This window comes from Vulpes vulpes, chromosome 1, assembly GCF_048418805.1.
Source record: "Vulpes vulpes isolate BD-2025 chromosome 1, VulVul3, whole genome shotgun sequence".
Taxonomy (NCBI): Eukaryota; Metazoa; Chordata; class Mammalia; order Carnivora; family Canidae; genus Vulpes; species Vulpes vulpes.
The window spans coordinates 78,690,453-78,751,400 of NC_132780.1; the positions used below are offsets into that span (position 1 = coordinate 78,690,453).

General features: G+C 37.0%; 1 protein-coding gene and 1 pseudogene across 2 annotated transcripts; one reads left to right on the forward strand and one right to left on the reverse strand.

Annotated features, from left to right (window-relative positions):
• The first annotated feature begins 33,073 nt into the window (after positions 1-33,073).
• Positions 33,074-33,587, forward strand: LOC112919441 (dihydrofolate reductase pseudogene; annotated as a pseudogene).
• Positions 33,588-51,357: 17,770 nt separating this feature from the next.
• On the reverse strand, positions 51,358-60,626 carry VIP (vasoactive intestinal peptide). Of its 2 annotated transcripts, none has more exons than XM_025998018.2 (7): positions 60,349-60,626; positions 58,859-58,970; positions 56,857-56,979; positions 55,973-56,077; positions 55,152-55,283; positions 54,090-54,177; positions 51,358-52,204 (listed from the first exon to the last, which is right to left on the reverse strand). In XM_025998018.2, exons 2-6 carry the CDS (start codon positions 58,963-58,965, stop codon positions 54,132-54,134), a joined length of 513 nt encoding a protein of 170 aa, XP_025853803.1. In that variant the 5' UTR covers positions 58,966-58,970; positions 60,349-60,626; the 3' UTR covers positions 51,358-52,204; positions 54,090-54,131. The 2 variants fall into 2 exon arrangements, with proteins under 2 accessions (XP_025853803.1, XP_025853804.1); XM_025998019.2 differs by having other exon boundaries at positions 54,090-54,174; positions 60,349-60,532.
• Positions 60,627-60,948: the final 322 nt, after the last annotated feature.

Sequence of the window (60,948 nt, forward strand, 5' to 3'; positions counted from 1 at the left end):
TATGGATATTTGTTTTTAAAGGGAATCTAATATAAAAGTAAAATTTTAATTTGGAAGACTTTTATGGAATTATGTGAAACTTGTTTTTATGAAGTGTTATTAACAAGTAATCTACTCTTGCAATCAAATAGCAACAGGTAGAGATAATGAATCTCTGATTCATGATTTGAGTGAACCATTGGTAATAATGTCACGAAAAGGCTGATATCACCCATCTTTTGGCTGGGAGATCTGCTTAGTGTCTACGCCTGGCTAGCATACAGCTCTTATCAATTAATGGCAATGTTTCTTATCTGAGTTCATTTAAAAGGACTTTTAAGAGTGCAGACAATGAGGAGTAGATTGCCTTCAAGGCTCTCTGTGGTACATAGGCATGAGTCACATTGGATGATTTCACCTTAAAAAGGCAAGGACTTCAGGATATAACTTGACTTAGAACCCCAAATATTCACCATTTTGATTCCTTCATAGTAATGCATCTATTCTTCATCTTTTTTTCTGGATACTTAGGCTTTGCTGTTGGATTTGAAGTGAATACAGGATATATAAGTGGAAATTCCAGGTAGAACATTAAATATATGGATCTGAAACTATACAGAAAGGTGTAGACCAAAGAATTAAATTTAGGAATTATAGAGTTGATGACATCAACCAGAGAGAGTATATAAAACTAAAATAGAAGACTACAAGATTAAACTCTAAAGAAAACCAAAATTTAAGGAGTAGTTAGAAACCAATAAAGTATGGAGGTTTTAAGAGAGAGAAAGGTATGAAATCAAGAGAAAGGGATTGCCAATCTTCAAATACAAAGAGGTTTGATCGAAAAGTATCCATTGGGTGCTAGGGTGTGCTGTTGTTCAGGCTCAGTTGGTTAAATGTCTGCCTTCAGCTCAGTTCATGATGTGGGTGTGCTGCTGTTCAGGCTTCAGTTGGTTAAATGTCTGCTGCTGTTCAGGCTCAGTTGGTTAAATGTCTGCCTTCAGCTCAGTTCATGATCCCAGAGTGCTGGGATCAAGTCCTGGGATCAAGTTCCGCATTGGGCTCCCTGCTCAGCGAGGAGTCTTCTTCTCCCTCTGCCCCTTCCCCTTCTCGTGCTCTCTCTCACTTGTTCTCTCTTCTTCTCTCAAATAAATAAAATCTTAGAAAATGGAAGAAAGAAGGAAAGAAAGAAGGAAAGGAAGAAAGAAGAAAGAAAAAAGAAAGAAAGGAAGGAAGGAAGGAAGAGAGGACTCCATTGGGTTTAAAATAAGTTGATTGTCAACTCATACCCCAAGACATTTCAGTATGGGGTTGTGAAGATAGCCAGCTTGAAGAGGATAGAATAGTAAATAGAAAAATGAGGAAATGAAGATATTGCTTTACTTTGGGGTGCAAGGAGGAGAGGAATACAAAATATAGCTAGATATGAGGGGAATGTAGAGACAAGAAGCATTTCTTAAGGGCACGTGGCCTTGAAGAAACTTATATAAACATAGAGCAAGTACAGAGAAAGTGCATGTTAACCATTCATGGGATAACATAGGAATGCTTTCGAGGAAATGAGAGGCAAGGGGACTGTCAGCACAGATAGAGAGATTTAACTATGAACAAGAAGAACATCTCTCCTGCTGAGAATGAGGATTGTGGCATTAAATATGTTCAGTGGGAAAAGGTGGAAGTTGAGAACATTTTCCTGTAAAATATGAGGTGAAACTGCTGAGAAAAACAAGAGTAGAGGTAGGATGCATGGCTTGAGAATGGCTATATAGATACAATTAGTCATTGAGGAGCATGTGAAAGGAGTTAGAAAGTTATTCCCTTTGAGGCTATGGTTGGAAACCATGATATTCCATGTGCACAAGCTCATTATGTTTCCCCATCATTTTCATTAGTCTGAGCATGGAAGCAGAGCTAATGAAGAACACGACTGGTTCAGAGAGTGAGGTTCATACCATAGACAAGGTGAGAAAGAATTCAGGGACATGAGTTTGCTGATCAGACAGTATCTGAGTGATTCAATAGAGATCTAGTTGAAGAACAAGGTATGAAATAGGAAAAGATTTGAAAATTACGAGAAATTGATAGGCAGTGATTGTCTATGATAATGAAGTCAAGGAGAAATGAAAGAATAGGAAGTGTGCGCTAAAAGAATGCAATTTGGAATTCAAATTTTCAGAAGGTATACAGATTTCAGTAATAACATGGTATAGTCATGTAAGAGATTGAGTTTATTAGATATATCAATGTTTGTAGTTAAAGAGGTTATGAAAATTAAGTCATTTTTAACAGCATAGTTATATTACATACTTCATTAACTCTCACACTGTAAGAAATAAAAAGAAAACTAAAATTACTGAATACAATTTTTAAAGATCTCTTGAATACATTGATAAGCTAAGAAAATAAAGAGAAATCTTTAAAGGCCAAATAGTAAATGAATAAGGAAAGTCAGAGAGATGAATGGAACAACTATTAAATGGAAGAAAGCTTTTCTCTTGAGGACATTTGCTATCCTGGGTTAGGATGAACTTTGGATTTCATGGGCCTGGGGACAGAAAGATCAGGAGATAAAGCCCAAAGACAACTAAAACTTGTGAAATTATAAGGATAATCAGAAGAAAAATAAAAATAAATTCTTAAACTCTGAGTACTACATATATTATATAAGGATGGGCAAAAAAATAGACCCACTATAGGAAAGGGAACCACCGAGAAGCCGACACCGATGCAAACACACGAGGGTTTATTTACAAGCTCGAGCTTGTGTCCAAGTATACCCGACAGAGCGGAGCAGGGACTTGGACTCTGAGCTCAGTCACTCATCAGGAAATGCATCTTTATGGATTTGGAAAGAACTGAGAGACATTATTACCAATGGTCCTATTATTATGTGAAGGATTCTTCCCTGAGATTCTTCCCCTGTTTCAACTGACACTGAAACACTGTGAACTCTTTGGAAGACAAATGTCAAGGAAATAAATGTTATGCATTGCTAATTTTAAATGCACTTGCAATATGGTGTCTATTATAATAGAAGTATTTTTAACTGATTTTTGCTATTTATTATCCTTTCCTGCTTTTCAGGTTGAGGAGGCATTCTACGTGTTCATAAGTGTTTTTCTTTCCTTCTGATATAAAATTCTTCCTTTGTTCCCATCCATCGAAGGAACTCTTTAAGAATAAGGCAAAAGTTAAACTATTCTTAAAATGTCAAAAAAAAAAAAAAAAAAAAAGAAAGAAAGAAAGAAAGAAAGAAAGAAAGAAAGAAAGAAAGAGAAACAGGTGCTTTCTCACCCCTGGGTATGATGGGAAGTCAACTCTCATGGAGGCTTGCAACCTGAATCCCCACACAGGGGAGATCCAAACATTTAAAGTGGTTCCCACATACTGTTCCAATATGTCAGCTAAATGCAAATGCAAATCCTCTCAGAAGGAATCCTACAACATTTGAAGCCTGTTTTCATATATAAAATTCCAATAAGTTAAAATCTCATAGGAAAAAAAGACAAAACCACACGGCAATAATCCACAGAAATAAAAGATTGAAGAATAAGCCTTCAAATATTGGTTCTTCTGATCAAGAATGTAATACAGAAACATTTAATATATTTTTTAAAAATCAAAAAAGAGGTAGGAGAGGAAAGCAAAAGGACTCTACAAAGGGAAAGAATATCTTCAAAGGAATAACAACAAATCAATGGATGATTTCTTAAGAGAACAAGGCAAGCCAGATGACAGAGAAAGAAATGTCAAACTCTAAAATTTTAATTATTTGATTGATACTTCCAGATTTCACATGAAACAACCTTTAAGCTTCTAAATGCTTGGAAAAAATCTACTGAAATGTATAACGTGTTGATTCAGTGTTCATGGTCACAATGTAAGCTTTTTATTAATATAAAGCTAAAACTAAAGCAAAGATTTTTATCTTCAATTTCATAGATCTAATTCACTTGGCAGCAGCTCTAAAAGCAATCAGAAATTCAATTTTCTCTTGGTTGTAATGAAATTTTGAATTTGTATGACAAATCAGTGTATAATGTTTTCCTCTCATGATTAAAATTCTGGTTTTTCAGTGGTGCTCTGTACAAGGGTAAAGTTAGCTTCAATTAAGACTATTCTCCTTGTTTTCTTATAGTCACAACTGATGAAATAATTCAGGGATTCCTTTATTTTCCTTTTATTTTTTTGAAACAGATCATACAGCGACTTTCTTCTTTGATATGTTTTCACTAAGTATTACTTTGTCCTTAGGTTTTAAAAGAAGCTGAATTATTCAAAGAAATAAACAGCAATGTTTTCAGCACTTCATTGTTCAAAACTTTTAGCTTTATATCCTGCCTGTTCAGATTCATGGCACACATTTCTGCTATAATAATGTGTCTGCTTCCAGGCTGTTAGTGTGGACCCATAATCCTTCCCCCAATTCCCACACCTGTCTAGTAGGTACCAGGAGCTCAACAGGTAGAAAGGATCTAGAATTATTTTTGTTCGCTATGACTCAACCAGAAATTACAGAAGGATAAGAGAAGGTTAATTAATGATTACATAACGTGTGCAATTGTCAGGGGAGAAATTATGCAACATAAGCGTTAAAAAGTATTAAGACAGGGACGCCTGGGTGGCTCAGCAGTTGAGCACCTGCCTTTGGCCCAGGGCGTGATCCTGGTGTTCTGGGATCGAGTTCCGAATTGGGCTCCCTGCATGGAGCCTGCTTCTCTCTCTGCCTGTGTCTCTGCTCTTCTCTCTCTGTGTCTCTCATGAATAAATAAATAAAATCTTTTTAAAAAAAGTATTAAGACAATGGTAAATACATGTATTCAGAAAAGAATCTCAAGATTCTGCTAGCAAATTAAGATGTAATATTTTATAAGCTTTAAAAATTAAGAGTAATTTCTGTTGTAAATATGTTCAATTTAACCTAAAGAGCTGAGGAATAGTAGAAACTAAATTGTTAAAATTCCATTACAGCTTAAAAAATAATTTCAAGTTATTGGTGAATGGAAAATATTAAGAGTGGTGATCCTGAAGTGAATGCCAATACTTATAAGTAAATTAGAGAAAAAAATTATTTGTCCTACCTCATGAGAATCAAATTCTATGTGATATTAAACTTCATAATTATCTTGGATACAATTTTTTATTTTATACTTCTTTTAATATTTTATCACAAACAGTTTTCCAAGCCACTGCAAAGTCTTTAATCTTTTGATTCTACATATTATTTGACCTAGTAGATATATAGTATTTTTGTTGTTAGAGTTTATCATTGTAAATACTATGGATTTCTTTGTGATTCTGACTTCTTTAGAGTAAATTCTCAGGAGTAGTATTGCTGAGCCGCAGGGCATGGGTAAAGTTTCATTTATTTCCAAATTTTGCTCAAGAATGTAACCACAGAAGAGTAGGATATGTGGAGTAGGGAAGGGTTAGTCCCAGGGAGGAGGAGGAAGAGTCTTTCTCAGGTTAGGACACACTGGAAAGGTGATAAGAAAGAAAGAAAGGAAAGGCATGCACAGGAAGTATAAAGAGAGACAGAACTCTTTACAATTTTTCTTTGGGTTATCCATTAGCTTTCTTTCTCCAGTATACTAATTAGTTCATAGCTAGAATTCATACCAGGAATAAGGCGAGGATCACCTAACTTTTGGTAGAAAGAAACGAACCTTTAGTTGAAAGAAATAGACAATGATCAAAGTTCACAAAGCTGTGGAACATTCAGGAAAGAAAGTGGATGTATAATGCCGAAACACTGACTGATGAATTTCTAAACGAACATGGCAAAATAAAAACATCTCAGGTAATAGGTTGTAATTAGAAGGAAAAAATAAAATAGATGGACTATGATAAGGAGAGTTTATTGAATGTGAGGCCATTCAATTGAAATCCCAAGCCCTGAAGAAACACTCTTAAAAAGCAACATTCCTGTACAGGGTGATGGGGGTGGTAGGCATGTGTTCTCATGTTTTCCTGAGGAGGCTAAGTTCTATAGCTGACTATCAACAGGAAATATCAAGGTAAGGAGAGCCATCTAGTAGATTTAAAATAAAAACTTAGAGGCTCTTTCACATAACCAGAACCATCATGGAAATTTCCATATGGAATTTTCAAAGGGGATCATGAGGGGATTAGTTTGATGTCAGACCCAAGAAGTTTGGAGTATGAGTACCAAGGAAGCCTTCCTGTGCCCTCCTTGCAAGATGCTATGTCTTTGTGTCTAAGATGAGATATAAACTCTACGTGGAAGATGGTGAAACTCAGAGTAGAGAACATAAAAGGGCTTACTAAACTCCTCTGTGTTCATTCTTATTGGAAAGAGGGAAAAATCTCTAGGGAGAAGAAATGAACCAAAAGGAAGTCAGGGACTCAAAGTCTGAATCAAGAAATTGTCAGCAATAGGACATGACAGGGGAGAGAGGACTTTATATAATTTACTATCTAATGATGATTTTAAGAACTACTACTTACCAAAAACTTGTCACTGTGTGGCATGAATATAATCTCTCCTTTTAGTTCTGTGATTAAGCACCTCTGTTATTTATTTATTTATTTATTTATTTATTTATTTATTTATTTATTTATATTTAGGGATGCCTGGGTGGCTCAGCGGTTGGGCATCTGCCATTGGCTCAGGGAGTGATTCTGGAGTCTTGGGATCAAGTTTCACATCAGGTTCCTGCATGAAGCCTGCTTCTCCCTCTGCCTGTGTCTCTGCCTCTCTCTCATGAATAAATAAATAAAATCTTTAAAAATTTATTTATTTATTTATTCATGAGAGACACAGAGAGAGAGAGGCAGAGACACAGGGAGAAGGAGAAGCAGGCTCCCCTTGGGGAGCCCAATGCAGGACTTGATCCCAGGACCCCAGGATCACGCCTTGAGCCAAAGGCAGACACTCAACCGAGTCACTCAGCCATCCCAAAGCATCTCTCTTTTAGAAATGAGGAAACCAAGATTCAGGAGCATTAGTTAATATAAGATCACATAGCTATTAAGTGACAATGAAAAGATTTGAACTCAGATTGTTTTTCTCTAAAGAGCCCACTCATCACTCCCATGAAATATCGAAACTACTTAGAAAGAAAATACATTCCATGCAAAGTGTAAAGAATTTACAATATAAAGGTGGGAAAGTTGATCAAAGTTCCTTGAGCAATGGAAAGAGCAGATATCATCATTGCTTACCTACTTCTGCTGAAAGAGATGACAATAAACATAGCAGGGCTTCAGAACAATGTTTTATTACATATCAACTAGGAACAAATTATTGCTTTAGGACATTTCAGAATGGATGACCTCTCTGGTCCCTTCCAATAAGAGGATTCAAGAATTCCAACATTCCTTAAGACATAATCCTCCAGGTGATTCAGCTGCTTAAGAACAAACATCATTTTCTGATTCATTGTAACCCTTTCACTGTTTGGCAAATATAGATTCGTTTTAAAGAATATTCAAGGAAAACAAGGAAAAAGTATTTGGAGGAATAATTTGAAAAACTTAGTTTATAATGACATTATGAACTAGAAATTCTAGTGGTACATTTTTATTATGTATATTTGTTTGAATAAGGAGTGATTTAGAAGGTATGACCCCTTTGGGTTCTTTCTGTTCCCAAGCCTCTATGGGATTTTAGACAAAATAGCTGTGACTTTAACTCTATGGATCATTAGTAGGGAAGAAGCGTTTGGCATGTAGTATTAAAAACAGAACACAGGCTTTACATGAAGGAGAACTACATTCCTGTTCTATTTCTGTTGCTGACTGACTCTATGTCCATGGACAGGTCTGAATTTTTATTGATCTCAGTTTCCATATATCAAGAATGGACTAAGTAATATTATTTTTCTTTCAGTTCCAATGCTAATCCATTTTTAAGAAATGAATTCATTTTGTTAGATAATGTACTAGATATAGTAGGATATGTTGTGATTAATAAGATATTGTTTCTGTCTCAGTTAGCTTAAGTTCAAGAACAAGGATTCCAAAAAGAGTAAGAACTAATAATTTTAGGAGCATGAAGAGGACATGGATAATTGTGTACTAGATTCCAAGGAAGGAGGAGGTAATATTATTATATAATATTAATAATAATATTATTATTATTCAGTATCATTTGCTGGAGAGTGGTCATGTGGGGTGAGGATGGATTTTCAGTTACGGGTTTAGATTGGATTGCAATTTCAGGCTGTCACTGGTAAATTAGAATAGTTTTAGTTGGTACAAAGGGGCAAAAGCAACACTGAAAAAAGTTAAAGAAATGTGCTCAAAGGAAAGAGGAGAGATGACTTCACAGAAAGTTAATCATGGAAAGGAAAGGGGAGGACAAAGTTGCATAAGGAGTTAGGTTTCTTCAGTGATTTCATCATTTTACATAATATGTCCATGATCATCTTCCTCTGAGATTTTATGATTTTTATTAATGGTTTAGTGAAAATCATTTTTGAATTTACCTAGAATGTTACAGCTGACTCTTGAACAACACAGGTTTGAACTGCTTGGGTTCACTTATACATGGATTTTTACATACAATACAGTACTGTAAATATATATTTATTTTCATCATCTCCTTAGTAACTCTTTTCTCTAGCTTACTTTATTGTGTTTTCTTTATAACATGCAAAATAGGTGTTGATCAACTGTTACCGTTATCAGTAAGGCTGCTAGTCAATAGAAGTCTATTAATGTGCAGGGATCAGAGCCCCTAACCCCTGCATTGTACAAGGGTCAACTGTGTAAATGTAGAGAATTGTAACAATTTCCAAAATGGCTTTTTAATGGAAGCACTCTAATGAGTGGGATAATATTTTAGGAGCAAAGCTCTACTACAACTGCTCATAAGCCTGGCACTACCCACAATTATCCATCACCTTAATTTCCTTATTTGCATTCCTACACTTTAAACCATTTCTCAAATTGCATATCCACACATTAATAACTTTATATTGAGAATTTCCTCTGTGCTCGAGAGGGGAGGAAGCAAGTCGGTAGAATTATGGGAGTTCAAGATGCTATTGTCTATCTTAGAAAAGACACCAAAAACAACTACAGAATTTAGGAATTTAAAACATGTAGAATTACAGTGCTCAATAGAAAATATTATATTATTTACCTATAAACAGATTTAATTGGCTACATGTGTTCAGAAAAAAAAAAGACTAAGAATGAAGGCTGCCACAATTACATAGCTAAGACAGTATACATAGCAGTTTCCAGAAAGAGAAGAAGCTCCTTGCAGAAACTGTCAGAGAAATAGATGAGCAAGACAGAACACAGAATAATGAATATTCCTTAGATCCCAGGTATAACATCCTTAAGGATCTTTAAGTGACAAGAGACACATCTTGTATGGGAATGCTTCTGTTTTAATATGCAATATCAAATAAAAGACGTTGTTAATTTTTCAACATCATTGTATGTCAGTTTGGTCCTTGATTGGAAGGAGAGCAGGATGATAAATTGGTTTTCTTTGAGGACTGAACACATGTAGATCCAAAATAAAGATATCCACAGAAGAGCATGTTTCCTGCACAAGTGACAATGGTATCTTTTGGCATAGGGTATGTGGTGCAGACTACCAACTTGCTGGATCTTTCTCTTTAAATTCAAACTTCACAGGTAGCATCTTCTGGGAAAAATGCCCCTCTTAGCTGGGATGGGGGACTTATTTCTGCTCCCCACTGAGCAGAGCACATCCAGTGCATTTCTTCTATACACTGGGTAGCATGTTCCCAGCTGAGTGGGCAAACATAAACTCCTTGAATATCATCACTCCAGTTATTTCATATTTCCTACCCTTGGTTCTTAAGAAAGAAAAATATATGCCACGTGCTCCTTAAAACAAGTTTCTTGGGGATCCCTGGGTGGCTCAGCGGTTTAGCGCCGCCTTCAGCCCAGGGCGTGATCCTGGAGTCCCCGGATCGAGTCCCCGGATCGAGTCCCCACATCGGGCTTTCTGCATGGAGCCTGCTTTTCCCTCTGCCTGTGTCTCCGCCTCTCTCTCTCTCTCTCTCTCTCTCTCTCTCTCTCGTCTCTCACGAATAAATAAAATCTTAAAAAAACAAACAAGTTTCTTAATGTAATATATCAAGTTACACCAGCAAATAAGAGACACATATCACAATTTGTCTTTGTTCTGTTCTAGGTTTTGACATTTAGATGTATAGATCCAAGATGCTAATCTTAGGCGGTGGCATAGATGAGGTGATAGGTTAGTTTTGTGTCAGGCTTGAGGAATGTCATGTAGGAAGGCTAGCTTCCTAAGACCCTATAAATCCAGAATGAATGATAAATATAAATGCTTATCCTTTTTGAATCATCTAGAGAATTGAGGAAATACAAACATAAGATTTGCTGTCATTTTGAATCATCTAAGTTCAAAAACCGAACAATGCCTCTTTATCTTGAAAATTCTCTGGAATATAGACCCATGTGGCAAACAAAGACACCATCTTTGACTCATGCATCACATCTCTTAAACAAAGGAAAGAAGTCTTAGTTTAGGAAAACCTTTTTTTTTTTTTCCCAGCTGAAACAAATCTTTGTTAGAGGGTACTAAATGTTGTGTTAGAAATCACATCTCGATTCCCTCTGCATTAAACAGACACAAACTTCAAAAAGGACTCAGGTTCAAACTTGAGAAAACCTCAGAGGCCTGGGAATGGTAAATGGAATAGGAATTTAGCATTCTTCACAAGGGAAGTTGTTTCCCACAATAACACAAAGTCACAAGACCACTGATAATATCAAAATGCAATAGATAATCCCAGAAAGTTATCAGGAAATACTGTGTGGCTCTCTGCATATGTCTAATTTGGAATGGAAATCCAAGAGAATTGGGGTCCTTTCAAGGCTGGCTGCTTATGAAACAGATCTGAGAATATTTACCTGGACTTCCCTTTTTTACTAGCTCAACATCCTTTTTTTTTTTTTTAAATCAAAGGAAAAACAAAAGCCCAGAAACTCTCCCTAAACCCACACTCACTAGCTACCACCCTGTGTCTCTGACTATGTGGTTCAAACTCATGCATTTTGAAAGAATAATTTGCCCTCACAGTGCTTGATGTGTGCTCACAGGATAAGCAACTCTGAGCAAAGCAGTGGATTATTCCTCTATCACTAGTATTTAAAACCTCCTATGAATCCTTAAAAATATTTTTTCTTTAGCAGGAAATAGCCAAATTTTATTAATAGAGAATAAATATTTAAGGTCAAAGACTAAATGATGCTATAAATGAAAACTTTGTTTCTTTAGAACAATAAAAATTTCTCTATATTGAGACTATTTTTTTTCTGCCTTTATTTTTTGCTATGAGTCAGAAGAGCCACACAAATGGTTATGCTTATGGCTCTATATTTCTGACTTAGATGGAGCCAGGAAATAGCAATCATCTGTGAAAGAAGTCAGTTACTACCAAATTAGTTCATTGACATTTGGGACATTCCCAGGCCTCTGAGGTTTTCGTTGACATTGGGAAAGAGAATTTATTTATTTATTTATTTATTTATTTATTTAATGATAGTCACAGAGAGAGAGAGAGAGAGAGAGAGGCAGAGACACAGGCAGAGGGAGAAGCAGGCTCCATGCACCGGGAGCCCGACGTGGGATTCGATCCCGGGTCTCCAGGATCGCGCCCTGGGCCAAAGGCAGGCGCCAAACCGCTGCGCCACCCAGGGATCCCGGGAAAGAGAATTTAAAATGGTTAACATAGCACATTACAAACAGAATACTTGGAATAAGGCTTAAATAGCAGAAACTATTGTGTTGGCTCAGAAAATCTGAGTTTGGAGATTAAAATTCTGAGGTCACAGGATATGGTATCATTTTCTTTTTTATCCAACTTTCCAAATGTGATTGTGTCTAAGACCTCCTCACTTTCAACCCAAAACATTTTCCCACATTCCTATAACAGATCATAAGAATCACAACTTGGACTTTTCTTTCTAACTTATTCATTCTGGAATACGTCTGTAAGAAAAATATAACTTCTATGGGGTATTTTTTTGGGGGGGGAAGAAAGTTTCAATGTATACAATCTGTATATATACAGTATCAAGGTATATAATCTTTATATACATCAAGATTTACAATATTTTTGAGCATTTAACTTATACAAATTGAAAGCTATTAAAGGCATTTGCCTCTACAAGGAGTGTTACTGACCTCAAAAAAACACCCATGGCACTGGGTGTTCTATGTAAGCGATGAATCACTAAATTCCACTCCTGAAACCAATATTACAATATATGTTAAATAGTCAGATTTAAACAAAAACTTAAAATATGATAAAAACAAAAATAATACTTAGGTCAAATATTAAGGTTGTAAAAAGTTTTACCAGCAAATGCTCCTTTCTCCTACTCCATTGTATATAGATCAACTCTCTGGATAGCATTAGAGTTTTCCAAGTTAGGATGGTTAGCGTAGAATTTTCTCATATCTTTTAGTTTGTAAGTAAATGGATTGCTAAAAAGAGTCAGTTCCAACTATTTCCTTGAGATGTATGACTGTTCTTTTCATTTAAATTTAACAATATAGAGGAAATGGTAATTATGTATGAAGAATTGGCTATAAGTAAAATACCTCTCTACACATGCCTCACAAACAGGATATACACAGAATGTATTCTTTACTCAATATGGATGGTCAACATTTAGCAAGCCTATTTTCAATTATGACTACCTCATGGACAGAAACAATTCCTTGGACTCACATTATTTCCTCATGGTCCATGATTATTCTTTAAGCTGGACTTGATAGCACTGCTGTTTCACAGTTTGAAAGACAGTATTCACAAATTCAAACCTACAGGAAAATTTCTTATCCAGGGACACAGGAAATGATATTTTAATGTGGCTGCTCTATTATCATTGAAAAGCACTCAAGAAGTACTTGCTCAGATTTTCCTGTTCTGGTAGAGCAGAAAAAACTTTGCTAATGGCTGAAGAAGTATGAAAGAGAAACCAAAGGGGGTGAGACCACACAATTGTAATGGATCCAGGCTACTGAGAGGAACAATGAAAAGAGGACGTGGCTATGAAAGATAAGACATAATAACTGACTGAAAACACAGCACCATTAAAAGAGTGTATAAGATTCAGAACATAAAAACACGCCAAAGGTGGCTGCATGAGTAGTGTTTAGAAGCACAATTTGACGGCATCTGGGTGGCTCAGCCCGTTAAGCCTCCAATTCTTGGTTTTGCTCAGGTTGTGATCTCAGGGTCCTGGGATGGAGCCCAACATTGGGCTCTGTGCTCAGTGGGGAGTTTGCTTCTCCCTCTGCCCCTCCCCCAAATAGTGCATGCCTGCATGGACTTTCTCTCTCTCAAAAAATAAATAAGTAAATCTTTAAAAATAAGTAAGTAAAAGCACAATTTGGGAGAAGGTGGCTTAGGTTTGCCTTCTGGCCCCACTAGTTATAAGCAGGATGATTGAGGGCAGCTTAGCTTACCTCTCAGGGGCTTAGTTCTTTCCTTTGTAAAATGGAGATAATAATAATAATACTTCTTTTACAGATGAAATAAGTAATGTACATAAAGTGTTAAGCAAGAATTTGGAATCAGGAAGAGTTCAAAAGTACTATTATTATTTTGGTACCAATAATAAAAATGTAGCTAGATTATATAATTATGCAAGTTATAAAGCATAGTTTTATTTTGTTCCATTTTTATCAAGAAGAATGCAATAGCCACCCCGGTCAGTAACCAGTGATGTCACATGGCTGTCTCAGAGACTATAAAATAGGCACTATTATTGTGCAAATGAAGAAGCTCTTAATAGAACAATTTAAAAAAAAAAAAAAAGTCAGAAAAGCACCATAATCCACAGAACATTTCACCAGAATAGAACTTGTGTACAACATAGCAAAGACATTAATTGCCTTGCTGTGCCTAAGTTTCCATGTGGGTCAATTTACCTCATTTACATCCTAGAAGAGAATTTCTCTCTGAAAGTCTGCCTTCTGGTTCCTGCCAACATATGAAGGTGTGGCTCTGTGGCTCTGTTAGAGTATGAGTCCTTTCCTCCTTTTGCAGAGCCCCCACTTCTCAGTGGGGTCACGTGGCTTTCTCTCTGGTGGCCATGAGGAAAAGTAAGAGTAGATCCAGAGTAGAGCAACCATTGATTGTCTTGTGAAACATCTCATTGGAGATTTCTGCACAGCTTTTCAATCAGGAGAGTCAAGGTCCTCAAGAACAGTGTCATGCTCAGATCCCACTTCTTCCCTCAGGGCAGGGTTTTGGCTTGGGAGAATAGTCTAGATTCCCAAGTAAGTTTTCTTAGAAAAATCTGTAATTCTTCCAATTAGATCAAGTGTCTGATTTTAGCTCTGTTCGTCTCCTGTCTGGAAGACATACTTGTTTCTGTTCATGCAGCTAGGGAGGTTCTCAATGCACTGTGTTTTAAATGGTGGGTCAGTATACCTGAACCTGTCCTCTTCAGTGCATCAATGGCACTTATCAAAGCATTCAGTTCTGTAGCCTTGGGTACTAGTCCCTTGAAACCACTAAAGACTTTTTGCCAGCGAGTGTACCTTCTCTCAACTATTACCTGCTAAAGTTCACCACAAGTGAAAATGTTAGCAATCCCTCTGCTGTAGCATGCCAGCACCATCAAAAGCCTCCTTTCCACCAGCGGTAGTACCCTGATTGCCATCTGGCCAGTGATTGGCCCATTTCTAGAATTCCACTCTTAGAGTCTGCCTCTCAGGTCCACTTCTGATACCAACTGTTTTAGGTACAATTTCCTCAGATAAAATCCTGAGAGAAGGATTTTTGCATCTAGAGTGCTCTAGATGAGGGGGAATGAGGGAAGTGGAACAGTAAGAAAGCAAACAAGGAGGTCTTCTTGGCTGAAAATGGACCTCAGGCTATCTGTTCCCATGAGGAGCTCTAAATCAGGAATGATATCCTAGAGTTGGTTCCCTCTTAATACAAAGAGCTGGCCTTTTCTCTTCTTGGATAAGTCAGTCATTAACCTTTGGCTCTTCTCTGAGAGTATGGAGTAATGACCTCGTAGAAGAGGCAACACCCATCTAGCAATGGAGGGATAGGTAATTGGACTGGTAAAGGTGATCTGGGCCCCAAAACCTCAGATCAAACAGATTCCATGAGACCAACTCCACACTATTCCATTCTTTATTGATTTACTCTAGCTCATAACTCCTCTACTCTTAGAGTTTATTCCTCATACGGAGTTTAAATATGTGCATATTGTAAGTACATCAATAATTTTATATATGATCAGTTGTCTCTACAACTCTATTTCTTGGCATTTAAAGGATAAGAGTTGGGTAACAGGTTGGGCTTTTCTCACAGCTTAAGTTATAGTGTTGAACTCTTGGTTGAAACATAATAAACACTAGGTGATTAGTGGAGTGGACAAATAATCTATGGTATATAATTAATTATTAATGCTATATTTCATCTAAGCTTATATAAATACTGATTAGAGTCCAATTTGATGAAACACAAAGAGATTATAGCAAGCTCTCTATTTCTCACTAATCAAACCTCCTTTGGCTTCTTAGGACAACAGATACAAAAGAGCAAGTTTCATATTTGTTTACCTTACTACCAAGAATAAGGCAGCCGGGGGATCCCTGGGTGGCCCAGCGGTTTAGCACCTGCCTTTGGCCCAGGGTGCGATCCTGGAGGCCCGGGGTCGAATTCCACGTCGGGCTCCCGGTGCATGGAGCCTGCTTCTCCCTCTGCCTGTGTCTCTGCCTCTCTCTCTCTCTCTCTCTCTCTCTGTGTGTGACTATCATAAATAAATTTAAAAAAACTAAAATAACTAAATAACTAAATAACTAAATAACTAACTAAATAAATAAGGCAGCCGGGGTGGCTCAGCGGTTTAGCGCCACCTTCAGTCCAGGGCGTGATCCTGGAGACCCAGGATCGAGTCCCACGTGGGGCTCCCTGCATGGAGCCTGCTTCTCCCTCTGCCTCTCTCTCTCTGTCTCTGTGCCTCTCATGAATAAATAAATAAAATCTTAAAAAAATAAAAATAAAGAAACTTACTACCAAGAATAAACTTTTAAATAAAACTTATATTTTAATTATAAATTTTTATACATTTTATAAATAAAGTACATCCCCATCAAAAATAAAACAAAACAAAAAAAGAAATTGAAAACTAATAAAAATCAATGGAAAATCAATAGGAAAATGTGAATGAATAATGGAAATTCTGTATAAGTAAGATCAATATTTATGCAGAAGTTAAAACATTTGAACAAGTGATACAGGAAACTAATATGCTTCATTAGGCAAACTGTGAGAGACAAAGAATAAGATATATTACACTTTTAAAAATTGAAAAACATTGTATGTTTATAATTGCTTGTATTTGATTAATACAATAACCATAGAATTTTTTCTTGTGGTGAACAAAAGATAAGAAGGTAATTATATTTTTAACCAAAGTGAATAGAAATGAACGATACCCAGAATATATGAGGCAATTTAGATAAAAAATACTAATGTTCCAGAAGACTCAGAAATTGGCACACCTATAAACCAGAAGGAACAGGCATTATTCAATATCATAAAAGGGAAAAATTCCTAATACAACCATATCATTCATAAGTGCTTCCCACCTGACCTTTTAAACAGTTAAATATTTTAGACATTGAGGCAAACCTTCAATGAGACTCAAATGCATTATTCAGGTGAACAGATGTCTATTTCTGTAGAGTTGATTCAAAACCTCTCAGTGTAGAATCAAAGAAAACGTGTTTAGCTCACAAAGAACAATTTTAATCACCCTACCATGGTGTAATCAACAAAGTTTTGTTCAATTACTGTCTTTCCAAGGCCCAGCTCCCGTGGACTTCTGTCTCAGTTATCTGAACAAGAAACTGAAGTGAAAATAGGAAGCCTTATTCAATTTAAGTACCTGTAAGACCCTGAAGAAGCAGCACAGCTCAGAACCATATAGCACAACAGCACTACCATTGAAGAGCTTCATGCCATACTGGCAAAGATCACAGAGCAGCTTCAGCATGTGAACGTCCCAGGAGATCAGAACCAGCTTTGACACATGAAGAGTATAGCTAAGAGGTCAGCTCCAGTGGGCAGGGACTACATTTCAGTAGGCTCGCCATGCCCAGAGAGATGATTATAAACTCTAGAGGACTGAATAGTGAGCACATGAGTTATTTTTTCAGGATTTCCATGAAAATGTTAGTGACAAGACACTACACATAGTCTTGGAATACGATTTCACAAACAGAGATTCTGCAAGTTAGGGATTTCTGTTTGGGAACCACAGAAAGCAACTCAGGTGATCCCATAGTAAAGAAGCTCATTAGAGCAGTGGCAATGGGGAATAGTGTACAGGATACAGGGAGGTTCATCACAGATTCAAAGGCAAGTCAGGAGAAACCAGTGCAGCTGTGAGCATCTACAGACATATTTGCCTGCATGAATTTCAGCTCTACCTTTTTCCTTTTCATTCTGTTTAGTGGCTTAAATTCCAGGAAGAACAAATGATTAGTCTAGTTCAGTCACACACTCACTCTTTGGCTAGGGGAGCACCAAGTTCCCTTTTTGGCAGACTGTATTTAATAGGACATTAAACAGACTATTCAGTGGGGCAAAAATAATTGTCCCCAAAGGAAATTGGGGTGTGGCTCTAGTATTAGACATTTCAGGGTGGGGGGCAGGTAGAGGACCACTGAAGTTTAGTTAATTGTTAGTATGCTCAAATTGGCATGAGACGCTAATGAAAAAGTTAACGAAGATTAGACCCCAAAGTGACTAAAGTGTGGGAGATTAGGTCAATTGTGCAGGAAAGGTAGAGGAGGCAGGGGAAATAAACAGAATTAGAAACCAGTTTTGTTCAAGCTTATAAATAAATACAAAGATAACATCTTTGAGGTCTGGGACCATGTTTTTTTCACATTTATTGTCACAGTTTGCCCTCACCCAATTATATGATAGATATTCTACAAAGGTGTGCTGAATTAACAGTGAATAAATGATTAAGTGGATAAATATATGAGCAAATGGATGGATGGATGAATAAGTTGAAGATACATGGATAAATGCTAATTTGGTGAAATCCAACAATCTGACAATAGAAATAAATGATGCCAATAGAAATACATGGGTACTAAACTAGTTTGCCCCTGTTATGGAAGAGATCTAACAGGGCCATTAGATTAGCTACAAGGAATCTCATGACTCATACCTAAATTCCTAAGGTATCTTCTAAAAACTAAAGTGTTCAGTTTTCTTTGATTTTTATATACTCAGAGAGCATAGCTGGTCAAACTGAAAGAGCTTGTGTTATTGAGGGATCATGATTGCAATGACATGGCTTTGAAAAATGACCCAAAACACACCCAAATTCTTTCATCTCCTAAAATCATCTACAATAGATGTCTACCCATTCTGCTTGCTATCCCCCCCATAAGGTTTTCTAAAATGATAGCTAGAATAATGCCTTAAGAACATTCAAAGTACACATGATCTCTGACAGGAAATGGTAAACAATAAATTGATCCAACTCATCATAGAAATCTTGGTGAAATTGCCACAACTCAGCAAAGATCATTCTCATGGTTTAAAAGTTCTATTTCTTAGAAGATGTTCTACCTCAGGAAAGGAAAAAAGAAAGACTCCAATGATCTAATCAAAATCTTTGGGGTGAGATTATATGATTTTGAGTCATATAGCAAAGTTTTGCTTGTTTTGACTTTCTAAAAACTGTGGGCACTTCCCCCTTCACCTTAGCTTGTGGTTTTTAACGTGGTATTTTCAGACAGACCAATTAGAAGTTTGGTATGTTTTCCAGTATAACATACATCATAGTTTTTAGTATCCAGCTATAAGTACATTTTTCACTGCTCTTCAGGAAATTGTCATATCTGGCCACCAATAAAGCTAACAAGAATATTGTAAGTATTAATGAAGTATTAAGAGTAGTGATAATGATTTTTTAAAAACCTTGATATTATGGCATACTCATTAAATGCTAGGAGCTGCTCCCTGAGACTCAGCCAAACTACTCACCTTTCTGTGAGAACCCTATGTGTTTCAAGGCATCAGTCTGTCATCCAGAAAAGATGTCATTAAATAATTCCTTGCAATATTTTTATTTCCTTGAACTACTGCATGCTTAGTTTCAGTACACACTAGAGGTCACATGCATACCTTGATAAGAACATCACAGTGCTGTTGATGAATATAACTTGAAACTATTTTTATCACATATAGTAACTGAGTAGCCTAACATTTTAGTGAGTATCAGTAAGCTGATTTCTGGACTTTTCAGAAAGCCCAAGATTATGCAGATACAAAAGGACTGAGGAGGTGCCTCAGAGGCAAAGTGGAACGTGGGGAATACAAGAGAATATCTTGTTGCTGTTCTTACACAGAAGTGTGCATCTCTGCATGTTAATGTAATAAGAGTTCAATCATTTAACATTGACATAAGAGTTCAATCCTTAACATTGACATTAATTTCTATCTGGGATATGTAAGAGAGACTAATATCCAAAATATCAGTGAGTTCAGTAACTTCTTGCAAGATACATCCACCAAGGCATGAGAAACAAAAGTAAAAATGAACTACTGGGACTTCATCAAGATAAGAAACTTTTGCACAGCAAAAGATACAGTCAACAAAACTCAAAGACAACCTACAGAATGGGAGAAGATATTTGGCAAATGACGTATCAGATAAAGGGCTAGTTTCCAAGATCTATAAAGAACTTATTAAACTCAACACCAAAGAAACAAACAATCCAATCATGAAATGAGCAAAAGACATGAACAGAAATCTCACAAATCTCACAGAGGAAGACATAGACATGGCCAAAAAGCACACGAGGAAATGGTCCGCATCACTTGCCATCAGGGAAATACAAACCAAAACCACCATGAGATACCGCCTCATGCCAGTGAGAATGGGGAAAATTAACAAAGCAGGAAACCACAAATATTGGAGAGGATGTGGAGAAAGGGGAACCCTCCTGCACTGTTGATGGGAATGTGAACTGGTGCAGCCACTCTGGAAAACTGTGTGGAGGTTCCTCAAAGAGTTAAAAATAGACCTGCCCTGCGACCCAGCAATTGCACTGCTGGAGACTTACCCCAAAGATTCAGATGCAATGAAACACGGGGACACCTGCACCCCGATGTTTATAGCAGCAATGTCCACAATAGCCAAACTGTGGAAGGAGCCTCGGTGTCCATCAAAAGATGAATGGATAAAGAAGATGTGCTCTATATATACATGGAATATTCCTCAGCCATTAGAAACGACAAATACCCACCATTTGCTTCGACGTGGATGGAACTGGAGGGTATTATGCTGAGTGAAGTAAGCCAATCGGAGAAGGACAAACATTATATGGTCTCATTCATTTGGGGAATATAAAAAATAGTGAAAGGGAATAAAGGGGAAAGGAGAAAAAATGAGTGGGAAATATCAGAAAGGGAGACAGAACATGAAAGACTCCTAACTCTGGGAAACGAACTAGGGGTGATGGAATTGGAGGTGGGCGGGGGGTGGGGGTGACTGGGTAACGGGCACTGAGGTGGGCACTTGACAGGATGACCACTGGGTGATATTCTATATGTTGTCAAATTGAACACCAATAAAAAATAAATTTATTTTAAAAAATTTAAAAATTTAAATTTAAATTGAAAAAAAAAAAACCCATCAGTGAGTTATCTTGGAGAGGTGCTGTAAGAGAGCAAAGTGAGTCAAATCACCTCCCGCTGCAACAGAGTCCAAGAAATTAGCTCTAAGCAAACTGTGCCAATAGATGGGAGATAAAGCCACAGGTTTACATAGGACAGTCTTCCCTGGCTCACACTTCTAGCTGTATCCTGGCTTCCCTTTAATCATCTCAGATCCTAGTGAATCCAGGCTCACAGGCCTCCAGCTCATTTCCTGCTGTGCTGTGATGCCTCTGGCAATGTCTTTTGCAGCTACCCTAACTTCTTTCATTCTTCTCAATTTTCCAGCCCTTCTCCATCCACAGTCTCAGAGCCTTTCCACTGGCTCTCAACTCACCCTGTAAATTTCCTTCCCTTCCTCACTCAGTTCCTACTTGTCCTTCCAATCTCAGCTCAAACATTGCTTCCTGAAGGAATTCTTTCCTGTCACTCAAACTATGTCAAATTACCCTGTTACAAACTCTTAAACCATGACAGATCTTTTTTGATGAAACTTGCCTTGTTTGTGATTTATATTTACATAGGTGATTATTTATCTTCTATTTTCTCATTGCCCCGCAAGCCTGTATTCCTGATTCTATTCCCAGGGTCCAGTGCCTGGAAGGGGTTGGTATTGGAAGAAAATTTGTTGGGTGCACGGAGTGACTCACACATAGTATTTCTGTTAGAGATGTGAAGAGACATGAAGATACATGAGGGCTTCATATAAACTGTGATGACTGCTTAATTAAGAAAGATAGCCTTAATGTTCACTCATTCTGACAAAAATTTTAGACAGATTTCTTCCTGACTATACGTATGCTCCTGAATTCTTTTTCTTTTTTTTTTTAGATTTTATTTATTTATTCATGAGAATACACAGAGGGGAGAGAGAGAGAGAGAGAGAGAGAGAGAGAGGGGCAGAGACACAGGCAGAGGGAGAAGCAGGCTCAATGCAGGGAGCCTGTCGTGGGACTTGATCCTGGGTCTCCAGGATCACACTCTGGGCTGAAGGCAGTGCTAATCCGCTGAGCCACCCAGGCTGCCCCTGAATTCCTTTTTTAAAAAAGAATTATTACTTCAGCAAATTTGTTATTGCATTGTTTCTCTGATCCTTTGAAATGTGCACTCATTTTTTCCCAGCCTCTTGCCGGATTTAGAACCCAGGAATATCTTCAACAAGGATCTGAGAGCTATCTTTTTGAAATGTAATCATGGAATAGTGATAGTGCCTCTGTCTGCCAGTGTCAGTGGGAAAGAAGGAGCCTGACTTTGATGATTATCAATTAGCAAATACAGATGGCCACTCCCATTGATCAATATCTCCTTCCTAATGTCCTGCAGTCTTTCTCTACTAGCTCATCTCAGCCCTTAAAAACCTTCCTGCATTTTGTTTCAGCAGAGTTGAGTCCCTCCCCTATGGCAATAGTCTTGACTAAAGTTGCCCTTGCTTGTTTCCTTCTGTCTGGTGCAATTTTTCTTTAACATGATGCAATTGAGCATTGGCTTGGCAGTATATGCCAGAGAAGAGTCTTCTGTTTTGCAGGCCAAAAAAATGTGTGTGTCCTAACCTCTGTTCACTTTCCATGGGCAGACCTGAGAAATTGGCCAAATTACCTTCCACTTTTAAACAAGAAGTCTTCAACTGCTGGAATTGTGTAAGGGATAGTTCTACTTATAGAAAGAAAAACAGAAGACTAATCTATTAAATTTATATCTCACACTATGTTTTTCTGATGTTTTTTCGGGTTTCCTTCCCTGAAATGTTCTTAGATTTAGTTGCGTCACATCACCTGTGGTATTTCCTTATTGTCCAATAGCTTTATATTGTTTTGGAGTTTCAACATTTATAACTAATTCCACTGAAAGGTTTAATTAAATGTTAAATTCCTGGTCAGATTCACTGGAGTAAATTTTCAAAATGGCTAATGGCAAGCAAGGCAGATCTGATATTTGACTCGTCCATAGGAGGTATTTGGGTACGAAAAAAATACCTTTTAAAAATAAGAAGCCAGGTTCACCAAGGGAAGGACAAGAGCAGGTGGATGGTCTGCATAGAGAAATTTGCTAACATTTGTGTTTCCTTCCTCTCTTTCTTTTCTTTCACAAATATTTACTGAAAAATATGTGCCAGACTCTTTTCTAAGCCTTGAAGATACTCTAGTGAACTATAGTGAATTGAAAAAAAAATCCTGTTATCATAGACCTTACATTCTAATGTAACATTCCTTCTTTCTTTCCTTTCTTCTTTTCTACAGATTGTAGAGATACAATTGGTTTTCAGTGGAGCTGAGAATTTAAAACCTTAGTTCCAGAGCAACTAAAAAACAAATGGCTCTGTATGTCAGCTCAGTGCTGGGTCTGAAGAGTTCCATTAAGTTTCCTCAGAGAGTATCTACATTTTTATCATCATTCATAAAGATATATGTCTCTGACTCTCAGAGATGAATTCAGAGATCATATTGAAGAACAAAAGAATGGTTAAAATCGTGAGACTTTAAATAAAGTTCAAAATGACCTCTATTCCACACCGCTGCATGACCCAGGGGAGACAACTGATAGAATGCCTCTAGTGGGGTAGCTCTAAGCAGCTTGTAGAGCTTGGGCTTTAGAGCTGGGGCTGAAAAACAGAGTGTGATGGGGGACCTAACAACACATTATTTCATAATTTAAATTGTGGTCTCAGCTCAGCTTATGTTGTTCACCAAAAAGAAAGTGAGCCATCTCAAGAGCATTATTCTATTGTCTTACCTTCTTAGACTGTATGATATCTTACTTGCACATGAATTACATTAAGCCTTCCCCCACGCAAGTCAACTGAAATCACCTACATTCCTAGCATTGGATTATAACACTGGCAACACTGTAATTGTTCATTAGCATAGAGGGTGTATTAGAAATTCTAGTAAGTTCATTGCTAGTCATGAATATGATTAACCAATTCCATGAGCATTAGAGTATAATTAGCCATGATCTGCAATATTTATGTTCCTTTTAGGCATCATTATGTTTTCCTATGTAATTTTATAACCCATATATCTATAAAGAACCAAGGATATTCGAATATGTTTATGCTTATTTTCATTCAAAACATCTATATTCATTATCAAATTTATAAAGATCCAAATGAGGATTATATGAACCTAGTCATAGAACAAAAAATACTAAGTGTAATTCTTTAAAAATGACATCAGCTTTAAATGTTATATGATAATTTTATAAGCATGGACTATAAAAATATATACTTATGCTTATATAAAATATGAAATATTAACTTATATCTGATTGTTACTGCTGTTAATCCACTAGTTTCCTAATTACTTTTAAAAATACTTTAAACAATGTATTGATTTAGCTTCTAAGCATTGTGCAATCACAAAAAAAATCCCAATCTGCCTCCCACAAGCAAGGAAAGGATAACATAACTGGAAGAATAAAGTATACAAGGATCTTAAGCAAGTAAATTAAACAGTATCTGCATTTTATGTTTATCTTTCCAATTTAAGGATATTACAAACAGCGCTGCCAAGAATGTTCTTGTATAGTGGAGGTATGCAGGAGTTTATTTTTATGTTCTTTCTCTGACTGGAGCCTATAGTACAAGTTTGAATTGAATAGAAACAATAATTTTGAGCATCTCAGACATGTTCTTAATTTTAAAGAGAGCGCTTCTAATGTTTTCCCATTGAAAATCATGTACTGTAAGTTTTGGGTATATAACTTTTACTAAATTATATATTTTTATTTTATTTATTTATCTATTATCTATCTATCATCTATCTATCTATCTATTTATCTATCTATCTATCTATCTATCTATCTATCTATCATCTATGTATCTATCTATCTAATCTATCATCTATCTATCTATTTATTACCACGAATGGGTACAGGAATCTATCAAACATTTATGGGCATCTGTTATCATACAGTTTTAGGTGCTTTCATCTGCTTATGTGGTGAATACTTTAAAATTGTTTTTAAAACGTTTTATTTATTTTGTTTGTTTGTTTTTAAGATTTTACCCATTTATTTGAAAGAGCACAAGTAGGGAGAGAGGCAGTGGGAGAGGGAAAAGCAGACTCCCTGCTGAATTGGGAGCCTAATGCAGGGCTCTATCCTAGGACCCTGGGATCACAACTTGAGCCAAAGGCAGATGCTTAACCCACTGAGCCCCCCAGGCACCCCATATTTTTTAAGTATTTAAAAAATAATTAGCAAATTAGTGAAAGATTTTTTTTTGGTTAATATTAAAACACTATTGCATTCTTAGGATGAATATGACTTAATCCATTTGTTTTATCTTAAATACAGATGAATTTTTTATAGAAGCAGCTAGTTAGGTTTTAATAGGATGCCTGGAGGCTAGCAAAGAGGAAAGAATAGCCAGCTATGAGGAAAAGGCCTATCCTGGTAAGCACTTCAAAATAAAGCCACACACACACACACACACACACACACACACACACACACACAAATCAGATCAAACCAGAAAGACCAAAATGGCAGTGCCATGACAAGAAACCCCTGACCAAATAAGGAAAAAAAAAGTGTGAAACCCTACTTCCAAGAAATCCTTGTCTCAAGTAGTAAATATTCCACCCCTTAGTTAACAACACTCAATAAAAGATAGAAACCCAAACCCGCAGGACACACAGCTCTCTCTCTCTCTCTGTCTCTCTCTCTCTCTCAAGCTTATCTGCTCTCGCACCTCTAGAGTGTACTTTTGATGATGGATAGTTGGAAGAAAGGCAGGCAGGGACAAGGACCCCTGACCTACAAGGAAACCACCCTTAAAAGGGTTTTACACCACCCTGGAAGGAGCCCTCTATCCTTTCCCATATGATAGATGACAAAACCCTGATTGGATGAAAGGCACATTGGAGATTAAAAGAGCCTGACAAAAAGCCCATAAAAACCCCTGGACTTAGAAACTCCAGAGGCAACCCTCTCGGGACCCCTCCCACTCTGGGAACTTTGTACTATCACTCAATAAACTTTACTATTTGCTTTGCTGCCCAGCACTCTTCATCTGGTCTACCTCTTCATTCTTGGAAGCCTCATGACTGAGAATTGTGGGCACTAAAGGATAAGGAATTCTGTAACAGTTGCTTTAATAAACTTTCCTGCTTGTGTTCCTCATCTGCTGTGTTGTCTGTCTTTGAATTCTTTCTCATGATGAGACCAAGGGCCTTCAGCAACATCTTTGAGACAGGCTAAGTCAAGGCCTCAGGGCCCAGGGTCTTTCCAATTCATTTGACAGCAAATTTGGTTTGCTAACACTTCGTTTGGGCATTATTATTATTATTATTATTTTAAGATTTACTTATTTTAGAGAGTGATAGGAAGAGAGAGAGAGTACACATGAGCAGGGGGAGGGACAGAGGGAGTGAGAGAAGTTCCAACACATATCCCGCTGAGCATGGAGTCTGACTTGGGCTCAGTTTCACTACCCTGAGATCACAAACTGAGCCAAAATCAAGAGTTGGAAGCTTAACGGAGTCACCCAAATACCCATTTGTTTGGAATTTTGCATCTATGTTCCTGAATGACACTGGCCTACACTGTCCTTTTTCCCACCTGTTTTTTTATCTAATTTTATCAAAAGTTAAGTTATAGACTGAGTTGGATAGTGGATCTGCTTTTAATTGTCTGGAAATTGGACTGATCTATTCTTTGAATGTTTGATAGAATGCAAGTAAAAAAATATACAATATACTGAGTCTGGAGTTTCCGTTGTGAAATTATTTTTGTCTTAGTCATCTGAGTGCCATAGTGTATATCATAGAGTAGGTAGCTTAAACAACAGAAATTTGCTTTTCTCATAGTTCTGGAGGCTAAAAGGCCAAGATCAAAGTGACAACATGGTCTGTTTCTGGTGAGTGAACTTTCTCTGGTTTGTAGACAATCTTCTTGCTGTCCTCACATGGCAGGAAAAGAAAAAAAGAGAGAACAATTTTTTTTGGTTATTCTTTAGTTATTCTTATCAGGGTCCCACTCTGACCTCTTCTAACCCTAATTACCTTCCAAAGGCTCCAATATTATTGCATTGGGGGTTAAGGCTTCAATATATGAGGAAGGAGCAGGGCACAAACATTCAGTCCACAACAAAGTTAAAAATTATTTTAATTTCCTTAATAGATAGAAGGTTATTTATTCTTCTATTCCTACTTGAACATATTTTAATCAGTTATATTTTCCAGGAAGTTTCAAGTTTATTGGCATAAAAGATGCTTTTATTTTCTTATTATATTTTTAATCACTTTTATAAGTGCAATTAATTTCCCATTTCATGCCTAATATTTTGTATGTGACTTGCACCTTATTTCTTCTTTTCTGGACCAGTATTGCCAGAGTTTTTTTTTTAAATATCATGAATATTTTCAAATAACAAGGGAGATTATACAGAGTTTTGTTCTTTTTTTTAACATGTATATTTTTTATTGGAGTTCGATTTGCTATTATTTCTTTATATTCTACTTCACTGATTTCTGCTATTATCTTGATTTTTTCTAATGTAGTTTGTTATAAAGATATCTTTCAAATATTAAAATGAAATATAAAAAATAATATAAATATATAAATGAAATATAAATATAAAAATGAAAGATTTTGTTGAAAGAGACATTAAGTAATATTTCTATCATTTTTGTTTTCTTACTTTCACACTAATTTAGAAGAGAATAAAAAGACAATGAATCTCTTCTGGGTATATACCTGTATCAGTTGCCAATTTATTGTGTCAGCTCCAAAACCAGTGGTCATGGGTTTGCTTGAGATCCTGGGTTAGAGGACATTGGAAGGAACACTGTAGGAGGGAAGGATTTTTTCCATTGGTGTGGTACACCCTCTTTCCTTTTGCACACGCAGTGCTAGGCTAGCCTGTGGGACACCCAGTGGAGCTCACCCTCAGCTTCCTCTGTGGGTATTTCTCAGCATTCCCTATGGATGACTTCCATATGGGAATTTCTCAGTGGCCCCTGTGGGAATTTCCCAGCAGCTCCTGTGACTGACTTTTAGTGGGTCTTGCAAGGACCCTAGCCAACTTCTTAGTTCATTATCCTCTCAGATTCTTGATAAATTTCATAGGCACTCTAGCACAGGTTTTTCTTCCTGCCAAAACCCCTAGGGCAAGGTGGTCTGGTTTGTTTGTTCCCTTATTTGTGGTTTCCTTACATCTCAGCATTTTGGGGATTTTGTTTTGTGAGCCTGACTCCCTGGCCCCCTACCTATCTCTCCCTTTCTAACCCTGACTGTTCCTCACTCATAGGGAAGAATCTGCTTCTAAGTGCATTTGGTTGTTGGCAGAATTTATTTTCCTGTTGGCTGTATGACCGAGGGATCTAGCCTCTTACCTTCAGCCTGCTGCTCCCTGCCCTGAGGTCCTCTCCTTAGGAAGTTCACAATGTACCATTTACCTCTTCAAGGCAAGCAGGAAAATCACTACAGTCAGCTAAGATGGAATCTTACACAAGCATGATCATGGAAGTGACATTGCACCACTTTTGATATTCTATTCATGAAAAGCAAGTCTGCCTTCATCACTCCAGGGGAGGGGATTTTACAAAGGCATGGCGCATTGTGAGTCCTCTTAGGGTGTGTCTGTGACACAGTAGAATGCTTTATGACAATGCAAATTAGCAAACTAATCTACTGAAATAAATGGATGAACAAAAATAATACTGACTGAAAGAAGCCAGACAAAGAAGAGTATCTACTATGAAATTCCATTTATATCATTTTCAGAAACTGGAGAAACTAATTTATGTTCTCAGGAATCAGCACAGTGGTTACCCTGGGTGTCAGTATTACCTCAAATAGGGCTGGTGGGGTACTGGTAAACTCCTGCTGCTTGATCTTAGTGCTATTATCTGAGAGCATGCACTTCATGAAAACTTAATGATGTGTGTATTTCCCTACTTCTATTTTACTTCAATGTGAAAAGTGGGGAAAATTACATTTAACCTCCTTCGTCTGGCAGTCCTTTCAAAGCTGGTGTTCTCCAGAGTCATATCACCGCATTTTCCCTTTCACTGTCTGAATCTTCCTGTGGTATCTCCCTATTTTTCATAGCATGGTCTCTTTCTTATAAATTGATGAATCCAAAATTTATAACTTGAGGTCAGTTATCTCTTCTGAGCTACTATGTATCTCCACATGAATATCCTATAAACCTCAAATTCAACCTTTTATTGCTTGAATCAGGATCTTTCTCCTTAAACTTTCCTCTTTATCCTATACTTAATATATCAGCCTGACTCACCACTGTTAGAAACTGATAACTTGTATAGCACAGCAGATAAAAACAAGGTCTCTGGAGTGAGCTTGCCTGGTTACAAATTCTCTTCTACGTGATATGCTCTCATGCCAGTTACTTAATTTCCATCAGTCTCTCTTTTTTTTCCCCATGTGACTGGGTTGGCAATAATAGCTACTGTCATTTCACAATGACATGAGAAGGTATATGTAGAGCACTTAGCAGTGTCCCTTGTAAATGGTAATTATTCAATACATGACATTTATTTTTTTTTAATTTTTATTTATTTATGATAGTCACAGAGAGATAGAGAGAGAGGCAGAGACACAGGCAGAGGGAGAAGCAGGCTCCATGCACCGGGAACCCGACGTGGGATTCGATCCCGGGTCTCCAGGATCGCGCCCTGGGCCAAAGGCAGGCGCCAAACCGCTGCGCCACCCAGGGATCCCAATACATGACATTTATTATTACAGAATTTATCCCTATCTTATTCCTTCCACCTTACATTTTCTCAATTATCAAGTTATGTCAATTCTACCATTTTTAATATTTAAGATTTATGTTTTACCTATTTCCATGGTCACTACCTTCACTCAGGTTTTTATCTTTTCTTCTCTTTATTGTTATGATCGTTTCATATGCCCCCTGTAGTAACACTGCCAAAATTTTATGCCTGAATATAATTGTGAAAAATATCAAAACCAAATTGGGGGACAATTCTACAAGAATAATTTTCCTTCTCTTAAAAATGTCAAGATCAAGAAGGACAAAAAAGATCAAGGAATTATTCCAGATTCAAGAACATTAAAAAGACATGACAACTAAATGCAATGCATGGTTCTGGATTGAATCTTTGGCCTAGAGGCTCTCAAACACTTTCCAATGGTGTTCATCTTATTTACTATTCACTTTCCTCTACTGATATTTTCTAACTTCCAAATCTTGGGTCCTAGACCCATATTATGGCCTTTCCATTGGGCTCTGGCTTATGTTTTAATAAGATAAAATCCTATATTATGTTTTATATATTTATATGCCTGTTAGAGATCCCCAATTATGGTCTCTCCTGTTTCTTTCATTAACTCTGATTTTTCAACTAAATCTCCCTCCTTGAAACTCCCTTCTTCAATTTTAATTATACCTTAAGAATAAGAAAAAGTTGCTGTGTACTGATTCTTCATATTCAAAATTCCAAAGTTATAAACTAACCTTATGGTCTAAAATTGACCCAAAGACTTGATGTGCTTGGCCAGTATACATACTTTTAAAAAAATTATGTAATTGTTTTCTATAGCATATTCCCTTTCTATTAGATCAAAGTTCCACCGATCTCTACACTATAGTAGTATGTGAATTCTCATATATTTATTTTAACTACCTGACCCTTGAAGTCACTTGAAAACATTAATGTTTTAGGTTTGAATTTTCTCAGTACTATGTAGATCTAGTTAATGGTTTCCTTCAGGCAGTGGTGGGTCAGTAAAGTATGAACTGGAAAGAATGATTCTGTTTCAGCAAAGGTTGAGGTTAGAAGGGTCTTCAAGGTGTCCTCTCAGTATGACAGGGGTCAGTTGGGAGTCCAGAAGTTCCTAAGCTTCCCTCAGAGCAGGATAATTTGAAAGAACTGGTTGATCCTCTTCTATGTAAGAAGGTAGCCATTCAGTTCAAACTGCTGACATCTCTCAGAAGGCAGTAGGATTAATTTGTCTCACAGAGCAGTCAGGGCTAGGTGAGCAGTGATCATCAAAATTTCCCCATTCCCACCAAGCTCCTCTCTCAAACTGAGCCCTGCCTCAATCTCACCTCTACTTGGCTGTGGAGATCCAGCTACAGTTCCGTAGCTTGTAGACTACAGCCCCTCTAGTTCAACAGATAATGGGAACTATCTCATGTAATTCTATATCCTTGAGTAGCCTTAGAGAGTAGAGACAGGGAAGACTGTGTAGTAGCTGTGAAAATCCAATTATTGCTGCAGTTTCCCCAAATCCTTTTAATTTCTGCTCTTACTGGATTACAAATTATGTATTTTTGTTGTTCTATTTTGTTTTTGAAGACTGTCTTTAAATGTATAAGAAGATGGAGAGAGAAACAAATTTTTACAGTAGCAATATCCACAGAAGTGCCATTCTAAACTTATAGGATAGCAAATTTAAATAATTCCTACTCTATTTTATTTGCATAGGAAATTTGGAATTTCGTAGGGGTTTGGCGTACTATGCTACTGGTGAGAATACTGGGTTTTGACTACAGTAAAGCATATGCAGTACTTTTATTGCTCTGTTTACCACGTATTTCCTATAAAATTTCTTTAAACTTTGGTTTTTATAATAATTTAATTTATAATAAATTAAAATTAAAATATACAATTATAAATAATTTAATTTATAATTAATAAATTAAAATGAGCTCACTATGGTGAGATAGAACAGGATCGACTCATGTTGAATAAAATTCTCAAGCAATTTTCCACGCTCTGAATCATAGTTAGAATTTGAGATTGGATTCCTTCTGATTTGAACAAACCAAATTATATGTTATGGTAATTATAATAACGTGAATTATTATTACATTTTACACATGAACTACTTTCACTGATAATTTCCTTTTCCCCAAATCCTATTCTGTGATTTCCTGGTCAGCATTTCTGGCATTTTAAGTTAAAAGAGCTAAAGAAAGGTGGGAAACTAAGCATAGAATAGAGGTTCCATTTGTTTGAAACCTTGTAGCTATGTTTCGGGAAAAAACAAAGGCTGAAAGTCAATATTCTTTGTGTTTTAGTTAAACAGGAGCCAGGAAGACCTACGTCTGTCTCTAAGTTGATCTATGGGTCAGAACAGTAAGCAACTGATCTTTGCAATGCGGTGCTGAGCAGGAGTGAATTGTTGACTGAGGCCGAGGCAGGGTCTGGAGACCATTCAGCCCCTCTCAAAACGGAGATGCTGGCCCTGTGCTAGCGAATGGACCAGAGAAAGGTCACTATGCCTATAGAGACCAAACACCATCTGTGGCTCAGGCAGCTCCTGAGCTGCCCAATGACCCTGGGGAAGGAGCCCTGATGTAAACAGGCTCCTGCTTTTATACTCTTAGTGTTTGATTCCTGGAAAAGTTAATCTTGCTTCTTGACCTGCCTGTAGTTGTAGATGTGCAGTACAGTTCCTAAACATTCATTTCAATGTCCTAGAGCTAAGGTTATTCTAGTGCATTCTAGGCAATGAGACTGATGTCCTCATGACTCCTTAATTCAATGGGGAAAGCTTGCCTCCAGTTTTTTTTTTTTTTTTAATAGGAATTGAAAACCTTCAGGAGGCAAAAGTAAAGTACGTACTAACCTTGCTTCAACTTCCCGTGTTCAAATTAGGAGCAGGCATTTATTGAACTTCTCGTGTGAACTTCTTCATGGTTCTGTAACAGGCTCTGTTCCCAGTTCTACTCTGATACTTGATTTTCTTAGTGATAAATGTGTGCTTCATTGTCAAAGCCAAGAATGAGTTCCTGGGTCCCAGTGAGGATATATAGAGACATCAGAAGTTATGGAAAAGAGAAGCATCCATCTTTACACTCCAAAGCTGTTTACTTTCATGGGCCAGCACTTTTACAGCACTGGGAAAGGCTAAGGAAGGCTCAGATGCATTATTTGTTCGTCACTGAGTTTCTTTAGAATCATGTTTTTCTTCTCACAATATGGCCGCAAGGAAGAGTAATTTTGCTTATCCTAAACACACAGTGACTAATGGCACTGATTTTCTCATTTATTCAAACTAATATGTAGAAGGTATTTGTCTCTTGGTTATTATCCAGTGAGAAACAGCCTTTTCCATTAAGCTCCTGCTGTTAGTACCCCACTAAGCATCGCAGAGAACAAATATGCTATGTCTGCCTTCTTGTTTCTTCCAATACATCTTTTATCATAGATACTTATGCTCTACTTCCCCCAGGAAAGTGTGAACCTTGGCAAAAACTCAAATTTACCTTTTCCCTTATAATTCCCTGAGTTGAATAGTATTACTTCAATAAAAATTAGCCATTGTTAGTTTCCTAGTTATAAATAACTTGACCATTATGTCCCACAATTTAGTAAATGACATTCGATTTTAAAAATCAAATACTAACATATTTCATTTTTTTAACATATTTCATTTTAAAAATCACTATACAGTCCGGCGGCGCCATGGTGCGCACGCTGAACTGCTTCGTCGCCGTGTCCCAGAACATGGGCATTGGCAGGAACAGGGACCTGCCCTGGCCCCCACTCAGGTAAACAGAATTTGGTGATTATGGGTAGGAAGAGATGGTTCTCTATTCCTGAGAATAATCGACCTTTAAAGGACAGAATTAATATAGTTCTCAGCAGAGACCTCAAGGAACCTCCACAAGGAGCTAATTTTCTTGCCAAAAGTCTGGATGATGCTTTAAAACTTACTGAGCAACCAGAATTAGCAAATAAAGTGGACATGGTTTGGATAGTGGGAGGCAGTTCTGTTTATAAGGAAGCCATGAACAAACCAGGCCATCTTAGACTATTTGTGACAAGGATTATGCATGAATTTGAAAGGGACACTTTTTCCCCAGAAATTGATTTGGAGAAATATAAACTTCTACCAGAATACCCAGGTGTTCTTTCTGATGTCCAGGAGGAGAAAGGCATTAAGTACAAACTTGAAGTGTATGAGAAGAACGATTAATGTGAAGATATTTTTTTGATTTATTTCAAGTTAGTTCCCCCCCACTGCCAAACAATTCTATCTATATTTTAATATTAGAAAAAAAACTTTTGTTGACTCTAAGTCAATGGATAATTCTTTCTAAGCAGTGTGATTTTATTAATCTTAACTAGACCAATTCAGACATCATTTGTGAAACATTTCTTGCTATAACTGTGTGTTGCCCATCAAGGACCAGCACCTGCCTAGGTGAAAGTCAATATTCTTTATGTTTTAGTTAAACAGGAGCCAGGAAGACCTATGTCTGTCTCTAAGTTGATCTATGGGTGAGAACAGTAAGCAACTGATCTTTGCAATGCGGTGCTGAGCAGGAGTGAATTGTTGCCTGAGGCCGAGGCAGGGTCTGTACCAGGTTTGTACCAAGAGCCAAAGAGAGACAATCCCTGATAGCATGAGTTGAAACCAGGACTTATAAAAGATAGGACTAGACAGATTTGTCCAAAACTCAGAAATGGGTTAAAAACAGAAAAGCTAGGGCTCAAATATTAAAAGAAAATTAGATCAAAATAGGAACTTTGATTTCTCTATCTATATCACACTTCTGAAAAAGTTCTGTTCACTCAGGAAATCCGTAAGTTGAGAACTCTAATAATTCCATAGGGATAGTAAAGAGGCAGGTGGGACACTACCTTTTTAAAGGTTAAGAAGAAGTGTCTGAGACCTCTAAAAACTGTTTTAGATCTTCAGTGAGATTCCATGGGATGTTATGATGTAAGAAGAATAGGCTGTTCCTTATAAAAAAGAGTAATAACAGCACATGGCTAAAATTAGAAATTAAGAAGGTAATGAATTGAAAATGGATAATGCTAGAAACCAAAATTATGAAGATGGAAACTAAATTAAACTTCGCTGAATTAAAAAATGAAAATTAAAACTCATTTTACCCATCATGTTAGCAAAGATGTGGATTGTTAGGTATCCAAATAAATAGCATTTTTTTTGCCTTTTTAAAAAATTTTTTATTTATTTATGATAGTCATACAGAGAGAAAGAGAAAGAGTCAGAGACACAGGCAGAGGGAGAAGCAGGCTCCATGCACCGGGAGCCTGATGTGGGATTCGATCGTGCCCCGGGCCAAAGGCAGGCGCCAAACCGCTGCGCCACCCAGGGATCCCCCTTTTTTTTTTTTTTTTTTTTGGCCTTGTAATATAACCTTTTTAGAGTTTAAGTTAGCAATATCAATTAAATTCACAATATTCTGGGTTTGGACCCAGGGCTTCCACTTCTAGAAATTAATCCTAAATAAAGAGATGGACCCAGGGCACCTTGGTGGCTCAGTGGTTGAACATCTGCCTTCCGCCCAGGGCGTGATCCTGGAGTCCTGGGATCAAGTCCCTACATGAAGCCTGCTTCTCCCTCTGCCTATGTCTCTGCCTCTCTCTGTGTGTCTCAAATAAATAAATAAATAAATAAATAAATAAATAAATAAAATCTTTTTTAAAAACTAAAAAAATAAAATAAAATCAATATACAGCCTCGTAACATTTTATTTATTTTTTAAGAGTTTATTTATTTATTTATTTATTTTGTATATTTTTATTGGAGTTCGATTTGCCAACATATAACACCCAGTGTTCATCCTGTCAAGTGCCTCCCTCATTGTAACATTTTATTTATTCATTTTTAAAAAGATTTATTTATTTTTTCATGAGAGACACAGCGAGAGAGAGGCAGAGACATAGGCAGAGAGAGAAGCAGGCTCCATGCAGGGAGCCGGATGTGGGACTCAATCCCGGAACCCCTGAGCCAAAGGCAGATGCTCAAGTGCTAAGCCACCCAGGCATCCCTCATTGTAACATTTTAAAATGACATTATTACACCAGCCTCTACGTTGAATTCAGTGTTTGCTATCGCCTTTGATTTACCTCTTGCCTTTACATTTTCAGGCCAACACCCATCTAAGCAGCTGCTTAACAAGAGCTAACACCTTAAAATAGGGAATTTTCTCAGTTTTACTCCATTAATCTTATCTTTACTATCTGCACACAATTTTAAATTTACCCTTCAATGATAAATTCTCTTTTTTTAAAATATATCTGTTGCTCCAAACCTCTATCTTATTAGTCACTACCAAGTCTACAAGAATATGGCTAAAGATAAGGGAAAAACATCTCTGAGTAAACATCAAGAATAATGGCATTAAGAAAAAAAAAAGAATAATGGCATAAAATAAAGACCTGTACCAAAAAATATTTTCATCTTATTCATATTCTTTTATATGTATATACATAACATATTCTATACATTCTTGAATAGTATATATATACATTACAATATATGTTTTTCTCAAATCTAGATTGACTAATATTCGCACCTCCAAAGACTATCAAGAATTCATAGATATTATTATATAATTCTTAGTCTCTATTTTTGTGATATCCCATAGAATAGAGTTTCTGTTTCTAAAACCCAGAAACAGTGTGTGTGTGGTAGTATTACTATTAATATAGTTATATTGGGGCACCTGGGTAGCTTAGTGGTTGAGCGTCTGCCTTCAGCTCAGGTCGTGATCCCAGGGTCCTGGGATCCAGTCCTGTATCAGGCTTCCCACAGGGAGCCTGCTCCCTCTGCCTTTGTCTCTGTCTCTCTCTGTGTGTCTCTCATGAATAAATAAATAAAAATTTAAAAATATATATAGTTATATTAATATATTAATAGTAATACATGGGGTTTTAACATTAAAACCAATAAAAGAAAAGATGTTACTTTGCTTGCTAGACTGAATAGATTCACTTTAATTTTTATAGAGTTATTAGAAAATAAAACATTTGGAATCCACTCCCCCAGCCCCGCACTCGGAGTTGTAAACATAAACATGCTTAAAATATTTAGAAACCTGGTAAGAGTTCATTTGCTATATTCATAACTCACTATCAGGGAACATATATGTATTACATTTTGTAGTAAAAAGGAACTCAGTGGGGGGGGGGGATAAAAAGAGAATAATGGCATAAATCATTATGCTCTAGTAGTAAAATCTAACCTTACAGGAAATGGCAAATTCCAGCTCAAAGATTCTGTTTTTGAATAAAACAGATAAACATACTGTAAATTACAAAATATGTCTTTAAAAGTATCACCTGCGTGCCTACGTCCTAATGAAAAGAAAATCTAAGAGACAAAGAGAAATTTGGAACTAATGAGGTTAATATGTGGGGAAGGCAAGGAGCTGAGCAAGATGCCCTAGTGAATGAACCCACAACTCTATAGAGAACAGACAAGCAAAAGAGAAAAAAGCAAATTATGAAACCAGGGCGAGTTTCCAAGGAAGAGATAAAGGAAAGAGCACAATTGTGAGGGGGTAAAAAAATTTGAAAAGTTCAAGTGTGAAAGGAGACGCATCTTGTAAGAGACTTGCAATTACATAAAGCAAAAGAGAAGGACGAAGAAAATGTTTTCCTTCTAATAGGGAGAGAAAGCTGTTCAATAGACTTTGTGAAAAGGGAGATGCTTTTAATGTGTCTTTCCAGCTCTCTTCTTTCAAACAGGTGTAACTGTGACCAGTTAACCAGAGGAGGGTACCATTTGAGTTTGGAATACCAAACCAGAGGCAAATAAATAAATATAGTATGTTTTTCTGAAATTTAGATTAAGTTTGCACCTCCAAGGATTCTCAAGAATGCATAGATATTATTATAGAATTCTTAGTCTCTATTTTTGTGATATCCTATAGAATAGAGTTTCTGTTTCTAAAAATGAGAAAGAGTGTATGTATGGTAGTATTACTATATTAATAGTAATACATAGAGATTTTTACGTTAAAACTAACAAAAGATGTAACTTTGCTTGCTATACTGAATAGATTCACTTTAATTTTTATACAGTTGTCAGAAAACAGAACATTTGGAATGTATCCCCTACCTCCACTGGAAGTTGTAAATATAAACATGCTTAAAATATTTAGAAACCTTGTAAGAAAGAGTTCATTTGCCATATTTGTAACTCACTCTCAGGAACATTTGATGCCCTCACAAAAGCATGTAGTCCTAAATTGACAAATTCAACACATTAGACATTCTGGGATAGTTTCCATGGTACCCAATATGGATTCACTGATGAATTTTTGAGGCTGTTTTTCAGACCCCATGTGAAATACAATATTGGGAAGGTAAAAAAGATTCCTGTGATATTTCTTTGAATATTTTCTTCCACCTCTTTTCTTCATTTTCTTTTCCTGAAACTTCTGCTTAGATGCAAGACTTCATGTATTGATTACTGATCAATTGATTATCAATTGATTATCATTTTTTTATTTCTAAGTTTATCTGTAATATTTTAGGTGATTTTATGATTTTGACATAACACTCTTCTGTTGAATTTCATTTGCATTTGGGCAGCTTTAAAGTTCAAGAGATTTTTTTCTTCTCTCTATTCCAACATCAAGTTCTTGTTTTTTATATGCCATTTTTCTTAGTCATCTCTTAGATTTTATCTTTTCTTCTTTTACATGCCTTTTTCATCCTATTCTCTCTCGCTCCCACCCTCTCTCTCTCTCTCTCTTTGGAATTTGGTCTTTCCTTCTTCAAGTTTTCCTCAAATATTTGGAGATCTTTGGGTTTTCAATCATAATCAGCATTTATAATAGCACCTGCCACCATTAACTTAAGTTCTAATAATCATTGTATGTGGATGTGAATAATTGTATGTGAATAATCATTGTATGTGGATGAATTTAATTGAAGGCAGGCTTCTTTCAATTCTGAGCGAGGAGAGAGCCTGATATCACTCAGATGAGCCTAAATGAAAGAAAGCTTAATTCTGGGGCATCAACTCTCACACTAGCCGTGCTAGTTCTTGGGTAGTTTTTTTTTTTTCCCATTTCTTTAGAGAATAACTCTAATTTTTATGCTTTGGGGCTTCTAGGGGTTTCAGCTTTCTCTAACAAGCAAGGGAAGGCAACAATCTTGTATATAAATCTATCTATGTCCCTATTTTAAACTCTTCTAGAATCTTGCCCTTGATTGTAACATTCTCAAATTCCTGAAAAATATTAATGTTTGATATTCAGGAAAGATTAATCAACATTGGCAGAAATTCTCAGGAATTCCCAAAATTATAAATTGTTTTTTTTAATAACAATTATTTACATATTTCTAAAATGATGAAAATCATAATAAAGGTGACAATTTTTCTGATCATACCAAAAGTTTCAGAGGTTTTCTATAACAAAAAATAACATAATAATAACCGCACAATTTGTTATTTTATGCTGATACATTGTGACAAAAATATATATTTCAGTAAAACATTTTTATTTATAATATAAACATTTGATAACAAGACACATTAAAAGAAGTGAACTCCATGTATCAGCATTTCCTGTTCTTGCTTTTGACTTGACCTCAATGGCATCATGGGCTGAATAAAGTCCTCCTAAAATCCATATGTTGAAGTCCTAACTCCCAGGTACCATAAAATATGACCACATTTGGAGATAGGGTCTTTGAAGAGGTAAATAAATTAAAAATGAGATCATTAGGGAGGGTCTTAATCCCATATATCCTGATCCCGTATGTATTCTTATAAGAAGAGGAAATTTGGACACAGACATGTGTGTGACAGAGGAAAGACCATGTGAAGACACAGAGAAAATTGCCATCTACAATTCAAGGAGAAAAGCCTCGAAAGGAACTACTCTGCTGACAGCTCGATTTTAGACTCTAGCCTTTAGAACTGTGAGGCATTTAATTTCTGTTGTTTAAGTCATTAGTCTACAGTACTTTGTTATGACAGCCCTAGCTATATGAGTGAATTCCTTCAAACAAGGAACATTTCTATGTAGATTGTTAAACTTTAGTTCTTGCATTTTCAATTTCTCAGCTGACTTTTTCTATAATTGCTGAAGTGTACAAGTTTTCCAATAAATGCCGGGGAGGAATTTCTACATGAAAACAATAGTTATTGGACTTGCCATAATGCAAGTACATCCGAGCTTTTCTGTAGGATAAGTCATCAGCCACAGACTGTCAGTATTTAGTCTCTCATAGTTGTTCCATGGATCCACTCTTAAATGAACTGCCCATCTTCCCCTCAAAATATATTGCAATCTCTTGACCACTCATGGCTCCCTTTTAATTCTTTGTTATATGAAATAATATTTCCTTACTCTTCCCATTAGGTGAATGATATTTGGGGAATAAGGAGACACATTCATGGGCTCAGTCTACCATTTTGGATTGGAAAAACCCTTGTAATACTATGTCATTGGTAGATTTTGTATGTATTGACTGAAGGCAAAGGAAGAAATAAATATTCTTTTCAGGTCTATAAAGAATGATTTCTAATATAATTTTAGAGGACATTAATCTTAGTCAAATTTTGAACTCAGATGTATAAGAATATGACTATTTTTATAACTGAAATTAATTTGTACTTCAAGCACTTATTATCTTTAATATTTTTTAAAAATCTCAATTTATTATCATCTTAGTCAATTCGGGTTTACCTCAGCAAATTCAGGTTTTGACACCTGCTTTTCCCCTGGAATTATACTATAAAATTCAAAGAAAATTTTAATTTCAGTGGTTATAACAATCTACCCTAAAACAATGGAGGCCAGACTTGAGTTTTATTGTAATTGGAGGACAATTGTATTGATAATCTATGCTGCTGTAGTGAGTTTCCATAAGCCTCCGGGCTTAAAACAACATAGATTTATTATTTCATGGGTCTGGAGGACAAAAATCCAAACTTAGTCTAATGAGGCTGCTATCAAGATATAGGCAGGGCTATAATCCTTCTGAAACTCTAGGAGAGAATTTTTTCCTTGCCTTTTCCAGCTTCCAGAAACCTCCTGCATTTTCTGATTCCTGATCTACTCTAAGCATCAGCATCTCTCCAATCTCTATATTGTCACATCTCCTTCTCGGACTCTACAGACCGTCCACTTCACTCTTTAAGGAACCCTTGTGTTTACATTGGGATACTTGAATAATCCAGGATAATCTTCTTATTTTAGGACCTTTAAATTAATCACATCTGCAAAGTCTCTTACTTTGTAAGCTAACATACTCATAAATTTCAGAGATTAAGGGATGGACATCCTCAGGTGCCACTATTCCGCCTCCCCCGATGAGGTGCCAAATTTAATCAATGGTGTACAAAATACTAACACAGCAGTTAATATTTCAAACATTTATCCTACTACGGAGTAAACCAAACATAAGGTGTTTTTTGTTTTTGTTTTTGTTTTTTTTTGCTAATTAGCTCTTATATTGCAGGCACCTTAAAATGTAATTCAAATTGCAAAGGGATAATGTATTGCTAATTGTGCATCACATATGAATTTATAAATGTAAGTCAAGATAAAAATGAAAGTTCCTCTTTTTTCAAGTCAGGCACAAGTGTCAAAGCCACAGAAAGGACCTCACTCAATGACCAAAGCACTGAGATGAATGTTGTATAATACACTAAAACAAGACCTTTTAAATTCATGTCATATGTAAATCAAGAGGCAACTTCTTTAGAGATGGTCATTTTAGAGATTGTCACTAAAAAAGTTATTCATATTGTTACAGACACAATAGGTTGATGGGTTAAATGGTAGGTATTTTCTATTATTTGAAATATATCAAAGGGATCCCTGGGTGGTGCAGCGCCTGCCTTTGGTCCAGGGCGCGATCCTGGAGACCCGGGATCGAATCCCACATCAGGCTCCCGGTGCATGGAGCCTGCTTCTCCCTCCACCTGTGTCTCTGCCTCTCTCTCTCTCTCTGTGACTATCATAAATAAATAAAAAATTTAAAAAAAAATTTGAAATATATCAAAACCCAGACCCCTTAGATATTTCTTTTCTAGTAATCACAGGAAAGCACTATCTATAGTGATAAAGAGCATGCAGGGAGCAAAGAGAAAATAAACTAGGAGGAGGGAACAAATGGGAAGTGAGAATATCACAGGTAGGAAATAGTTCGGGCTGTTCAGAACGGGACCCACACTCACAAATAAAACCTTTGTGACCCTTTGCAACTTCTGCCCAATTGCAGACAGAGATGGAGTTCCATAGAGAGAAATGGGATGTGGGAGGGAAAAGGGGGGCAAGAGCCACGTTCACAGACAAGGCCCATTTGAGGCACTACCAAATCTTCCTTCTGTTCCACATGAAGTAAGGAAAACCACAGGGAAGCCCCTGGAAAGGGTCAACAAAGAGTGGGGCATGAGTTAGCTGAAACTGGATTTCTAGGCTAAGCTAAGGCTTCAGAAACCTAAGAGATAAGGAAAGTTGAGGACACAGGAGACGGAGCAGAATGGGACACACCAGCAGACATTGCCCATCCTTATGGAGGGAGTGAGATGGGAAAGGCTGCCATCCAGAATCTCTGCTGAAACAGAGTGGGGTCTGGGGTCTTCCATGCTTCCTAGGCATAAGGAGAGAAGCAGAGCACTGTTTGGAAAAGCCTGACGCTGCAATGAGTACTCTGGCTTCTTAACAGGCTGACCTCTGAGATACCAGGAGGGCAGGGCAGGCTCTGCAGAGATGGGACTGAGACTAGGGTAAATGTCAAAGGAATCTGTGTAGAATGCATTGAATTTTGACAATTTCAGTACCAGGTATGAAAGTGAGTGAGATGCAGAAAGCTTCTGAGCCTTATTCCCTGCTCTGCCACCAAATAATTTTATAACCTGGAGAAAGTCACATAGTTTTTCTGGAGTCTTAATAAGACTCACCAGGGGACTGCATAGAACATTTCTTCAAGAGTTTCTAGGGTCGTGGCTTTTGTTATCTACTTCGTATTTCTGCTTCTTCATCTCAAAAGTGACTTGACTATATAGTACGTACCTCATACATTTGATATGATGTAACAATATGAAGACAGTAGGGAAGTGCCTGCTATGTAAGCTCTCACTATCACTCCTTTCCTTTCTCATTACCACTACTGTACTCTAAATCTTAGGGCTTCACCTTTGGATGACTTTAAGGGTCTACATATCATTTTCTCTATTTGCAGGGTCTCTTCTGCCTAACTCCAACCAACACAACTACCAGCCTCATGATTTTTACAGATCAATCAATGAAGCCCCTAAAATTCCAAGCATAAGCAAGATTCAGAGACTGTTCCAAAAGCACAGAAATTTAAATATGCATATTTCGAGGAAAAGTTGCTTAGCTTTCATTAAACTTTCAAGATAATTTAAAAATAATCTCAGACTAAATTGATCCATGTTTCTAAATTACCTCCTTCATCACTGAATTGTTCAGATCAGAAAAGAATTTTTCCTACTTCATTTACTTGCTCACTCATCTATTAAAGTATTTCATTCTTTTCTAACTTTTCTCACATCTCCACTACCTCCTTACCTATCTCAAAGCTATTTCCTGGAGAAAACAGATGTCACAGAGAAGCATTTCATGAACTTCTACTGTAACAGCTCCCTCACTGAGTCTTAAGGGTTCACTTGTTTCAAGCTTGTCTGTAATCTGGCTTGCTGACTTAAATCCCTTGACCTATAGCAGAGCTAATCTACTTTCCTTGAGACTTGTAGACCACCAGCTTTAAGGAGTAAACTATCAAACTTTTCCAGAAGATAAGACCTGACCACAGTTCAGAGTAGCTCCCAATGATGCCAGCGAGTCAGTTCAGGGTCCTGTTGACATACAAGTAACCACCTGGCCATCAGCTTCCCCTGCACAGAGCTCCTCTCCTTTTTCCTGTGTGTCCCCCCTTTCTTTTTTTGAAATTCCTTTTTATTGGAGTTCAATTTGCCAATATATAGCATAATACCCAGTGCTCATCCCATCAAGTGCCCCCCTCAGTGCCGGTCACCGTCACCCCCACCCCCCGCCCACCTCCCTTTCCACCTTGTTTGTTTCCCAGAGTTAGGAGTTAGGAGTTAGGAGTCTCTCATGTTTTGTCTCCCTCTCTGATATTTCCCACTCATTTTTTCTCCCCTTTATTCCCTTTCACTATTTTTTATATTCCCCAAATGAATGAGACCATATAATATTTGCCTTTATCTGATTGACTTATTTCACTCAGCATAATACCCTCCAGTTCCATCCACGTCGAGGCAAATGGTGGGTATTTGTCGTTTCTAATGGCTGAGTAATATTCCGTTGTATACATAGGCCACATCTTCTTTATCCATTCATCTTTCGATGAACACCGAGGCTCCTTCCACAGTTTGGCTATTGTGGACATTGCTGCTAGAAACATCAGGGTGCAGGTGTCCCGGCGTTTCACTGCATCTGTATCTTTGGGGTAAATCCCCAGCAGTGCAATTGCTGGGTCGCAGGGCAGGTCTATTTTTACCTCTTTGAGGAACCTCCACACAGTTTTCCAGAGTGGCTGCACCAGTTCACATTCCCACCAACAGTGCAGGAGGGTTCCCCTTTCTTTACATCCTCTCCAACATTTGTTGTTTCCTGTCTTGTTAATTTTCACCATTCTGACTGGGGTGAGGTGGTATCTCATGGTGGTTTAGATTTGTATTTCCCTGATGGCCAGTGATGCGGAGCATTTTCTCATGTGCTTGTTGGCCAAGTCTATGTCTTCCTCTGTGAGATTTCTCTTCATGTCTTTTGCCCATTTCATGATTGGATTGTTTGTTTCTTTGGTGTTGAGTTTAAGAAGTTCTTTATAGATCTTGGAAACTAGCCCTTTATCTGATATGTCATTTGGAGATATCTTCTCCCATTCTGTAGGTTGTCTTTGAGTTTTGTTGACTGTATCAATTGCTGTGCAAAAGCTTCTTATCTTGATGAAGTCCCAATAGTTCATTTTTGCTTTTGTTTCTTTTGCATTCGTGGATGTATCTTGCAAAAGGTTACTGTGGCTGAGTTCAAAAAGGGTGTTGCCTGTGTTCTCCTCTAGGATTTTGATGGAATCTTGTCTCACATTTAGATCTTTCACCCATTTTGAGTTTATCTTGTGTATGGTGCAAGAGAGTGGTCTAGTTTCATTCTTCTGCATGTGGCTGTCCAATTTTCCCAGCACCATTTATTGAAGAGACTCTTTCTTCCAATGGATAGTCTTTCCCCCTTTATCGAATATTAGTTGACCATAAAGTTGAGGGTCCACTTCGGGTTCTCTATCCTGTTCCATTGATCTATGTGTCTGTTTTTGTGCCAGTACCACACTGTCTTGATGACCACAGCTTTGTAGTACAACCTGAAATCTGGCATCATGATGCCCCTAGCTATGGTTTTCTTTTTTAAAATTCCCCTGGCTATTCGGGGTCTTTTCTGATTCCACACAAATCTTAAGATGATTTGTTCCAACTCTCTGAAGAAAGTCCATGGTATTTTGATAGGGATTGCATTAAACGTGTAAATTTCCCTGGGTAACATTGACATTTTCACAATATTAATTCTGCCAATCCATGAGCATGGAATATTTTTCCATCTCTTTGTGTCTTCCTCAATTTCTTTCAGTAGTGTTCTGTAGTTTTTAGGGTATAGATCCTTCACCTCTTTGGTTAGGTTTATTCCTAGGTCTCTCATGCTTTTGGGTGCAGTTGTAAATGGGATTGACTCCTTAATTTCTCTTTCTGCAGTCTCATTGTTAGTGTATAGAAATGCCACTGATTTCTGGGTATTGATTTTGTATCCTGCCACGCTACCAAATTACTGTATAAGTTCTAGCAATCTAGGGGTGGAGGCTTTTGGGTTTTCTATGTAGAGTATCATGTCATCAGCGAAGAGGGAGAGTTTGACTTCTTCTTTGCCAATTTGAATGCCTTTTATTTCTTTTTGTTGCTTGATTGCTGAGGCTAGGACTTCTAGTAATATTATGAATAGCAGTGGTGAGAGTGGGCATCCTTGTTGTGTTCCTGATATTAGGGGAAAGGCCCACAGGGTTTCCCCATTGAGAATGATATTTGCTGTGGGCTTTTAGTAGACGGCTTTTAAGATGCTGAGGAATATTCCCTCTATCCCTACACTCTCAAGAGTTTTGATCAGGAATGGATGCTGTATTTTGTCAAATGCTTTCTCTGCATCTATTGAGAGGATCATATGGTTCTTGGTTTTTCTCTTGCTGATATGATCAATCACATTGATTGCTTTATGAGTGTTGAACCAGCCTTGCATCCTGGGGATAAATCCCACTTGGTCATGGTGAATAATCTTCGTAATGTATTGTTGTATCCTATTGGCTAGTATCTTGTTGAGAATTTTTGCATCCATATTCATCAGGGATATTGGTCTGTAATTCTCCTTTTTGGTGGGGTCTTTGTCTGGCTTTGGAATTAAGGTGATGCTGGCCTCATAGAACGAGTTTGGAAGTACTCCATCTCTTTTTATCTTTCCAAAGAGCTTTGGTAGAATAGGTATTCTTTCTTCTTTAAACATTTGATGGAATTCCCCTGGGAAGCCATCCGACCCTGGACTTTTGTGTCTTGGGAGGTTTTTGATGACTGCTTTAATTTCCTCCCCGGTTATCGGCCTGTTCAGGTTTTCTATTTCTTCCTTTTCCAGTTTTGGTAGTTTGTGGTTTTCTAGAAATATGTCCATTTCTTCTAGATTGCCTAATTTATTGGCGTAAAGCTGCTCATAATAAGTTTTTAAGATCGATTGTATTTTCTTGGTTTTGGTGGTGATCTCTCTCATTCATGATTTTATTAATTTGAGTCTTTCTCTCTTCTTTTTAATGAGGCTGGCTAATGGTTTATCCATCTTATTAATTGTTTCAAAGAACCAACTCCTGGTTTTGTTAATCTGTTCCACAGTTCTTCTGGTCTGTATTTCATGGAGTTCTGCTCGAATCTTTATTAATTCTCTTCTTCTGCTGGGTGTAGGATCTATTTTCTGTTTTTCCTCCATCTCCTTTAGGTGCAAGCATCCATCCAAAAACTGGAAAGAACTCAAATACAAAAGCTAGCCTTGCACTTTTGGCACCCTCGGGAACCCCAATTAAATGTAGATTTTTTCCGTCTGAGGGTGTCATTTATTTCCCTTAACCTATCCTCATGATCTTTTAATTGTTTTTCTCTTTTTTCCTCAGTTTCCCTCCTTGCCATCAACTTGTCTTCTATGTCACTCATTCTACCTCATTAAACCTTGTCGTTAGGACCTCCAGTTTGGATTGCATCTCATTTAATTGATTTTTAATTTCGGTCTGATTAGATCTAAATTCTGCGGTCATGAAGTCTCTTGAATTCTTTATGCTTTTTTCTAGAGCCACCTAGTAGCTTTATAATAGTGCTTCTGAATTGGCTTTCTGACATTGAATTATAATCCAAATTTTGTAACTCTGTGTGAGAGAAGACTGTTTATGATTCTTTCTTTTGAGGTGAGTTTTTCCTTCTAGTCATTTTGCTAAGTGCAGAGTGGCCAAAAACAAGTAGTGAAAAAAGGAGAAAAAGAGAGATTGCAAGAAAGAAGAAGAAGAAGAAGAAGAAGAAGAAAGAAGAAGGAAAAAGGAGGGGAAACAAACAAACAAAAAAAACAAGGGGGAGTATCCTCTGTATATACTGTAAATCCCTCAACTTCCCCTGGAACTTTCCAGTGCTGCTTGGTCAATAGCTTGTTTTTCCCCTGTCCTTCTAGCTTCTCTTCTGGGGGAGGGGCCTGCTGTGCTGATTCTCAGGTGTGTGCACCTGGGGGAGCTGCTCAGCCCCCTGCCAAGTGCAGGGCTTAGTGGGAGCTGTCTATCCTGTGAGGCCCCTGCTCAGTCCCAGGCACACGGTGACACCAGGAGGAATAACCAGTGGCAGCGGCCAGCTCTCCAGCTCTGGAGTCAGCTCCAGCAGCAAACACCACAGTCTCCCGGTCCACGGGGGCCTCACGCTCCGGGGGCGGAGGCGCTGTTCTGCACAGTTCGGGGCTGCCCGGGGGCAGGAGCGTCCTCACTGTCTTGTGCCCTCCCGGCCTCCGCCTGTCTCGAGGGGAGCGCCGGATCCTGGGCTGTGTCCCGGCACCCTGTGCTCTGGAGCCTGTGCTGCTGGATCGTGCTCCCGGGCCACAGCCCCCTCTGTGCAGAGCCACCTCGGAGCTGCACGCGCTGCAGCCCTTTAGGGAGCTCGGCCGCGGGTGTGGCCTGGTCTCCCTAGGGTGCAGGTGTCTGTTAGTGCCCCTGGGACCCTGAGGGCATCCCCGCCCCTCCTGGGGTCCTGCTCCAACTCCCTGTGAGGGCCTTTCCCTCCGGGAAGGTTGGTGAAGCTCCTGCTTCTCCAGGGCTGGGCTCTCTGGTCCTGGGGCCGCTCGCTCCGGCCTTAGCAGCTCCTCGCCAGGCCCCTCCCCCTTGGGGGCTTTTTTATTTCTTTATTTTTTCCATCTTCCTACCTTGATAGAAGCACAAATTCTTCTCACTGTAGCATTCCAGCTGTTCTCTCTTTAAATCTCAGACCAAATTTGTAGGTTTTCAGGATGATTTGAAAATTATCTAGGTAAGTTGGTGGGGACGGGTGACTTGGGGACCCTGCTCTTCCGCCATCCTGCCCCCCGCATTCCTGTCCCCACTTTAGAACCCTTCAGCTTCACCTGGACAGGGAAGATGGTCTTTGGGACATTAGACGGCCATCTTCCCAGGTTGTCGGTTCTTGAACAAAGTGAACATTCCTTTCCTACCTTCACTTGTCTCTCAAGTATTAATCTTTGAGTGGTGGGCAGCTGAACCTAAGTTTGGAACCTATAACCCATAACCCATGGAACCCATAACTTTACTGCCTCATCCACCCATTCATCCACCTTTGCCCCAAACACTCTCTCTGCCTGTTGAAGAGTACTGTGCAATGCAAATGTCAGCCCTGCCCCTGGTGTATCATTCATTTGCTCTTCATCTAAAGGGTATGAATCAAGCAAAATCTCCCTTTACCTAGCATCAGCAGATTTCCTGTTCTTCCATTTCTTTCAGCGTGCAAACATGTTTTTGATATTTCTCCCCCATAAAAAACAAATTACTTGATCTCTCCCCACCCCAGACCCCTCCCCTCTTCTTTGCTCTTCTAAGCAGGAAGACACCTCAGAGTCATCAGTATTCACAATATAGACATCCCTCTCCCCATTCTCTTGGATACATTCCAACCCGGCTTTTATCCACATTATTCCACCAATACTATTTTTGTGAAGGCTTGTGATGACAACCAATTCTGTTAATCATTGCCCAACTGCTTCAAAATAAAACTAGACTTTTGCTATGACTTGGGATGTCCCTATGAGGCTTGGTTCCTCATAACCTCTCTTACATTATGTTTCTGTCATTTGCACCACTTAAAGCCAAATTGGCCTCCTGTCTGCCTAAAATATTAAATAAGTCCCCATTTAAAGGCTTTTGCATCTGGAATTCCCTTTGCCTAGAATGTTCTTCCCATAGAGATTCTCAACTAATTTCACCATTTCTTTCAGGGCTCTTCTCAAATTCACCTTCTTGTGATGTTTCCTATAGAAACTTTAAAGTTTCAACCTTCTTTTTTTTAACACTTCACATCCTCTTTCCCTGCATTATTGTTTTTCCCTTCACACCTTTAACTTTCTACTATAATATGTATTTTACTTAACTATGTCATTTATCATCTGTTTCCCTCAATAGAATGTGAGCTATGTGGGTAGGAATTTGTCTGTTTTGTTCACTGTTACGTTGTCAGAACTTAGAACAGTGTAGGACACATAAACATTTGTTTAAGAAATCAATAAATGAATCTTATTTTACAGTGGCACATATAGATCTGCTAATGATGACTTCTTTCTTTGAAAGGATTTCTTTACTTGTTTTCCAGAACTACACACTTTCTCATTAGTATGGTCACTAATCCAATACGACTCAAGGCCTTATAAAATGGGGAATTTTGGAGACACATACACAGGGATGACACCATGTGAAGATCAAGATCAAGACCTAGGTGATGCTTCTATAAACCAAAGACTGCCAACAAACCATCAGAAGCCAAAGAGAGTCATGGATCAGATTCTCCCTCCTATTACTCAGGAGGAAACCATCCAGCCAACATCTTGCACAGACTTTTGCCTCCAGAACTGTGAGACAATAAATTTCTATTGCTTTTAACCCAGTCTGTGGCACCCTGTTATGGCAGTCCAAGTTAATTAATACACCCAGGTGTTATGTGTTGGGATTCTTCTTAAGCTACATTTAGTCCCTTGATGATCTCACAATTTGTGTCTTTAAATCCTATTTCTATCCTGAAGTCTTCCAACCTTTGACCTGCAACCCCACACATCCTCAGGTATATAACATGTCCAAAACTAAACCCATCCTCCCCTGGAACCACCCACCTCCTCAATATTTTTCATTCTAGTTCATAGCCCTTATTCTTCAATTGCTCAGGAATTTACCTTGGAATCATTCTGGACTTTTCTCTTCCATATCTTTAAACTATTAGCAAAAAGTCTGACTCCACTTTTGAAACATATGCAGACTCCACTTCTCACCACCTGCACTGTGTAAACCCTGGTCACCACCATCATCATTTGCCTGATTTATAGCAATAAAATCCTCCTCCTGCTTCCCCCCTCAGCACCCCTTCACCCTATACCCAACACAGCAGCCAGAATGATCCTGTTAAAATGCAGTTCAGATAATATTTCACCATTATCTAAAACTCAGCCACATCTCCTCATCTCACTGCTAAATCCTTGTGCTGGCCTGTGAGGTCTCACAAGGTCTTTAGTAACCTCCCTGATCTCATGTCCTCTGTCCAGTCCAGCTCACACTGCTCTGGCCACATTGGCTTCCTTGCTGTCCGATTTGATTTGCCCCTCACTTGCACTTGCTGTTCCTTCTGCTCAGAGCACTCATCTCTCAGATCTCTAAACTGCATGTCATATTCATTTGATCAATATTTCTTAAAGAAATAGGGACTAAATTGAAAAGACTTACATTAATAAGATAATAAAATTCTTAGATTCACACTTAAATTGTGCTACAATTATGTCCTCATTTGATCTTTACAAGCTTCTTATGTGCAAATAACATCTAGAAGTTTTTGGTTTTCACTGTAGTACTTTGCCTAGAAAGTTCACCTAATTTAATGCTATGCTATAATTTAATTTAATGCTATGCAAAATCAGAAATGAGCAAAAGATACAATTAGTCCAATTCACTTCAACTTGTGTAAATTGCTTTGCATTTACTGGTAGTTCTATACTAGTCTCTCCATATATATCCATTTGTTCTAATTGTAGCAAATGAACTTGAACAAAATTTTGCCTTGTGATGATAATTTTGCCTTGTGAGGGTCTATTGACTCTTACCTTCTTTATCATTTCTTTAAGGCTTATGGTAGGAATTTAAGATCCATAGCCTGAGACTTATAAAAAATTCCCACAGAAGTCTATCTTTCATTATTTTATAAGAACTCCAGTTTTTAGTAGGGCACATGACTATCCAGAAAAAAAAAACTAAACATTTTTTAGCCCGATTTACAAATGACTCTGATCATAAACTATGTTCTAGTCAGTGGGATTGTTAGCAAAAATATCAGTGAAAAGAGAACCTGCATGAACTCTTTGCCTCTCTTTTTCCTATGCATTTTCTTCCATCCTACTGCCTAGAATGTAGTGATGATGACTGGAACGCTGGCTGCGATTTTCATGAAGAGGAGAGGTTTAGATTTCTGAGGGCTTCATGGAGCAGTACCTTCAAACTAACCTATGATATTTCCCTTTTGGTGTAATGTGACCAAAAAATTTCTGTCATATTTAAGTCACTATTTTAGAACTCTCACACAGAATCAACACAGTCCTACCTCAAACATCACAAAACTATCTAATGCTTGGAACTTGAGAGCTAACATGAGTTACCACTGCATCATTTAACAGAATCAAAACAATAGAAAGTGTCTGCAATGATAATCAAAGTTCTTTATTTTTTCTATTTAATTTCCTACAATCCTTTTGGAAAAATAGTCATGTCTCCAAATGTACTTTCACTGAATGAAGCTGATGACCAAAGCATTATTTGAGTAATTATGGAAAAAAATTTATTACTGAAAAACAAAAGTGACATTCAGTTTCCATTTTACACATATTTCACACAAGCAGAAAAGAAAGGTCCAATGTCAGGAACAGAGGTCATTCTCTTTCACTTGAACATCACAACAGAAGAGAGCATTTGGCAATTAGAGATCCAGATTAGAGAGGTTTTAAATCTTATTCAAATTAAATGATGCCTAAAAATGTGAAAATGTATACCACTTTCTGAAAATCTGTTTTGAAGAATGTCTTTTTATCTTTGTTGTTAGTTTTCTCTTGGACATTTTGCAGTTTATTTAACACAGCTTCCTAGCTGCTTAACATTCAAATTTAGACACACTGATTATGTGCTCCATGCTTCTGAATAGTTAAGTATGCTCTATAAATACACACATCATTTGTGCTCTATTACTCTCCCCCAAAGCTTCACAAAATTGGCATTAACCTAGTATTTACTTATCACTAAATATATTTTTGTTAGAAAGGATACACAGCATATGAAATTACATAATCTTTATGAGTCAAAGACAAATTTTAGAACTCCCAAATAATATTTACAATGTAAACATCACAGTTATTACATTAGGATAAAACAAATCACAACATTCACAACACTATATATTTTATTTGGTTTTGATATTGAAGTTGTTTTCTTGAATTACTTATGTAGAACTCAAAATATAATTACTTCTATCGTTTTCCTTCACGAATTCTGAAAAAGAAAGAATCGGTGTTTTAAGCATAAAAATATTTTTATTGGGCACCCCGGGTGCTCAGCGGTTTAGTGCCGCCTGCAGCCCAGGGCCTGATCCTGGAGACCCGTGATCGAGTCCCATGTCAGGCTCCCTGCAGGGAGCCTGCTTCTCCCTCTGCCTGTGTCTCTGCCTTTCTCTCTCTCTCTCTCTGTGTGTGTGTGTGTGTGTGTGTGTGTGTGTGTCTATCATGAATAAATAAATAAAACCTTTTAAGAATACATTTTTATTTACAGCATCTTAGTTTCCTTCATTCATCCACTGACTTTATCACATCTATTTCCCTTTGTGAATAGCCTGTCATTATAGGAAATCACGTTCTGGAATATCAGGAACTCATATTCCAAAGGACTGATTATCAGAAAGGGAACTGAGATGTGAAGAGATGCTTTAATTAGCCATTTTAAGTATCCATTTGTAATTTCCACATGGTTGACACACAGGATTTCCCATTAAAAGAAGTTGTCCAAAGTTACCCATTCAGAAAAGAAAAGAAGGGAGGGTGGAATCTCATAAATGATCTTATGGCTTGCAAAAAATAAAATGATGAAACCTCCTTTATATTTTAGTGCCTCTTGTATTTCTTAATTAAATGAAATAGACTACTTCTTTGTAAACTTTCTTTCAAGAAGCTGTATGTGATTTTTCTTCTTTGAGCAAAGGAACTTGTTTCTTGAAATGTCTATACATGATAAAGAGTGAGCAAGTGCAGGACACTGAGCATCTGTCTCTCTTAGTGGACAAAAGTAACCAATCAGGCGGGTGTCTCCCACTTGATGATTCTCACAAAAACCTTAGATCCCTGCTCCAGGAACTTCAGTATAACCATGGATTGCCTTCCATCTGAGCATGTTTCTATTTTAGTCTCCTTGACCTAGTCAGAGATTGTAGTCCAGTCTACCTTTGGGTTTTACAAATAAACTATTGTAACAGCAGCTCCCATTCATTTTACATATCATCTGTGGCTGCTTTCAGGCTACAAGGGCAGAGTTTGAGTAGTTGTAACAGAAACCATATAACTGACAAAGCCAAAAATATTTACTCAGTAACCTTTTATAGAGAAAGTTTACCAACCTCTGATACAATGATGACATAAAATTCCTTTAGGCATTGGCCAAATATAAATATGTTTTTATGAGCTAATGTAGACATTACTCAGGAGAATTACATCTTGTATCCATATGTCCGTAAAAGCAACTGGGATAACAAGCTTATCACTTAACAAAGGAAAAGTCTACTCGTGTTTTCTTTGCTCAAAAAATATTTGAATATAAATAGTATTGGATCGTAGCACCTACATTCACTATATAGGTAAGAGAAGCTGAATTTAACTTCGCTGCATGAAGCTTGCTATGGTTCAAGGAATTAAATTAGACCGAATGCCTTGGTATTTTCATAAAAAGGAACCATGCTGCAATTTTGGGGTATTTCTCTGTATACTAAATGAGGTGTTAACAGTCATTTATAGGGCTAACCCTTAAATTAATAAAAGCAACATGGCTTGAGTCTCAAGAAAAAAACCAGTATTTCTGATTAGTATGAGTCAGATTCTTCTGTTTTATATCTCGACAGGTTAGGAATAAGTCTGAGTAAATTAGGAGTACCATGCAGGTAGCAAACTGTTGGCCCATTGTGAGCCTTCTCTTCTTTGCTATCAGAGCACTGCATGAATCATTTTAAGCTGTTTACTGGGTGAGAGTCCACTTCAGATAGAAGTGTCATTTTCTATAAGGTCTCATTGTGAGAACTCTAAGCTGTTTTTTACCAAGTGACTCTTAACTATTCAAATAATTAGATGTTTGCTCTCAGAATAAAATAAAAATAAGAATACAAAGATACACCTACCACTGGGAAGTTGTCAGCAGCTTTGCTTCAAAGAGCTTTCCATTATTTTTCTAGCTCTTCAGGAAAGTCAGGCGATTCTCCCTCACTGCTGCAGACCAGAAAAAGAAAAGTGTGCATGTGAAGGTTCTTAAATGAGAAAGCTTCCAAGGAACTGATGATGCATAACTTTTGCTGTTCTTTGGTTTCTATAAAGTGCACTGAGGACTAACCAATTATCTTTGAGGTTAGCTATTAACTAAGATTGTCCTTAAAGTGTCTAAAATTATTTTTACAGAATTATGATCTGGCCGGCAAAGGCATTAATCTTCTCTGATCTTGCCCAAGCAATATTGTTCTTCATTCTCACCATCTAAACAAAAATAATTGGAATAAAAAGAGAGAGCATCCCACTTTCTATTTATTATAATCCAATACTTATACACATAGAGAGACATGGGTCTCATAGAATATTCAAATACAAAAGAACTCATGGCTTAATTTGGTAAAATAAAGGTATTGACTATGCATATGAAAGGAGTTCCTTGTGATGTCAAATTGCTAATTGACTGCACTTTAAAATCTTAAAAAAAAAAACGGCATTTCTGGGGGTGCCAAGGTGGCTCAGTGGGTTTCTGCTCAGGTCATGAGATTGAGCTACACAGTAGATTCTAGGCTCAACACTGTCTAAGATTCTCTCCTTTGCTCCTCCCCCTCAAATAAATAAAATCTTTAAAAACCTAAAAACCAAAAAACTAGTACTTCTGATAAAACCTGTTCCCAGATTCAGAGTAGATGTCTCCACAGTCTCTTTCTTCATACTGGATGCACAGTAGAGTCGAGTGGGGAGCTCCTTAAAAAATACCCCAATGCCTAGGCACTAATTTTCTGGCAGTTGGTTTTGGGTAAGGCATACATCAAGATCTTAAAAACTCTCCAAGGTAGTCTAATGTCAGCCAAGGTTGAACATTACTGCTTCACAGAGTGTAGATAGTGAGATAGATTGATAAATAACTCTTCTTATGTAGCTTTTATTTCTGAACCCATTTATAATTTCTCATTTTAGCAAGTTCTATGTTTTTTTACCTCCTCTTCCCATTCAGAATTGAGTTCAGGTATTTCTTTACAGCCATTTGTTTTCGAAGGCGGGTATAGTTGTCAGTGAAGACTGCATCTGAGTGGCGTTTGATTGGTCCCTGGTCTTCTGAGATGTTATTGCTAAAGAATACAGGGAAAGGAAATCAAAGAGTTTTAATAAGAAATGGTAAATATGCCAAAGTTCCAAATTTCTTGGAGTCAGGTAAAAAAGAATTCCAATGCCCAGTGTCTTTTCTACTACAAAAAGACTGAAATGAAAATATATCTAAGCCTAAGTATAAGGGAGCAATGAATACTCCAACATATTTTGGTACTTACTGGGAACCTTAACACACATTTTGTACTAATTGAGCAAATAATTTATTTTTAAAAAAGGAAAATGGTTGAAGTTGTGTTCTGCTTCATTGGGAGGAAAATTTCTTTAAAAATACATTCTTAAAAGCTTTGCCACCCTGAATAGTGCCATATAAATATTCAGCAATTGGCCATTTAAAGAAAGAACTTCCAAGTCTTGGTTGATCAGGAATTAAAAAACAAATACTGTGGTAAATATTAAAATTTTATTCAGTTTATATTATGTCTTTTTTTTTTTACTGTGTCTAGTTCAATTTGATTGCAGATTTATAAATGATTGACATTTAAGAAAAATAAGTATGCCAATGAGTAATAGGATATCACTAAAAAGTCTATTTCCCTAATCCATGGGCCTGTATATTTTATTTAAGAATATAAATGCTAACAGTGAAAAACAATAACTTGCAGATTAAATAATCATAATGTGTTTGATAAAAATAATAAATCATCTTTACCCAACTCGTTTTCCAATAAGGGACTCAAGGTATTTTTTGGCAGAAAGCTGACCCAAAAGTCTACTAAAGTCACTGGTGAAAACTCCATCAGCATGTCTGGCATTCCTAAAAGACAGAAGAAGGATAGCCATTATTTCCTAAATAATTTCTTAAAATATTATTTTGCATCATTAAATAGGAAAGAAATGTATTAGCAGCTATTTGAAAGCTTCTCATGCAAACTTAAGTGCAAAAGAAGTCTTCTTGACTACCTAATAAGATATATTTTCTAATCACTTATATTGAGATATATATTTCTAGCACAAAACTTTGAAAAACTAAAGAATTTAAATTTTAGAAGCATGTCTCCATATTAATTGAATTAAACTAATTCTCCAATAGCTGGGAAAAATAATATATTTAAATGAGTTTTTCCTTATTTATTAATGGTGCTTTATTTCTTCTACTCTGAATAAAGATATATACAAGGAGAAACTATTCTGATTTTTAGCAAAAAGCTTATTATATGTTTTGCTATTTCTCCTGTCAACATATTTGGAAACAAAATCTTTTAAGATAGAGAGGCCCATAGGGACTGTTAGCCAACTTTCCCATCCAAATCAGGAATTTTTACACTTTGCCTTCCATATAGAGCTACTCTGTCTATACTTGAATTGTTCACTCTGTTAAGTGAAGGATTTGTTGATTCTAGCTTGTTGCAATCTCTCTACATGAAAATCATGTACAGCTGCTAGAGCTTCAGTAAATCAGGTTGCATGAAGCAATGGCACATGGAAACCTCTAACATGTACTGTAGGAATAGCTTCATAATGACACAAAAGGTGAAATATTTATATTTCAAAAACCTACTTTCTAAAATAAATCTCAATAAAAAACAAACTCACCTGGACACATCATAATAGGGTGTGTCATTCTCAGCTAGTGCATTTTGCAAGATGTCAGCATCTACTTTTAAGGAAACTTGATCAGGTTCATTTGCTCCTTCGAGTGGCATTCTTTCATCCAACCTATTAGGAAACAGACAGGAGAACCATAATCTATTCCATTCTCAGAAGATAACCCTTATATTTTACAATCATTGGAAATAAGATACTAAATAATCTTGAGAAGTATTACCCATTCCCAGTATATGGATAGCATTAGTGAGATTTACTGGCTTCTATGGTTTAGAGTATAAATAGTGGAATTTTTTTTTAGCCCATATAACTGATGCCATGCAACTTTTACAAGCTGTTTGTAGTAAACATAAGAGTTACTGAGTTCAATCCTATCAGTGCATTAAGCAAAGTATACTCTGTTGGTGAAAGCTTCAGTTTGCAAAGTTTTTCACAGATAGAAAGATTTTGTATGAAATAGAAACTGCAAAAAATTTAAGTATTCAATATGAAAACTGGGAGCAATTCTTGTATTTGTTGGTGTTTAGTATCATTTGTCGAACATTTCTCAAGAGGTGGATATTAACTGCCTTTCTTTCTCTAGATCTATCAGCTTTAATCTGAAGATTCACCTTAGTGTGATGTATTTCTCTGTATTAGTCAAGTACAAAGAATCTCTCCATTTCTGAGTAGTTACTCAAATTCAACAAATTTTGTGGAGTCTTCTTATTTCTGATCTTATGTATTAATACAATTTTAATGAGGGATGCACAATGTTTTCCTGAAAGGCTAAGAATAGTCATGGCTATACATGGAATATGACTATATTTTTTAATGCATGAACATTTTGAACACCAGCACACTATTAAAATTATGAATGCGTTGATTTTCACTATTAGAGTAAACCTCTAAGGAGTGTGTCAGTTCCTGGACACTTGTGCATATTTTGATGATGTAGTAGTTGGTGGAAGTAATAAGCATTCCTCTTTGTATGAGGCCTAGCAATCAATGCAAACAAACTTCAGCATTCTTATGATAGTATGTTGTGATATGTGATATAACCATTCAGATAGAATCATTCTATTTGGTTATAAAGCAACATAAGATCTGGCTTTAAGCAGATTTCACAAACACTAATAGCTATGAGATCATTAAGTCTATGGAGTATAAGTCTTCCTTGAAAAAAGAATCAGAAATGGGAAAATGAGCAAAGAAGTGATGATTTTGTTTTTAGATCTAGTGGTGCCTGTACGGTGGAAGGACAAAATCAAACTAATGTAGTTTTCATTTACTGTTTACTTCCTAAGATAAATTTATTTCAGAGAAAGCTTTAAATAAGAGTTGTGTTGTAATTTATGAATTTGAGACATGAAATACAACATAGAGAACAGTGAAACTAAGAATTTAGGGTTGAAACCAAGTACATTAAAATTCATTCACTGGGGCAGGGCATCTCAGTAGATCAGTTATTCCACAATTCATAATATTGGCCAATTGATTCTGGCTTGATAGGTGTATCTGTTCAGTATGATTGTATTTATGTTTCACTGATTAGCCTATAACCTTAAGATTATTTACTGATTGATCTTGAAAATGAACTATAATGAGGCAGGCAACTAAACATCTAATTTTTTCCATCAGAAACTGAATTGAACTGAGATGACAATGGATAAAAGCTCATTACTTATCTAAAACTGGTTTTGAATGAAAAAAAGTCAAATCCTCCTTCCTCCCTGTTTGGAAATGTGATCCACCATATCCTTAAAACGTTATTTACACTGTCTCTCATGCCCTGAAAGTGGCATATATATATATATATATATATATATATATATATATATATATATAATCATGTTGATCTGATGTTCAAAAAACTTGCTTAACACGTCAACCAAGAGATTTAAATAAATAATACATAACTTTAAAAATTGAGTCGTCCAACATAATGTATAGGAAATTCCCAATAGATGAAGAAGGAATGTTGAACTGTCTGAATTGAAAGAATATTTACCTCAGAGCAGAGGGTGCTCCGAAAAGAGGCCATGCCAACGTGTGGGAGAAGAGCATGCTGACAAGTGTTAGCAGCACAAGTAGCTGGGACTTACTTCTGGTTTCCATCGTGCCTTGAAAGAGAGAGAATCACATCAGCTTTTCCCACCAAAGGTATCACCAACAAAGTAATTCTAAGTGTCTAGTAGTTATTTCTGAAGCCTCTTGCAGAGTTTGGAAAAAGTAATTTTCATCTTATAGAAAGAGTTAAACTGCAATATAATTTTTAAGTCAGGAAGATTTTTCTTGGTCACAGCTGCTTGAATAAAACTTAGGGTCCTTTTCAACTGTCTCTCATCAGGCAGAGTTGTGCTAAGTGTATGTGGAATGCCATACCTTCACAGGTATGGAAGTACTCATGAGAACAATCTTCTTGTAACAGAGTTTTAGCATTCAAGCATTCACATTTAGTATTTTTTTAAACTAAAGAAACAGTTTAACTTTCTAGTGTCTAGTTAATATAACACTGGAGTATCCTCTATTTAATAATGTGTGTGTCTATTTATGTATATATGTACATATACTTAACAGTATAAAATTATACAAACATTTCTTTTTCCTCTTCTAATTGTAGAGGTTATTAGGAACTTATTTCCTTAAGCCTGGATTTGAACAACTTAGTAGTGAAAATTAATATCAAAAATTATTAAACTGGGGATCCTTGGGTGGCTCAGTGGTTAAGTGCCTGCCTTTGGCCCAGGGCATGATTCTGGAGTCCTGGGATCGAGTCCCACATCGGGCTCCCTGCATGGAGCCTGCTTCTCTCTTTCTGCTTGTGTCTCTGCCTCTCTCTCTTTCTCTGTGTCTCTCATGAATAAATAAATAAAATCTTTTAAAAAATTATTAAACTGCATATTACCATTGAAATAATTTTTGCCACAAAAGGAAAAACATGTTAAAAATAGTGTTTGTACTATTTTTTTACATCTAATCCATTTACAGATTTCATTTCTAAACAGTTCTTACATAGAAAATTAGGAATTTGAGCTTTGATTTTCTTGCTGTCTATAAAAATCACAGAATTTAGACTTAAAGAGGAAAAAAATGCTTCCTTGATTCACATAACTTACTTATGAAATAGAACAGCACTAAAAAAGCAAGTTGAAACTTGTAAAACAAATGTACCCACTAAACCCTTCAGTCAAAAATGTATATAACAGGTTAAAAGAAAACCTCTTACTTTAATATATTTTAAAAAACAGTATTGAGTAAAAGTATTGAGCATACAGGGCAAAGCAACTTCTAACCAAAGGAATTTAGAAAATCCATGAATATATAAGAAATTGAAGCATTTCTACACTTACCAGGTGACCTGAGAAACTGTTCTTTGTTGTTGTAAGGGAGGAACATTACAAAATTCTTTTCAAGAGAGAGAAATATTCAGTATACCCTGGGAAAAGTTTGAAAGCAGGAGCAGGGGGGAAAAGGAAGACAGGTAAAGTTTTTACTCACCTTGCCAAGTAGTGTTCCTCAGGAGCTTTCTGTATGGAAGAAGAATATTGGAGCTGTCTTAGGTGCTGAAGTCCTATGAGGCGGAGAAAGGCTCCAGCAGTTCTCTGCCCTCAGAGCTGAACCAGAACTTGGTACTGGCTATGGGTTGGCTATTATTGCCGGCAACTGCTTTTCACTCTACCCTGACCAGCATTTCAAAGCCCATCATTTTATAGGGCTTACACTTAGGGCTGAGCAATCACAAAGCTCTCTGAAAGACGTCACAGTAGTACTCCCACGGGATGAATAAGGCTTGAGTCCTTATTAAATTGTCATTATGTCTGATTTATATAAATTTATAGTGAGTAACTTCAAGATGTAAGATATAAAGAGGAAATTTACTTTTCCTTAAATAAACAATAACAAAAAGGTACCAACCTTAATATGAAATATTTTAATCTTTAATTAGTAATAAGAAAGTAGGAGAATGATTGTTAACCAGGGCCATTGGAGTTCCTTAAGAAAATAAGAGTTTTATGTGCAGAAACAGGTGCAAAAAAAACCCAAGCACTTATGCCTACAAATGTATAATTCTCCTTTATCATAAAGTATCAATTCTAA

Excerpts from the sequence above, each read along its gene's own strand:
- VIP (XM_025998018.2), bottom strand. The coding sequence starts at position 58,965 with ATGGAAACCAGAAGTAAGTCCCAGCTACTTGTGCTGCTAACACTTGTC. Across the intron at positions 56,980-58,858 it reads GGAGCACCCTCTGCTCTGAG|GTTGGATGAAAGAATGCCAC; the intron begins GTAAATATTCTT and ends GTTTCCTAATAG. Across the intron at positions 54,178-55,151 it reads ATTCTGAATGGGAAGAGGAG|CAGTGAGGGAGAATCGCCTG; the intron begins GTAAAAAAACAT and ends TCTGGTCTGCAG.